General features: G+C 41.3%; 1 protein-coding gene across 6 annotated transcripts; it reads left to right on the forward strand.

Moving 5' to 3' along the window:
- Positions 1-672: 672 nt before the first annotated feature.
- Positions 673-55,021, forward strand: PPP1R14C (protein phosphatase 1 regulatory inhibitor subunit 14C). Of its 6 annotated transcripts, XR_007908287.1 has the most exons (5): positions 673-1,121; positions 28,321-28,418; positions 41,148-41,231; positions 42,633-42,665; positions 53,691-53,860. XR_007908287.1 is itself a non-coding variant. In XM_051811252.1 (4 exons), the coding sequence occupies exons 1-3, from the start codon at positions 843-845 to the stop codon at positions 39,799-39,801; spliced, it is 408 nt and encodes a 135-aa protein (XP_051667212.1). In that variant the 5' UTR covers positions 673-842; the 3' UTR covers positions 39,802-39,819; positions 41,148-41,231. The 6 variants fall into 6 exon arrangements, 5 of the variants coding, with proteins under 5 accessions (XP_051667212.1, XP_051667208.1, XP_051667211.1 ...); XM_051811252.1 differs by lacking the exons at positions 42,633-42,665; positions 53,691-53,860 and adding an exon at positions 39,771-39,819; XM_051811249.1 differs by lacking the exons at positions 28,321-28,418; positions 53,691-53,860 and adding an exon at positions 49,579-49,695 and having other exon boundaries at positions 675-1,121.
- The last annotated feature ends 16,779 nt before the right edge of the window (positions 55,022-71,800 follow it).

Consider the following 71,800-nt stretch of genomic DNA (forward strand, 5'->3'; position numbering starts at 1 on the left):
AATTTTTTACAGAGAGAGTAATCCAAACTTGGAATGAGCTGCCCAAGGAGGTGGTGGATTCACCATCTCTAAACGTTTTTAAGATGAGACTGGATGTGGCACTTAGTGCCATGGTCTAGTAACCACAGCAGTGTTGGATTTGATGATCTCGGAGGTCTTTTCCAACACGGTTGATTCTATGATTCTATGGCTAATCGTTACACTGACTGCTGATAGCTTGCAATATTTGCTGTTTGTGTTCACTGTCCTGGAATCATTCACACACACACTCCTCACGAAGAGAAGAAAACGATCGCATCCAGCATCCTAATGCTGCAGGTATGCAGTATTTATAAACGCAGTGTGTATGACGGAGCAACACTGCATTTCCTTTTTTTTTTTTAAAAAAGCCACAAACCACCCAGCAAGCCGAAGTTCCCGGGGACCGCCCTGCCGCGGGCACGCCGTTCCGCCTCCGCCGGCGGCGAGGAGCGGCCACCCACGCCTCGCTGGGACCGGGGGCGGCCCAAAGGCTGCGCCGCCGGCACCGCGGCTCGCTCGGGCTGCTCCACGTTGCGCTCCGCCGTGCAGGGGCGGCGAGCGAGACGAACCAAGCCGAGCCCAGCCGCGCAAAGCCGAGCCTAATCGAGCCGCCCCGCCCCGCCCCGCCCCTGGTCTGTCCCCGCCCCCGCCGGTGCGGGCCCACCCCCCGGCGGCGGGGCCGCTGCGCCGCCGAGCCATGCGAGGCTTTAAGCGGCAGGTGCGGGGGAGCGGAGCACACGCACAGGCGGCGGCTGCGGCGGCCCGGCGGTAGCGGCGGGCGGGCGCCTTTGGGCTCGGCGGGAGCCGCGGCGGAGCGGAGCATGTCGGTGGTGACCGGGGGCAGCGAGGCAGCGGCGGGAGGCGGCGGCGGGAACCGCGTTTTCTTCCAGAGCCCCCGCGCCGGCGGCGGGAGCGGCGGCTCCTCCGGCAGCACCTCCCGGGAGGACTCGGTGTCGGCGGCGGCGGCGGTGGTGCAGGTCCAGCAGCGGCGCCACCAGCAGGGGAAAGTGACGGTGAAATACGATCGGAAGGAGCTGCGGAAGCGGCTGGTGCTGGAGGAGTGGATCGTGGAGCAGCTGGGGCAGCTCTACGGCTGCGAGGTGCGGGGCCGGGGTCTCGGGGTCCCCGGCGCGGTTGCTGCCGCCGCAGTCCCCTCGCCCGCCACTGCCTTCCTCGCCCCCGGCATCCTCCTCCCGCCCCGACTCGCCTTTCGGCGGTGGGCAGGGGAACGCTGTCACCGCCACCTCCAAATGACATTCCTGGCCCGCCGCCCCCTCCCTGCCGCCGCCCCGCGCCTCCGTGGTGCCCTGCCGCAGGGAACGGGGGGAAGGCGTTCCCCGTCCTGCAGAAGGGGTGTCCCCCGTACCCTCCCGAGCTGAATGGGAGGGGACCGCCCTGTGGGGACGGGCGGTGGCTACCGCACGGCCGGGCATGGAGCGGTCCCTCTTCTCCGAGGGGGGCGGGCGGTGCGCCCGCGGCGTGTTTGGCCGGGAGCCGCTGTCCCTTCAGCCCTCCAGGGCAGGGCGGACCGGGGCTCGGGGCCAGGCAGGCTTCGGTCTCCATTAGACGCGGGGTTGGGCGAGCGCCGGGGCGGCCGGCGGGCCGGAGTGGGCAGCGGTGTGCGGCGGGCACAGGGGGAGGAGGAGGAGGGAATGGGAGCTGCACGGGGGCTGTGCGGAGATGGCTGACTGATAGAAGCGGAGTAGATGCTGGCCAGGAAATTTCAGTGAGCAGTTCGAAGATCATTAGGGCGAGAATCGAAAACACTGGGGGGTTTTATGTACCTAATTTATAGGTATCAAACCTGTTTTTCTGTTACTCCGGGCGAAGAGTGTTGCCAGAATGAATTCTCTTTTGTAGAGGACAGGTGAGCAGAGCGATGTTTCAAGTTTGTTCAAAGGAATAGCAACTGTTGTTGTTCTTATAGAGATAACAAAGTTGTAAGTAAAGGAAGTACCAGTACATCGTTTTGTCAAAGCTTCATTAAAAAATGTAGACCGTCTAGTCCCCAGGAGATCCTACCTCTCTTCCACCTCAGGTATTTACTGTTATAAAGGATCAAAATGTTAAGGCTGACCTGACGTTTGCACATACTTTTCCCGTCAGTAATCTAATTCGCTTTTATTAGAGACTTCTGAAGTGAGATTTGTTAAAGCCAAATGTGAATTTTGCAACTAGCATCTCTGGAGCCAACATCTCACACCAGGGCTCCTGGGCATTCTGGAGCTAGGAAGGCAAGAGCTTGACAGTCCTTGAGGTGTAGATGTCTTGAGTGGATGTGAAAATGTAAATAACCTGCATGGAATATCTAGCACACACATAATACAAATGTTTAAAGAGACTCCTTTAATCTCAAAACCAGTTTATCAGCCAATTTGTTAGAAGCATGCATAAGAAATGTGCATGTGGCAAGTTAGACTTCCTTAACTATTCACATCCATGAGCTATGGGAAGGAAAGATACAAATGGAGACTCTAGTTAAAAATAATAAAAATAAACAGTTCTTACTCTCTGTCTTGGTGTGATTTGCCTCTCCAGTCTCATGACTTGTTTGGCCACGTAGCCTGTAGGCTGCAAGGATTTCTCTGAGGTCAGGAGTGTTTACAGTTGTTTGTGTGAACTGATGATTTTGTGTCTGCGCAAGCTCATAATGTAGTTAGTGTCTAGTCTGCTGGATCCATCCTCTGTTTTAACTCTCGCTGTTCAAAAGCACCAGGCCTTTTTGGGCTGTGTACTTTTGACGTACAGGCGTAATCGTTCTGTTTATAAGAGAGTGCAATACATAGGACGAAACCAAAGCCCAGAGGAATTTTTGCTGCTCTTCACAGTATTCAAATCATAGGCTTGTTGAAGGAAGACCTTTCATTCTTTTCCTTATTGCGGTTTTTGCCTCCAACTAAAATAGAAAAAGATCTGCTTTAAAAGGAGGGCTCTTCATTAAGGTGGGAACCGTTTATGGTTGCATAAAGCTTTTTTGACGATTTGGTTTCTGAGGTAACTCTTAGGGGGAAAAATGGTTTGACACAAAAGATGAAAATGCTTTTAGCTTTGAAGGCTGAGGGCAAAATGTTTGTCATCTTCTGCTCTTCTTTGCTATTATGCATGAACTTTATCCAGTGCCAGCACAGATGATGGTAGTGAAAAGGTCAAGCAATTAATATGCTATCAGAATAAAGTTGAAGATGCATGATGAGTGTAGTGATTAAAGACAACAGCAATTTAATGCAAGATGCTTTCCCTGAATCTGCTTGAATTACTTTTAGGCTTAGAGATATAGCTCTCAGACTGAAATTTAATCACCTATGCAGACAGTTAATAACCCTGTCTGAGGGCAGGTTGTGTGTAGGGGGGAGGGGGTTGGGAGTTGCTCACTTTAACTTCTGTGGAAGATCTACTATAACTTCCCAGTGCAATGGTACTTAAATTCTGAAACAATCTGAAGTCTTTCATAATGTCAGAAATAGCCATCAAATTGTTAATCCTGGAAGAGCTAACCAGTGTCAGTGTTTCATTGCTATTCTGGTTCAGAGCTCTGTTTCTAAGGAGCAATACACTTTATTCCTGGGAAGAGCAGATATAAGTAAAAGGCACTTGCATTGTGGTGCTTGGAAAGTCTGCAAGAATACTTGAGTGTCTCTCTGTGGGACTGCATAAATGTAGTACCTGTTCACTGTTTTCCATTTAAATAGTCTTTCCTATTATGCTGAGATTCATCAATAAGTGGATACTTGCAGAAACACTCCCTTTATTTGAAGCTAAATATGTATTCAGAGTCTTTCAAGTCGGCTATAAGCCTCTCTTGGCTTGATGACAAAGTTTACGAAATGAGGTTGGGAAATAATGAGACAGGTTTGTTTATGTTCTTTTTCTAGTGGATCTTGTCTTTACTGATACACTTCCAGTTTTAAAAACTGGATGCCAAGCAATATAATGGTGTTGGAGGGAGTGGTTTAGAAGGAGCTATTTGAGACTATTTTTAATGCAGACCACAGTTATATGATACCAAGATCAGCTTTAGAAAGGTTACTTCCACATGATGCAGACTTCAAGGATAAAAAACAGCCTGAATGGTAAAGGGTTACCACGGTAGGAAACTTTAATAGGACCAGAGAGACTTAAGCAGGATTTGTTGGGCACCAAAACCTTCAGGCTAATGTACTCAGGTCAAGTGCTTCAGGTGAGTGTCAATCTGGCTGTTTGTTTCTGTGATTGCTTCATTAAAAGAAAAGTTTTACAACCTGTTTGTTCTGGTTTCTATGAATGCTGAAACAGGTTGTGGTCACAGGTTAGTATATTGAAAATACAGTGCCTTAATTGCAGGATTTGGACTGACTTCAGTGTTGACCTTTACTAGGTATCTTGTTTCTAAAAATAGTTTCTCCACAGATGCTTTGTGTTTTGGGCTAAGTCCATTATTGGTTAAGAATTGCAAAATAATGCTGCAGAGAACAACTTACATCGTCACTGTTCATTCCCTAATGGTTTGCAACTTGTAGTTCAGCACGAAAGTGATGACAGTCTAGTTTTCCAGATGTATGATCTACGTTGTGTGCACCTGCCAAACTTGTACAACTTTATATATGGAAAAAAAAAAAGAGACCACTGGATTTGTCCCCAGAAGTCATTCAACTTTGCAGGTGAATTTCTGTTCTCTGGGGTCCTATGTACTCATGGTTGTAGCATTTGCTATAAATGGCACACAGATTTTGCACAGCAATGAAGAAAGATTTTGTTTGTACTATGGGTTTGTTGCTGAATATTTTTTAATGTAGAGATTTGCATGTGCAAGTCAAATGGGGCCTTAGATTCTGCACTCTAGAAGCTGAGTATTAGACTTACTTTCTAATATGAGATATTAGATATTGCTAACCTTTGCTGAGTAATAAACTATTTTATTAGAGTATGTCTACAGAGATCAGTACTTGTCAAAGGATATGATGTTGGTCTGGAAGTAAGAGGGTGTTACATCCAAACATACTCCTCTTCCATTTCAGAAATGGAAATGTCCTGGGATTCTATTTAAAAATTCACTGTGCAAGAAAATATAGTTGGAAGAGCTGTCCATGAAGGCTCTTCAGGCATTTCCTTTAGGAGTACAAATCCATACCAGACTGAGAAAAGGGAACAATTTAAATCAGTACTGCGTGGATCGAGAGCTCTCTTCCTCTGGGTGCTCTGTGACTGCAGTGCTGGAGAACACCCTCTTTGGTCATGCTCCTGAAGCTGCTGGGATATGCTAACAGTGACCGCTTGTCCGTAATATAGCTCCAGAAAGTCTATTGGTTTGTGCGCACTTCAATTTGAGCTGGTGGTTGCTAGACAGGAGAAGACAAGAGGAAGGCCCTTATTTAGACTGGAAAGAGTGATCACGAAAGTAGAAATCTCCTAGCCTTCTATTTCTTTTCCTGCTGCACAAATGTCTTGGCTGCAGTGGTCAAAAGCTAGTGGCAAGGTCTAAAAGTTGGACTGAGAGTTGGGAGGAAGGTGAGCTGTCTGTCTTGTATGAGGCTTTCTGAAAAGGATGGATTTTTGCAAGAGGGGTTCTAGTCAACCCTAAGTTCTAAACAAATTGACTGTATTTTCAAAATATATTTTAAATACTGGATATATTTAAAATATATTTTAAATACAGTTGCAGACTGATGGGAGGTCTACCAGGACCAGTGCTGCATATGCTGAATAAAGTTCCTCTGCATTTGCATCCAAGCATGCATTGCTTGTGATTTGGTGAACTTGTTTGTAACTCTTTCTCCACTACTGTTTGGGACTATATTTATATGGGGCACTGTCCTTTGGCACAGTATGGACCATCTTCTCCAGCCCACTTGCTCATGGGTCACAAGATTGCCATGCAGATCCTGTGTCTGAGACAGTTGACATGGTTATCAGTGATCCATTCTGTTTTGGGGTTGGAAAAATGCTGGATAAAATGGTGCAAGGACTTCAGGGCCAAACATTTCCATCCCCACATTCTGTTCTTTCCAAAACAACCTGGTCAGCATGCTGCTAAGACTGCCATGTTGTGATGTGGGCTTGAGGTGTGATCAGGTACTACTTATGCTTCAGGCTCTAGTAAGATAATATTTGAAATTCATTATTCATTTCTCAGAAAGGCATTTGGTAAGAAAATCCACTGAATAAAATGCTACAGAAACAAACTTTTACCTACTGACTCTGAATAGACTTCTAATTTGTACTAAGATCTCAGAAATGGTAATTGTGTTTGGACTCTTTTCTGAATTGATCAAAAGTGGAAAGAGGCTGAGAACCGGAGAGAGTGTCACCCCTCTAAAAAGGTGCAAGTCAGTAGGACACATAATAAAGGATTTATTTCTTCAGGAGATTGAGTATTACAGTCTAGATGTGTTGGAGTGAAGTACTTGGAGGTCCATCAAATTGCTTATAAATGTATTTGGATTATATATTATTTTATATCTATAATATATATTATAGATAAAATATATAGTTGTCTTTTGGACAACTAATGCAGGTGTCAGATCTCTGTGTTGTATGGCATGAACTTTGGAGCACTCTCTCGATGGCAGGGATGCTGCTCAACATACCTGTGTCAGTTGAAGAGCTGCTGTGATCAGGGACCTACAACGTTGCAGGCAACACAGGTGTAGCAAAGGCTTATTCTGTTGTGTGGCAACCACAGAAAGGTATTTGAATCCTAAGAACAGAAAATCGGAAGCTTAAAGAAATGCATGTTGTCATAAAACAAACCTTGTAAAATGTGTGCTGTTGCTTTCAGAAGAGTGGCTTAAATACTTGTGGGGTACCATCATCTGATTGTGATGAAGTAAGTCTTTTATTTCTAAATGCACTTCTTAAACTCTCATGTTAAGTTCTAAAGACTCTAGTAGGAAAGGTACCACCATTCAGCTACTTTCCTTCCTTTTACATGCAAAATTTGCACAACATCTCAAAGGAATTCAAGAAGAGAGAAGTTCATCAAAGTCAAGTGCATTTCCAAGCACAAATACAGGCTTGGTGGAGAATGAACTGAGAAAACTCTGAGTAGAAGGGCTTGGGGGTGTTGGTTGATGAGAAGCTCAACATGACCTAGGAATGTGTACTTGCAGCCCAGTAAGCCAACAGCATCCTAGGTCACATTAAAAGCAGTGTGGCCAGCAGGTCGAGGGAGGCAGTTCTTCCCCATTTACTCCAGTCTTGTGAGACCCCACCCGGAGTACTGTTTCCAGCTCCGGGTCCCCTAACATAGGAAGGACAGGGACCTGTTGGAGAGAGTCCAGATGAGAGCCACGAAGATAATTAGAGGGCTGGAGCATCTCTCCTGTGAAGACAGACTGAGAAGGGTTGGGATTGTTCAATCTGGAGAAGAAGGCTACAGGAAGACCTTAGAGGGGGCCTACAAGAAAGCTGGACAGGGACTTTTTACAGGGGCATGTAGTGAGAGGACAAGGGGCAATTGCCTTAAACTGACAGAGGGCAGGTATAGATTAGATATTAGGAAGAAATTTAATTACTGTAAGGGTGGTGGGGCACTGGAACAGGTTACCTAGAGAAGTTGTGGACTCCCTATTCCTGGAAGCGTTCAAGACCAGGTTGGATGGGGCTCTGAGCAACCTGGTGTAGTGGAAGGTGTTCCTGCCCATGGCAGGGGGTTGAAACTAGATGATTTTTAAGATCCTTTCCAACTGAAACCATTCTGTGATTCCAAGAAAATGATTTTTTTCTACTACTTGATCTTTGTATAGTCTAGATGTCATTTCTGCATTGGTCATGGTTCATTGTTTTATCTGAACCAGCAGCAATGTTCTTCACTTCCAATTTAAGGCTTCACAACACAAATTATCTTTCATAAACTATTCTATAGCAATTTTTTTGTCCTTTCCCTCTCTGTTCAAGATTCAACTGGTATCTTTGCTGAAGCAGTAGGTGTGGTTGTTTTATAATAAGGTGAATAAATAATTGATTGCTTACATCACTTAAGATTTTATAATTGTACTTCTTATGAACAGTATCTTCCAATCTTTGTGGCTACAAAGACTCTTATGCCTTTGGGCAAATTGCTTTACCTAGTGCCAGTACTTGATTATCCAGGGTAAGAAGGGAGAAGAGGGGGTGGAAGGGAGAACATGGATACAATGGAAAAACTGTGGATAGAAAAAATAAATGGTAAACTATGCTACAAATCATGCAGTGAATGTACAGCTGAAGGGAAAGAGGGGGAACTGGTCATTAATCTACCTCCTTCTCCCATTGAAGTTTGTCACACAAACTCATTATATTGCTTTTGGACTCGAGTCTACCGTGGATGTATCTGTACTTGTAGTACAATTAAACTACAACATGGATGATCTATCCACACATAGCTGAGAGTGGGCTATGCTGTGCTTTGTTGAGGGTGCTGGGCTGACTTAGGGGCCGTTGTTCCCGTGTACTCCTGTGTTAGAGTGGGATCTCTCCTTATTCGCATAGATTTGCAATAGCTGATCTAACCTGTGCTATGGAAGCAAATGCCTAAAACAAAAATAACCCCGTTTAAATGAGGAAAATAAGTATTTCATGGCATGTTTTACTCTTCTTGTAAGGCATAGGGAATGTTTCTAAATAGGTGTTGTATCTAAATAAAAAGATGCGAAATGAAGTCTTACTTCAACTAGAACAAGTACTGTGATAGTTTAGTCTGATGAAAACCCTAAACTAATTCTCTATTGATTCATGCTTTGCAAAGGCTGGCTGAACTCCTGTTTGCGTTCTTATAGTTCTCCCTTTAGAACAGCTTATGTGCAGCCACTTACACTGTACTTGGCCCCAAGCCCAGCCAAAACACCCTATACAATTTTGTAGTGCATATTACTGTACATAATGTGTACATATGGTATCCTGACAGTGCAGGAGATGCTGATAGAAAAAAAATAAGTGCTATCCCATCTCTAACCTGATTCAGTCTGAGTTATGGTCACCTTGTCTCTTGTCACCACAGGTGATAAAGCAGCAGCAGCAATATCAATCAATTCTTTCAGCAGCCCTGTGTCTTGCCTGCAGTATTCAAAAGCTAAATTCTCATTTCTCCCTGTCTTACATCTAACTCCAGAAACTTCTATTTGACAGCATAATTTGAGTAGGTTAGACATGGCTATCCATCTTTGTCACTGCAACTTTTGGCTGCCTGTTATAAAACATTAGCAGTTTTTTTTGCTGTTTCTCCCCGTGGAATGTGGAATTATGGAAGTCAAGATTTCTAGAACTTACTAATGCTGGAGAAGGGGGATAAAATCTTAATTGTAGGCAGTCCATACAGCACTCCATACTCTATGACTGTATTTCAAAGGGTAGAATAAATTTAACCTGTTAAAGATTTTCTTGGAACAAGGAATTGTTTGGGCAGAGGTATACACTGTAACAAATCAAATCTTCTTTGAAGTGATAAGTATTTAATTCTGAGGATCACATTTGAATGGCAGAACTGTTACCTCACCACTACACCACCACTCCCCCCACCCTGGGAGCGTGGTATCTATTCTCGGAACCAGTTCAACATGGCATCTTAAACTATTTTTGGGGAACACACAGATTGCAGGCCCAGAAGGCGTCTTGTATCTTTTCAATCCATGTGATATTTATCAGTAGCATAGATCTAGTGGATCTAAACCTAGAGAAAAATAATAACTATACATGCACTATACGTCTTTAATTATTAGAATGCTTGTAGATAATTAATTCAATGTATTACTGTTCAGCCTGTAAAGCAAAACTAGTACAGAAGATAGCATTAATTTAGTGGCATAATGGTAAATAAATAAATGGCTACTTTGTGCAGTGGCGCTAGTCCACAGGTGACGCTTCAGTGGTGACTGAGAAGAGTTTACCATTCTAAATGTGCTCCCAACAAAGGGATCACACACTTCAGTCCTCTGTGTTGGACTTCATAAATGCAAATGATGGCACAATCAATGCCTAATGAAAATCCTCTTACCAGACTGTCTTAATAGGATTACTTTCTAGAACACAGAAATGGGAAGGATCTCCTAGGTCACATGGTCTTCCTTCTCATTTGCAGATAAGCTCTTTACATTTGATATAATTTTTTAAATGGAGTAACTCAGTTATATGATGCTTGTTTCCACATTATTTCATATATTTAAGTATATATTTTAAACCTTTTAGACACTAGTCACTTTCCCACCCCTTCCATAAAATGTAGAAAGACATAGACAGAAGATCAATACTTGCTTGGAATGAGCTTGCCTGGACTTTCACTCTGAGGTGAAGTTTAAACAGATTGTTAATGCACTTTGCTGCCTGTCCTTACTCTGGGCGTCACTGGGCTCAAGTGATGACCACAGTTGAGGGGCAGAAGTATTAAGACAGTGATTCTGCTATAGTTCAGTTACTACTGCAGTATTTTGAGTAGATGACTACTGGGAGAAATATGCTCACTAATATTTCATGGAATTAATTTAGCAGTACTTGGAAAATATATGTTAGTGGCTTAAGATCCTAACTTATTTTAGCACTTGAATGATAACCTCTTTGAAGCAGATATCTAAATTAATTCCAGCATGGTAGAAACAATTTGTTCTACTTTAGGTGACTGGTATATAACATTTTGACACATTTACTTTAAACACGAAGAATGCCCTAAGCCTGTACAGTTGTTTGCTTTACATTTTGAAGATAGTACCTGAAGCACATAGTGCACTTGTTTTGTCAGAAAAGAAGTCCAAATGTTCTGGAATATATTACTGTGTCTTTTTTTTTTTTTTTTTTTGTTTTGTTTTTTTTTTGTTTTTTTTTTTTGTTTTGTTTTTGTTTTTTTTTTGTTTGTTATGCTAGTAGTAATCATGCCATTTTAGTCTTATGGTCAAATTCTCTTTTAGGCATGTTGAGGTAAAACTGCATAGTCTTCTTATTTAAAAAGCTAACAAAAGCCCCTAAAATTTGGATTATGTTAATATTGAAAACTGAATTCTTTCTGAGTGCAGAAACTGGTGTGGGGAGGAGCACTGGTGGTAACTGGCTCACTGGCAACCAGAAGCATCTCAGCTCTTACTTAAGCTGTTGCTGTAGTACTAGTTTACTAGTCTGCTTAGCTAAAGATTTAATCAACTTACTTATAGGTATCCAGCTGCTATTTGTTTATCAAACCCAAACTCTTACACATAAGGTTTACTTTAGTGTCTTGAAGTAATTCTGATAACCAAAGAATGCATTTATACGAGGAAGCAAGATATCAATCTTTCACTTATAATTTGGAGACTGTCTTGTCTCAGGTTGCCTGCAAAAGAGGCTTCCAGGACTGCTTCTGTAAAAGCCAACACCTAAACAAACTTTCTACCTTCTTTTTCAATGTCTCTGAGCATTTTTTGCTCTCCAATTTTTTTGGATTTCACCTTAAAATATGTAATGGTTATATTTGATATTAGAATTGTTAACTCTTACTCTCTGCTAGTAGTTTGTAGTGCATTGAATGTAGCAAGTGGAAGGAGGTAGGACAATGTGTCAAAATACATTTCTGGGAATCTGACAGTGAGAAGCAGCACTGGAATCAAACAGGGGTCCCATACAGTCTTTAGCTCCCTTCTCCCAGGGTTTGTCATCCTTGGTGGGATAGTCATGGCAGATTATCCCACCTCCTGGATCTAGAGTTTGCAAATTCATTTTAAAGATCCCTCAGGCACTTTTCCATATTTTGCAGTACTGGGACTTGCCGGTGTAGCCAAGTGGTGTCTCTGGCCCCTGGGGAAGAGGAGTGTCTGCTTTAAAGCATGTTAGAACTCCTGATGATATTTCTTGACATCAGTGGACCAGAGCCAAAATGCATTGACTGCCAGTCCCTGGCCTGTCTGCTGCTCAAAACTAGTATCTTGGGGGAGGGAGAGGTCTAGCAGCCATCAGTGTGTAGAGCACACTGCTGTGCCCAGGTAACACTTGAAGGAATGACTTGTTACAAACCATGAAAGCAATCTAGACCTCTTGCAGACTCAACTTCTTCAAGAAGAAGATTATGTTCCTTGTACATTCTGCAGGATGCAAGAGCACTTGTTTTGATACCGCTCAATAAAACATTTCCCTCTAAAGCCCCAGAAAGCAGACTTCTTGTCTCCCATGTTAAATCAGAAAGGACGTAATACTTCTAACTAAAGAAATATTGGCAATTGAAAACTGTCTCCTATTCTGACCAATAACACTTTAATTGGCTGGCAAGACAAAAATGCAATGAGAAGACCCTGAGTGTGTCAGATGTTTGATGTATCCATACTGTATGACTTTTATTGCAGAAGTCGATTTACACACAGCTTCTCAGAGTAGAGAAAATCAATACTGGAGACTAACAGACTGTTTTTACAGGGCTGCTGAAACAGGTGAGGAGAGCCATTTAGAAGCCTCATTATATCATGTGCTCTTTCCTTGTGTTCTTTCAAACAATCTGATGGAGTAATTAATCCTTGAAGTGCCTCAAGAGGCAAACCTACTTAATTGCGCTGCTGTTTAACCTAAATTTCCAGAGTGCAGAGGACCTGGTGTTGATCCTGTTTGATCAAATTTTTTTCAGAGTATATTCTTTAGGGGTTTTTCCATCTCCATTCTTACAAAAAAGTAATCAGTCTGTCAAATTTGACCTGGTATACCATTGTCCTAGTTGCTATTGCATTCTTCCTGTGTGCAGAATTATGTACAAATTGCAGGGAAGTAGTTAGCTGGATTTCTGTTACTTGGAGATGGGGAGCAACCTGCTCTTGTGAATCAGCCAGAAGTAGGGAAGTCCTGTGACTCCTATGTGGGAAGTCATTCCACTGGCATAATCCTCAAAGCAGCAACATTTAGGAAACTCCTGATGGCTTAAGTTCTGTGCCTTTTAAGGGTGACTATATAACAGTGATTTAGTGTACAACATGTATTTGCTAATACCAAACTATTTCTGCTCGCTGTGAAAATGGAGGATGACAAAAAACATGATATGTCCTTCCTATCTGCTTTGGAGTGTTTTGCTTAATAGAAGTGACATCCAGCCATAGACTTAACATGCCCTATTTTTATATCAAGAACACAAGGTATTTATTTTGGAGACAATACTTGATTTTTAACAAATGTCTTGTTGTTGAGATTGGATCCATGTTATGGGTATGGTTAGGAAGTGCTGAATGCTTCTTTCTTTCTCTGCTCAGTATAGTCTATGATCAATGCCTCTTCTTCATTTAGCAATTTCATACTCTAGTGATTCCTTTAGACTTCTGTAGAGATGCACAAATTAGACAACAATTCCTTAACCAGCATGTTCTGGATACATTTGGATCAGCTAAAGTTGTTTTGATAGTTCAGCTATGAAAACAGTAAAATACCAGTATTAGTACTAAAGAAGGCTAAATGAAGTCTGACTGTATATCAGTTTCTTCTCTATGCTTACTAATGACACTGCAGTTGCAGAGTGCAAAGTTCTTTACTTTGTCTGCATAATGAGCAGAGATTTTTTTTATTAGCCCTATGGCTGAATAGAATGCTTGGTGTGCTCTACTATGAGTGGCAGTTGGTTTTGGGGAAACAGGTATTTTGGTATCAGAAAATCTTTTCACTGTAATCATATCATCTCGCCAGTGGATTTTCTTCTGTGTTGTGCTAAAGATGTTAGAGAGCTGCAGCCATTGTAGCAGGGGATTGAATTTTATCATCAAAGTTATGGGCACCATGAGGTGTAGAGTTCTCAAAATTCAGAATCTTGTGACATTTGCTCTTGTATTTCACGTGATGCTTGTTTTTTGTCATTTAGCAGCAATGGCATGAATCCCAGAGAACTTGCTGCTCCACCTTGTATTTTGCACATGCCCCCACCTGCTGGCTACATCTCTGCTTTTACTGCTGGTGGCTCTAGGGTAATTTACCCTCTTAGGAGGCATACCACAAGGACACATGTCCTGCCTTGAGAACTGCTCTGAAATTTAAGTGCTTGAGAGGATGGAGTGGTTGGTAACTCATTTGGAAACCATTTCCTAGCAAGTGCAAAAGCTGCAGTTGTTGACAGGGCTCTGAGGAAATGGGGATTTTCCCACCCTTTCTCTACCTACTTTTCTAGTGACAACAAGTGGAGTTCAAGTCCTGTGCCAGCAAGTTCTGTGTTGTCATAAATATCGTGCCTTTGACTAGTGGAGAATAAATACACCTCTCTCCTCTAGAGCTTGCTTCTGTCCATCTCTGCAATAGGCAGTAGAAGGATATCCATTGCCTCTGAACCAAACGGAAGTGTTGGGTTATCGGGGCCACATAGGAAGAGACTGGAGAAGAAAAGAAGAAAATGAAGAGTTGGGTGGACCTGGAGAGGCAGAACTAAGGTAGAGATGGCATGTAGAAAATGTACAGTAGGCTGCCTGCCTTGTCTCCATGCTTTTCCAGGTTATTTCTTGTACTACTGTGTACTTCAAATCCAGATGTGTGGGTATATGTCTCCTTGCCCAAATTCTGCTAGCTTGCTTATGCCAATTTGATAAATATAGGTAGTTATTCTTCTGACTTGCTTTCTTCCTGTGCCCTCTGTCTCCTTCTGTCTTTCTCCGCTAAAGACTCACAGAAATATTCACAGTAGTGAAAGAGAGAACTTAAGAAATCAGGGGTTGTAAGGACAATGAGATTGACAATAGTTTGTTCTGAGTCTGCTTCCTGTGCTCTAGATGTTGCTCTTCAGACAAGTGAGAGCCGGAATTTTGTATTTTAGAAAAAGTTGTTTGAATAGTGTTTAAAGCGGTGGAGAGTCCACTGGATATGGATTAGAGGGAGAAGTAATACGATCACTGTCAACAACTGCTGGTATTTCTAAAATTTAGTAAGGATGTCTGTACATTTAAATCTGAGACACATGATGTACCGAAATGCTTCTGAAACATTTGTTCAGTGTTTTTTGCAACTTGTAGGTCTAATCTGGGCATATGTCTTCAGGTATGCTTGTGCAGTCGCCCCCTCACTCCAAGCCTAACACCAGGAGGTGAAATGGTCATTGTAAATCACTTTTCCTCAGAATTTTCTGGGATGATAGGCATTCAGTAAAATAAATTGTTTAAGGCCATAAGGACTTTCTCATGGAACAGGAGCTACCAGGTCTAAGTGTCAGAGGTACAAGCTACAGAAAAAATGAAATAATAGGCAGTTTTGAGTTGATGTTCTGCACTCTATACCTCCTAAAGGCATGTTGTGAGGCAAATTTTTAATAGAGGCAATTTTCCACTCACCAAGCCCAGCTAAACACTTATTTAATTTTAGTACTCCACCTATGGTACCAACAGTTAGTGTGAGAAAATTGCAGTCTTTCAACATTACTGTCAAAATGACCTGTTCACCCTGTCAGATTATGGCATCTGCTGTTATTACAGAATACCACTATTTTCTCATCCTTTTGACTTTTTAACTTTACAAAAAAGCAAAACCTGAACTATACTTGCAGTTATTTTCACAGTGCTGAACAGGAGCACTGGAGATGTACTTCTGAAACACTGTGACAGACTGGCTGGCTATGCCTTGAAAAAGCGTGTTTCTTCTCATTTTCACAGCTGCAGTGCTAAGCATAAAAGCAGTGAAGTTAGAGTGTGTCTGACTCTCTCCTTCCACAGTGGCTTGTTTTTCATGTTGCGTGATTGTTTCTTTTAGCAGTCATCCAGGTTTATGTGGGTTTTGGTTTTGCTTTTGCTTTTCAAATGGTTAGTTAGCAAATCAATGTGAAGAAAGTTGCATGAAAGCCTAGCCTGGGAATTTCTTGCCTTAGAAGACAAAATACCTAGACATATATAGACAAGGCAAAAAGAAGGGAAGCCATCTGTGAGTTAGCAAAGACTGACTCGCAGGGTAGCTGTGCACAGAGAAGTTGGCTTTCAGCTCTGCTGCTGTAGATGAGTCTTTGCTTGCTGTAGGCTGAGGAGAAGAATAATAGCAAGCAGAAAGTGTGTGTTATAGGAGGAAAATCAATATATGAGAAGTTGTGCTTGTTCGGCATTACTCTGGCTTAGTGTTTGAGATGTTGCAGGAAACGAGACACAGAGTGAAAGCTGAAAGAAAAGGATGTGATCTCTCCTCTCTCCTAATTTACAAGCACTCCCTTTTCAAATCTTGTAATACTCAGCATGGAGCAGCAGTGATGCTGAAGCTGACTTCTGGTCACAACATGGCTGCAGAGCAGTAGTACTGCTGGTGAGACTGGCTGTCAGTGAGGGAAGGAAAACCTGGGCACCTTTGAGAAAGGAGGATGGTGATAAAATCATAGAATCGTTTAGGTTGGAAAAGACCTTTAAGAACATTAAGTCCGAACATTAACCTAGCACTGCCAAGTCTGCCACTAAACCGTGTCCTGAAGTGCCACATCTACACGTCTAAATACTTCCAGGAATGGTGACTCAACTCCTTCCCTGGGCAGCCTGTTTTAGTGATTGACAACCCTTTCAGTGAAGAAGTTTTTCTTAATACCCAATCTCAACCTCCCCTGGTGCAACATGAGGCCACTTCTTCCAAGCTAAACAACCCAGCTCCCCCTGCTGCTCCTCAGCAGACTTGTGCTTCAGACCCTTCACCAGCTCCATTGCCCTCCTCTGGACTCGTTTCAGTACCTCAATGTCCTCCTTAAAGTGAGGAGTTCAAAACTGACCACAGTACTCGAGGTGTGACCTCACCAGAGCTAAGTACAAGGGGATAATCGCTTCCCTTGTCCCACTGGCCACATTGATGCTGATACAGGCCAGGATGTCATTGGCCAACTGAGCACACTGCTGGCTCATGTTCAGCTGCCTGTCGACCAGCACCCCAGGTTCTTTTCTGCCAAGCAGTTTTCCAGCCTCTCTTCCCCCAGCCTGTAGCACTGCATAAGATTGTTGTGACCTAAGGGCAGTACCCAACACTTAACCTTATTGAACTTCATACAATTGCACTCAGCTCATTGATCTAGCCTGCCAAGATCCCTTTGCAGAGCTTTCCTACCCTCCAGGAGATCAACACTCCTATACAACTTGGTGTTGTCTGCAAACTGACTGAGGGAACACTCAATCCCCTTGTCCAGATCATCACCGAAGATAGTGAAGAGGACCAGCCCCAGTACTGAACGCTGGGAGACACCAGTTGTGACCCTGTGGCTGGCTGCCTGGTGCTGGGTGGGAAGTGTTTCTTGCTGAAATTCAGCTGAGGTTGTCTCTGCCACTGGCTGCAAAAATGGTATTTGGTGAAAGATACTGCTCTTCATTGTCAGGTTTTATGGAGCAGTCTGGCAGTGCTGTGTGGGGCTCAGGTGCAGTGTGCAGCCCTGGGCCTTGCTGCTGGTCACCCAGTGTGTTCGTGCTGCTCCTGTTCCATGTGAGTCGCCTGGGCCAGGGAATGGCAGCCAGGGTCTGTCCCACGCCCAGCCAAGAACAGGCAGCCAGGGGCACCAGGGCAGCCCCAGCTCTGGGAATCTCCCTGTGGCTGAGCCAAGGCCGGGCCCTGGTGTGGGTCTGGCTCAGCAAGGCCTGTGGATGAGCTGTGAGGAGCTGGCCCTGCTGGGACATGGCTGGGGCAGGGTCTCATGGTCCCAGGGGCTCTCATGGCAGGCCATGGGGGTGATGGGGGTGTTCCTGGGGCCTGAGCACTCAGAAGAGTTTGGCTTCTTGCACTGGCTTGCCTGTGAGCAGATATGTTCTTACACTGGATATGTTCTTACATATCCTTGCTTTAGGATATGTTCTTACACTGGCCTTTGGTCCTGAGTGCTTCTTAAGGTTGTTGGGGGCAAATGTGAGAAATTTGTCCTTGCAGGGAGAGCTCCAGGTCTTGATCACAGGCTGTAATGTAAGGCTGTGAGGTATGTTAACATGTGTTGGAGACTGAGCTTTTAAAAATCTTGGTGCAGACCCAGCTGAGTTATCATAACCAGAGTGACCATGTGGAGCCTGATGAGAAGGTGTGTGTCACACCATTAATTTAGTTTTTATGTAAAGACTCATTTTTTTGAAGTCTTTGTTCAGCCATGAAACCCATTTGAATGTCAGTTTCTGAAATAATGTTTCTTATTTTATTTTCCTCATAACAGTCTGATATGCTGAAAGATTTTGCTTGCTACAGACTCTTTGTTGCTAAGGATGAAATAGCTGTAAAAGGCAGAGTAGCCGTACAAGGCGGAGAAGGGAAGGGAGAAGAGGGACAGGCTAAGCCCAGAGCCCATGAATGTTGTTTGGAGGAACTGCAGTCCTCCTAAGGACTGGAAGCTGGCTGGAGGTGTTAAAAGGAGAAAAGATAGTAAGAGCTCGAGCACTGTATCTGATCCAGTATTCCTTCAGAAGCTGGCAATGCAACCCTCTCCTATCACTTTGTCATGGAAGTTCAGTGGCAGGTAACAGGATAAAAGGAAGTACTGGAACTGATGACTTTTCTGGTTGCATCTTCATAACTACCTGACCTGCAAAGCTTTCTGCAAAGATTCATGTAGGTAAGAGAAAAAGGCTTAAACTTGTCAGATAATAATTTCTTTGCAGCAATGTAAGCCAGTCTTGACTGCTGCTGTGTTAATGGTGCCTTAAAGAAAACTATCAGCAGGCTAATGGCAACTTTGAAAACAAAACTTTTCATATCCAAAAAGATGAACATTTCCAATCCTAATGATCCATTTAACTGCCATTATTAAATACATCACAAGAAAAATTATATGCAATTAAAAAGGAAGAAGCCTGTTAATGTAACATTGAGGCTGTGCGATTGAGGACAGTTAACTAACTGGAAGACCAATTTTTAAAACTGAGGTTAGTTTTCATTTGACTCTTACAGAATTTTATTCTTCCTGTTTCCCAGATAAATATTTACATTGCTTTAATTCTGAAACACAGTCAGTCTGAAGTGCTCAAAGGTTAATGAACAAAGCTTCAGCACTAAGGGCTAGCTAAGTATTTCCTCCACGTCAGAGATGGAAACTATCACTTTACAACTTGCTCAACGTCACACATATATTTCATGGTAAGATCCTATTGTAAGGTTATTGGAATCAGTCAACTATTTAGGCTGTGTTTAATTGTAGAATCAATTCACTATTTGTAATTCCTGTTTCCTAAATGTGGAGCGCTTCACTCTTTTCAAAAACAAACTCCCTTGTGAATTGCAAACTTCTGCAGGGTGGCAGTCTTGTAGTGTACAAATTAACTCATGTTCAGTTGACATGTTTATTCTGTGTGCAAGATAACCTTGCATGTAAAACACAGTCAGATGCAGAGCAGGTGCACTAACTTGGGCTCCTGGGCCTGGTGTACTCGTAAGCAGCATGAATCACTATGTACCTAGGCACTTCAGTCCCACATGCCCGTTGCTAGGACTGCTGGTGTCTTATTCCCATAGTTTTTTTTTTTCTGCAGTAAACTGAGCTGCTTTTTATTTCCCAGAGAATTGTGGGAACTTGGCTACTCTTGGGGCATATTTTGAGGGGGAAGAGAAGATATTGTGGGAAAGCATCAAGTAACTGAAATTGCTTTGGGGCTTAAATCAAAGGGCTATAACCATCAAAAGGTGGAAGAGAACCAGCCCACAAGAAAGCAGCAGTGAGGGTTTTGCCTGTAGCTCCAAACGGGCCAGGGTGGCTGGGAGTGGAATGCCAAGTGCATGGTGGACTGACTACTTATGTGAGTAGGAGCTTGTTTGGAGAAATGCAGAAGTAAAGGTCCAAACTGACTTGCTATAAAACAAAATGTTAAAGAAGACCAGAGTGGTTTCCTGTGATTAAAAATTTTGAACGAGACAAGTACCATTGCCTTGGCTTGTAGGGCAGTGTGAAAATGCTCTGATGTAAAACTTTGGCCCAGTGCTCAAAACAAGTGTTATCACCTAAACCAAACTGCCAGGTTGAAAGTATATGTAACATAAGCTACCAAGCTGCGTATACCAAGGGATAGGTAATTTTTAACTACAGCTTGTTTTTCTGTATATTTGGAATCTCTTTAGATTGGGAGCTCAACCAGCTGTTGCTTCTTCTTTGGCTCTATCTGAAGAATTTCACATGAGTATTCCCTATTTGAGTGAATACATGGATTTTCGGTGATAAAAAGTAGTTATTTTTTGTCTATGTGTATTTTCTGTTTGTTCATTAAGAACGACAACATGAAGGAACTTAAAAATTAGCCTGCTTTCCTTAGTGTAATTGCATAAATATTTGTCCAGATCTACATCAGAAACCACAGTAGAAAATAAATTCTGGTTTGTGTTGAAACAAGGTGAAACTCACGTCCTAATTTTTCTAATTAAGTACGTAATTGTTTAATCCTTTAGCACTGGAAAATGGTGTTGCAAATTTGTGTATTTTGGTTTTGAATATTTTTATGTTACAAAGTATCTTATGACTTGGCTTGTCTTTATTCAGTGGTAGTTGCCACAGGCGTTATATGAAGCATCTTCAGCATTTTTAAAGCAGAATAAACGTAGAAGTACTCTTGACACAGCTTATCTCCTGCTTGCAGCTGTAGGTAGTGGGTATTTTAAGCAAAGGAATAGTGACTATATTTGATTTTAATGAGTGGCAATGGGTTCTGCTACCTTCTTTTAACTCTCTATTCCATAGGCTGGTTAGGAAGCTTATGTTAGACTTTCCTGGTCATAAAGTGCTACCCAGATGCCTGTATTCTGCTGTGCTGAAATGACCAGGCAATGGCTGCTGCATCTGTTCCATATGCAGTGGATTTTATCCTGAGAACTCTTGTTATGGCACTGCTTATTACGAATGTAGGATTTATTAGTGTCCTGACTCCTGTGCTTGGCACCATGTGTGCAAAACTGAACCATTTGTTCTTTATCTGAGCTACCTGCCTGTGGGAGGAAAATGGGTACAGTGTACTTTACACGTATCTTCTACAAGCTGTGAAGATGCGCTTGAGGGGGTTGCTCCATCTTCTCTCTTCCTAACCATCTTCCAAACCATCTGGGTTTGGAAGAATTTGAGAAGTATTGAAAGTACCTATTTGGTAACTTTGGGCAATAATGAGAAGATGGGGTCCTCTAAAGCACAAATGTAGGTGCTTTAGAAAAATCTCAACACTTTTCTTTATTTTCAGAAAACAGCTCTCCCTCTCCCAGTCCTTTATGTTGTCTTTCAACCAGCAGATAGAGACCTCTTAAATGGCCCGAGCTTTCTTAAGCCCTCCATCAGCGGAGAGAGTCAGACATTTCATAAGCTGTTGCTGTGACAGTGAAGTTCAGTAAACAGGGGTGTGTAGGGGTGGAAAGTGCTTTTGCTGCAGTTCTGGAGGAATTTCTAATGTTTAAACATGCGCTCATTCTGGAGATATCCCAAAATTGGGGAGGTGAACTTTAAACTCTGCTTGCATTTGCCTTTTGAATGATTAAGAAGGCTAGCACTAAGCGAAGGTTGGTGGGAAGGAGCTGATGATACCACCTTGTGCTGACTGGAAGGACCCTGTGCCAACCAGTGCCTTTTCTGAGCTAGACAGAGAATGCTTTGACTTGGTTTGCTGGAGAAAATCTTGCCTTTGGAGGTTGCATATATGTGGAGCCCAGCTTTACTTGGAGGAAAAAATCTATCCACGAGCTTGGATTCAGGCCAATTACTGCATGAAAAAATTCTCATGCTGCTCCTGTATTTTGGCATGCTCACTCAGCCTGACCAGCTCTTAGAAAAGCACTAGTGTTTCTTTCACATTTCAGGGTGCCAGACTCCTCATCCAAACTTTTAATTTGAAACTGGGTATTCTATTATTAGCTGTAGCCTGAAGTGATTTTCAGAATCCACCTGTCACTTTGATTATGCTTACTCTTTATTTGCTTTGTTTTCTTGTTCATCGATAAGAGAAAATATTAAAGAAATGTGCATTCCTTGCAGCTTGTGGCTAATGTGGTGTGCTAACATGTTTTAGAATGCATAATAAGAGTTTTGAAGAAATCTGGTAATGTAGGTTTGACAAAGAGTGATTACATGCAATCATGACAATGCATGGGGAGTCCTCTGAAGCTCAGGCTTTTGATCTGGGGGGGGGAAAAAGAGGGTTTGGGGCTACCCGAGCACTGATTTGCCACTACTAGTTTTAAAAGGGTCCTCTTCCACTGCAGAAAGTCTTCTGATCTGGTGCTACAATGTACTTAAAAGCCGAGCAGGAGCACATTATTTTTATGGGCATAAACACTTTCTCCAAGCTCAGGACAGCTTGCTGGACTCATTCAAATACAAATCCTGAAAGCAGCTTTTCTGGCCGATAGTAATTTGGACTGTAATTAGATCAGGGTTGGCTGTGTTTTTAAGGCATTAAGTGTATTTGTTTCCATTATTAAGCTAAAATGACCAGCTAAAAATGTTTGGCAGAAAATTTTGTCTCTGTGTGTGTCTTCTGGCATGTTGACTCCTTTAATTCTAGCTTGAAATTGGCCAGAGAGCGTGATTTTAACTGTAGAATTTAGCTACCTATTTTTACAAAACTTACAGACCCCCTGAGTATCTTCACTGAAGGTAAGAACTTCCTTCTTTATGAAATTGTAGAGGATACACACAGATAAGTTGTTATACCTTCTTATATATTCTTGAAAAGGAAAGGGCTTTATTTGGGCACCTGAGAATCAAGACATGAAATTACAGGAAACCCACACTTCCTTAGCTCTAGTGCTCCCTAACTTGTGTAATTGTTTCTGCTTAGTGTAAGAACAGACCTGAGCAATCCAAACACAAATGTGATACATAGCCCAGCCCTCTTTGAGTGTCACTTTAAAGTGGATGTTTTACTAAAGAAAATGACCTGTTAACAAGAAGTCAGACTCCGATGTGAAACATTTTCCAGTTAGTAGTCATCCCCTGAATCTACTTTGTTGATGTGCCGTTTCATTGGCAAAGGGAGTCTTCGCTCTTTTGTGTGCCACAGTGTAAAAAAAACCCAAACCACAAACAAACAAAAGAACAAAATGACCCCCCTCAAAATATACCCTCCAACCCCCGAAACTCCAGTGATCCTGTATGTTACCCTGGGAGCTAGGTGAACAGTTGTTTCATCTACAAGGGGTCTTGTGGAAGTCAGCTGTTTCGGGGTGCATTGGATGTAGTTTGTGCTGAAAACTACTTTGACAACTGAAATCTTTTAAAAGTGGAAAACAACAGAAACATGAGACAGGAGCAGCATGGATCTTCCTCTCTTATCTTTTTTTTTTTTTTTATTTCCCAGGGAGGGAAAGGGAGTGCCTGACTTTGATCTTATTCCCTTCGTTCCACCTGCTTCTGCGTGTATGTTCATGCAGTTTCATGTCTGAAGACTTGATTAGCATCTCAGGTGTTCCTGAAATATCTCCCATTTGAGAAAATCTGTAGGTGGAAATAGAAAACGCTTGTGAGAATCTGGAGGAGCAAAGATTATAGGAGTCTTCCTCATTAACATGTGTGTGTCCAAGCTGATTTCTATAAGGACTTCAAATCTTAAGACTTTGTATATTTGTAAGAAAAGTAGCCAGATAAAAATAACTTGATTTTTTTGTTTAACAGTGTATTATACTTTGAATTCGAAGTTCCTTTGAACTGGCTATAGACTAGCACACAACTGGTACTTTAGAGGCGCACAGGAGCGCTTCTGCATTCCTTCTGGCATCAGTTCTGTAACCATGACAGTGAAGTCAGACTCCATGAGGTCCTGGTTTGCAGAAAGGGTGTGATTACTCACGGCTATCATTTTGTCCCTACAACGGAAATGGGCTGCTGCAGGTATTTGGTTTATATGCAGGAGTTTTGTAGGTGTGAGTCATATGAGAAGGAGCTCCACTGAAAGACTTTATTTTGGGTTCTTTGGGTAATGATGTTAAGTTTCTTATACATACTGCCACCCAAAGACTCTGGATTTCAGACTATGTGCTAAGTACAGTGTCAATGATAACACTACTGTCCTTTATCATTTTAAGTGGCAGTGTTTAACTGCTTGAAATTTTCTTCTCCTGCTTTTCCAATCCTATCTTTTATTTCAAAGGTGGAGTAATGTGAGAAGAATGCAAAATAGTCAGCTATTTGACTAAGATGTGCTAATGAGAAGAAGGTGATCTATGTTTAAGAACAGGAACAGAAAGTATGTTCAGACTATTACTTCCTTTTTTTTGATATCTGGAAGTAGAAAATAATTTTCTACAGAAAAGAATACATCACTATTTTGAGTAAATTAATTAAAAACTCCAAATTAAATGTTTGACTTGAGGAAGGTTAGGGTTGGTTTTTTGGTTTGTTTCTGTTGGTATGCTTATTAGTTTTGTTTTGTTGTTCAGTGTTTCTTTGTAGGGTTTTTGTTGTTGTTGTTTTTGGTTTTTTTTTCTTTGTTTGCTTTTTGTTTTGTTTTGTTTGTTTGTTTTCTTTCTTTTTTTGTTCTTTAGGTTTTTTTCCACACTGAAATTAACATCTGTTGGGTGGTCAAGGTAGCCAGCTGGTAGCGCCCGTCTTTAGAACTTCTGATCTGTTTCATTTGACCCAGTAGTAAAATAATTAGTCTTAAAATACAGTGTAACAGATGGGAAAATTAAATTACATTAATTGTGATTTGTAACACGTGTCTTTTGGTGAAGCGTTGTAAGCTACACAATCAGCCAGGCTTGAAGACAGTCTGCCCTTTGTCTCACATCCTGACACAACCTTTATCATGGTATACTGATTAACTTTATCATGATCTGAAGAAGGGCATTGTCTCCAACTTTATTGGACTAGGATAGTACTGTATGTTGCCTCCAGGATCAAAAATAGCAGCAGTGAACTTCAACTACCTCCTTAACAGAAGGATGTAGGTCTTCCATGTAGTTATATGAGAGACACTATTAGTTAGATTCATCTGTCATGAGACAGACCTCCAGGCTGTAATGGCTTGATGCTCCCTTTACAGTCTCCTCTTGTTTACTATGGATGGATGGTTGCTCAATCATAGAATCATAGAATGGTTTGGGTTGAAAAGTACCTTAAAGATCATCTAAATCCAACCTCCCTGCCATCGGCAAGGACACCCTCTGCTAGACCAGGTTGCTCAAAGCCCTATCCAACCTGGTCTTGAACACTTCCAGGAATGGGGCATATTCCACAGATGGGGCATGATAACGTTTCTGTGGTAGACATAGAAAACTGGGTGAGAGAATTCCCAACTTGTGAGTCCTGGGACTTGGTAAAATAACCAGTCATTTTTGTAGTGTTGCTTTAAAATGTTTCCCAACAAAAATTATTTTGATCAGATGAAGGTCGCGTTCTGGAAGACAGCTGTTCCTGAGTTAGATATGACTGTTTATATATTAAGTGGCTTCATGTGTATGAATTTTAGTTGTCATGTGATCAATGTGTGTATTTGATAGCAGAGTAGATGAAGAAAGGAGAAGGCTAACCTCTAAGTGTTTCCAAGACATAAAATAGTGAAAGGAAAGCAAGACTCGCAGAAATGAGTAGCTGAAGTGTGAATCCAGATGAATTCTTTGAATGGCTCCTTGAGAGTCTGCTAGAGGCTAGAAACCAGCCAGTGTTGTCCAGAAGGAGGAAACACATGTTACAGCCTCACCTGATGGCTTGCTCAAGCTGTTGTGGCTCCTTGCTGTAAATATATTGTATTGGCTAAGTTCAAGATCTAGAAATTTTGAACCCATATTACACAAATCATGAGACAATTTAGAAAAACAAAGTTGGTCTGTCTCTTGACTCCTTAATTGCTCTTGCCAACAGCTTCTGAATGATGCCAACAAACTTAATAAAATGTCTTTTGCAAGACCAAACCACTGTTACTAGAGCCCTACTGAGATAGGCACTTAGTTGCAAACACAAATGAGATCTAGTACTGCCTGAAAAATGTGTTGTTGGGGTGTCTAGTGATGGTGACTGCAGTGCACCCAAGTGAGATGGTGCATATAGAGATAGGGGCATCAGCTCACTGGACATCATCTCAAGATGTCTAGTAAAGTTCCCATTTTGTCCATTAAGTAAAAAACTGCATTTTAACTTCTAACTACAGCATTTTTCTGATGCTCTTTCATGAGTTCTGTTGCCTGAAAGACACATTTAAGCTTTTAACCTCTCCTCATGGGGACTTACAGAGAATTGGGCTCAAACCTTTTTAATCCTAAGCAAATTTTAACTACTTGAGCTAGATGTAGTGCTAGAGCAGAAGGCATGTGTTTGTTTTAGCTATCATATGGCCAGGGAGCAGTACACACAGGTATAACCTGTGTTCCTTACAGCTCTGTGAGCAAAGCGTAATGGCATTTTGTAAAAATGTTAAAACACTTGTCTCTGGAGATGCCTCAGAACAAGGCCCCTACATGATGAGTTGGCAAAGAGGCTACTGTAGCATGAAGAGGCAGGTTTTAGCAGAACAGAACAAGGTGTACCTGTACATGCTACCAGAAACCTTCTCCTCTAATATGGCAAAGCTTGTGCTCTTTGCTGAACCAGACTTCCACTCTGTTTGGTTATTTGTTCAGAGCGTCTCTCTTTGTTGTGAGGATCAGAGAACTATCTGGAGGTGCATGTGAGGTAAAGTGTCTGAGATTGTTTCAGAGTTTGTGTGACAACAGCATTTTTAGTGAAAAGCAGAATGTATTTTGAAATTTGACTTGTTAACTCTTCCTTTTAATAAGACTTAGGCTGGGCTGGTTTCCCTGTTTGGAATTCAAAGGCTGAGGAGTTAATATTTGATTTCAATCCCAGCTCTCCCGATTTACTTGCTACACATTTTTTCATTTTTTATTTTTAAGATGCAAACCTGTTGATTTCACAGATCAGTGGTTTCTTGGTGTAGTACAGATGATACTGCCTATTTTCCAATTTTTGCACCTTTTAATGAAATTGAGCATCTCTTAGCATGGTGCCTGGCGTACTCTGAACTTCAGGATTGGAGCCTTGGGAAAGTCACTAGTTTAACTTTGATTCTTTTGATGCCAGCTTTTCTAAGAGGAGAAACTGAGCTGAGGTTGCTGAGATTTAGCTTATAACTTTTGGAACTAGCAGAGAGCTGTTTTGTGTCTCTTCATAATAGCTGTCCCCGACAGTTTAACAGAGCTTATTGACCATCTGCTTTGTCTAGTTTGCCACATGGCAGAGTGACAACTAAGCCAAAATACTGGCTGCACAGTGTATTGATTAAACTACTTGCTTGTGAACACTATCAAGATACTAAATTGATGGACGTAGTACATTTAACTTGAAGAGTTTTGTCCTTTCTCTTGCTGCAGTTGCTGGGTGTTGCGCTGAAGAACATAAGATTGGTGGTGAGAAAGGAGCTGTTTGACTGTATGTTGGTGTCCCAATTTGTCTCCTTGCCCTCTGTCTTCTGTTAACCCACTCTCAACAGATGAGACTCAGAGTATATTACAGTCTTGTTCCCCTGCTGCTACTTCTGACTGCTGTTCTTTGCCTCTCACAAAGCTGGCAAAAGCAACAGCTGTTTCATAATTTCTCTGTTTGAAGGGAGAAATATAGTAATGGGGCCAGGGGAGAGAATAAAAAACTAGTCATCTGGCTTGCATAAGGCTAGAGAGAAATGTCTTTCTTGTCTCTTTTTTTGAGAGACAGTATCTCTTCTGGAAGCAGATTTCATAGTCTTCAGTGTTTATATTCCTGGAAGTACAATGCATCTTTCTCCAGGGTGAGAGCAGAAGTTGAGAGCTTTAAGCAAATAGCATTGGTTATGTCTGCATATCTCTAGCTGGAGAAACCTGACTGTGGGCTGCTTGTTAGTGCGACTAATTCTGCTCAAAGGCATAGCCCCCTGGGAAAGCAGTTTTTAAATCCAGACTGTGCTGGTGGCAGACATATAACATACTCCCCGAAAGGGATGTGGCAAGACTTCGGCAATATCCAACAACTGTCTGCTTGATCAAGGGACAAGAGATGCTGTAGGTAGCATCTCTGCATTTACAAGCCGAATCCTGTTGAGCTTGTTATAATGAACACATGGCTTGTTAATATGCTCTGCTGGGCTGTGGCAAGCCATGCTTCTTCAAGGCTTTGCTACCTATACTTTCATTGCAGAAATTTGTGTACATTCTTTTTCTTCTGGTAATTTTCTGTAACAACAGGTAACTGTTCATGCATATGTGGATGTAGGTGCATATTTGTGGTTTATTAACATGATCCTGAAGGGTTAGTGTGTATATATGTGTGCACTGTGTATATAGTGTGGTGTTGGATGGTGTAACATGAAATAATATTGCAATTCAGTGTAACATCAGTCTGAATGAAGCTACTGTTTGGCTCTATTTTTAATATACCTGAGCTGCTGGAAATGCTTTGCATAGTATGGAAACAACTTCAAGAGAAAACTGAAAGAGTGCTGTAGTCATTTGGGTTCTGTCTGAAAAGCTGTGTCTAGTTGGCTGCAGACAAGGCCACTGATAACATACCCTTGTTTTGGCCTCTAGAAACTCAGTGCTAACCAGAAGCATCGCTCTGATTTTGTTCTGGACTTCCAGGAGCTGCAGAGGATCTCTGATTTACATCAAAGTGCTTTGGATCCCAGGTAATCTTGGTGTGTATGCTGTCCTACAGAACCAGGAAACTATTTAAGAAATGAGATCTTGAGTATGCATGAGAGTTCTCTCCTTTCTGAGAATCTCTGGTATTCCAGATAATTGAAGGTGGCACCTTCTGGCATTTAAAGGATACTTGAGAAAATTGCAGTCCCCTTAAAATCTTTTTTACTTCCCACCGTTTTTTCCCTACTGCGTTAATTAACATACTTAAGAGTAGTCTTTTACTTGTTTGTCAACTTGAAAATGTGAGGATTATGGCCCCTCTGCCAGGGCTCTAACACTGATAATGAAGAGCTAGGCTTAATACAGCTTTAGAAAAATATTCCTTTCCTGGAGCTGTAGTTCAGTGTAGGAAACAGTTTAAGCAGTTGGTTTTTTTTGGCATGTATATGGGAGTTGTACTGCTAAGAAGGGGGTGGAGGGGGTGGGGAAGTGTTCATGCTTCAGCAGCCTCTTGGAGTTCTTTCCCTTCAGTTCAGCCCAATTGAATTTCTCTGTTCTTGCTATTGTCACTCCGTAAGTTCATCTCATTTAAGGACCTCATCAGTCCTGGGCTTGCTCTATTTGCCTGCATCATCTTTCCACTACAGAGATTTGTGAGGGCTAGCAGCTGTTGCATGAGCATCTGGAATGTTTATGGTTGTGCTGGAAAATATAGCCCGTTTGTGTATCTGAGGAGCAGAGGGACATCTCAGTGCTTTGGCCTCATTCTATTTTGAGCTTGCTAACACTGTCATGATCATACAGCTCACCACAAGTTTTCATTATCCAATGTGAAAAGGTCTGCCACATGTTTGCTGCTGGCAAGATGATAGTTTGTTGTGGAAGATGATAGGCTCTTTGGCATTTAAAAAGTAAAGCTGCAAGTAAATTAGAAGCTTCAGGAATGACTTCAGTTTTTTACTTTTATACAAAGCCAAAACAACAAATATCTTGCCTTACATTATACTTTTCTTCTTCTGAATGCCTTAAATTACTTTTCAGGCTATGGTTATGGAACTACAAAGCTTTTATTTCTTTAAAAAAAAAAGTGTATATATGTCCACATCATCCATAACTTGTTTCTTTTGGAATGCCACTGGAAAGAAAAACACTTTTTTCTTCTTCCTGTGACTGTTTCCAACAATGCATATGATTAGAGATTGCTGACAAGTCCTGACTTCGCAAGTTTGTGTCTCTGTGAAAGATGGAGGAAAATATTTTCACATATATTTGACATTGGCTTAGGAAAGATAAAACTTGAAGTTGAAGCAGAAGAAGGAGAACAAATTTTAGGCTGATCACAGCAAAGTGAGATTTTGTTGAAAAAGTGCACTATTTAGGGGTCAAGGAAGCTGAAATGGGAGTTCCTGATGCTGAAGGCTACCTTGGAAGGCAGTTAAGCTGGTGTCTCTTCTTAAAACAGTTGTTGCAGATCATCTGCAGGCTCTACCAAGTGATACTTGCTCAGTTTTCATTTTCAAGGTGGCAACACAATTAATAAAGTTTGCTGGCTGTTCAAAGTGCAATTCTTTGGCAGTAAGCAAAGGTTAGCTTCTCTTGGGATGGGTAACTATGATCATAGGGACACAGTGAAATAGGTAGAAGAATGCAGGGAGCTGGGACTCAAAAAGATTTGCTGCAAGCTTTTCTTTTGGTTGTGCTTTGGACACAAAGCACAAGAGAAGAATGAATTCTTCTCTTGCATTTGTGCTCTAATGGCAAGGATGTGCTCTTGATGTGTAATTAGTGTCTCCTTACAACCCATTTTTCAGAGTCAGGAAAGTGTGAATGTGTATACTTGAACCTAAATGAATTGGAAGGCATTTTTGACACATTTTTGGGAGCTTTTAAATGGTGGTATCCTAAAATGCTAGCTAAAACCTAAATTCCTTTCAAATATGCCACACTTGGATATAATAAAAGAATTTTGGAAAAAATGAGAGAGCTAAAACTTATTGACAATTAGATATTAACTAAAATGGGATGAAATGACATGACATTGAACCCATGAGCACATATATCAGGTAGTGAAGTGGTGCTTTTGCAAGTGTGAAGGAAGGGTGCATGGCAGAAAACTCAGTTAACAAACCAGCTGGGAAGACAACACTTCAATGCAAGAAAGAGATCTGAATGGTTCCATTAAAAATCCCTGTTTTGAAAGGAATTAGTACACCTATAACAATGGCAGAGGAGATAGTCTTAATTTATATGTTCAGCTTTCACCTTCCAGCACTTACTTGTTTTCTCTGTCTTCCAGTGATACAAACTTTTCAGATGAGACATTTATTGAATTGTGAAGTGTTAACAAAATGGATCTTTTTTTGTATATTTCTTACTGGCTTGGTCTATTTTGTACATAGAGAAAAGTTGGGCAAAAATGCCTTTTTCTAACTTAGCAGCTGTGTCTGCATTAGCATCATAATGACTCTTCCTTGGAGACTGGGCAAGAATTTCCCAACCAGGAGAGGAAAGCACAAACAGGTATTTTGCCTGTTCAAGACAAGTGGGCATTTTTCTGTCATACTGGGCAGTTGCATCAGTGTCATAGTCAAAACCACATGATTTTCAAGGGTTGTCACAATTTTTCTGAAGTTATCAAATACCCACATTGTAAAATAAGAGTAAATAGCAAGTTGTATTTGACTCACACTTCCATTACCCAACTAAACCAATGGAAGTGTTTAAATGAATGATAGGGCCATGAACCAAGCCAGGCCTGCCAAACTGTGTTTTTTCGCCAGCTTGGGATTCCTAGAAGCTGTTTTGTTCCAAGTCAGAGCCTATTTTGGTTTCTCACTGTTGGATGCTTTATGACGGGAGTTCTGAGCAAGTGCTTCCTAAACAGCTGCTCGTACAACAACTACTGTGTATGGACGGACCAGAGTCAGCACTGCAAGTGTGTGACCCCTGACTAGTGTTTCAGTCACCCATTCAAGCAACAGATAAATACCAAACTAAAAATAGCAAGTCCAGGGCCTAGGATAAGTATTTTCAGTCACCTACATAATAGGCTCTTTTGAAAACTTGTTAAAACACAGGATACCAAGAAATTGTTTTGATAAAAAAAACCCCTAAGTAGTGTGTGTATGCATTTGTTTTACTTTTACAAAATTCCATTTAACAGCTAATTAGAGGAAAAGTTACTCCTGTTGATTCTTCACAAATTACTTCCTTAGCTTTCATATAATAATAATAATGAATAAATTAAAAAAAAAAAAACAAACAAAAAAACCCAAACAAACAAACAAAAACAACAAACCAAACTGAGAGGCAAAAATTCTTGAACAGAAGCAGGGAAAAGGAAAGTAAAAGGATCTATTATTTATCTTTATTGGCCAAGGCACCTGCACGAGCCACCAGTGCTGTTTGTCATTGCAGGCTGCATCCAACTCTGTACGAGTTACCTTCCTGCTGATGATGGGAGGATGCAGCCTGTGAAATGTGGCAGCCAGCCCAGGCATCTAAGTAAAAAGGCATGGTCTTCTGAAAGAGCACAGAAAGTCTTCCTTCCAGCCAAGAAAACTTGATGGGTGTGTTGGTGACCAACAATAGGCAGTGTGTCTGCTAGGCAAGCCCAGCCTCAACTGAGTTGGCAGAGTTTGAAGTGCAATAAAACTCTCCTAACACATTGTTCTTTCAATAGCAGCTTTATGGCCCTGCTAGCAAGCAGGATAGAGAACTGTGGAAATAGAGGAACTAAGGTGTCTTCTTCTGTGTGCACACTTCTAGAGTATTTGAGTGAGGTCACCATGGCATTCTCATATAGTCTAAATAAATATGAAGGTAACTCTGACAGTAGTGGTCACATTGGTGCAGAAATATACAGTGTGTTTTAGTGGCTGGTTATCCCATACTGATTAAAGGGAGCCCCTGACTTTCACTTGAAAATCCCATTGCCATAACTCCTGGGTGTAGGTAGGCCAGAATCTACATTGAAACAGCTTGTGGAAATTATTATGCTTCATCTATTACAAGTTATTAACACTATAAAACTCTAGCTTCACGTTGGGGTTTTCAACTACTTGCTTTTTTGTTGTTTGCCAAATGGTACCATTTTTCCTTCAAAGCTTAGTGCCACACAGTTATGCCAACACAAAGGCAGTTTAGATGTGGCATGCAGCCTCTGCCTGTGGTGCAGCAGAACACAGCAGCAGGGGAGCGGCCCAGGTTTTCCGTTGCTCCATTCAGAAAACCCATAGTTGCATAGTCTCTATAGATTCAGTTGTCCTCTGAAATTGGCCCTGCCTCCCTTTCAGCTGAGTAACTTCACTTCAGGAAGTGGTTTGGCAGTACTTGTACCCGTCTCACTGTGCTTTAACTTAACCTTCCCTTTCCTTTTTTTCAACTGAATTTTGACACATGGCTGTCTTACTTTTCCTCCACCCCTTATACAGGGTAAAATGTCATGCTAACCATGTTGTGATGTAGGAGCTAACAGCTGACTTAAATTTAGTGTCTGTAGCTGTAAGTTTAAGTCATGGTGTGTTGCCATTGTCTTTCTGCCCTCTAACCTTCTAATCGAAGGAAAGCCAAAACTGCAGTGGCATCTGCAAAAACAGCAGCTGCCTCTGTGTTGAATGTCAATGCAGGCAGGCTTTTGTTTTGGGGGAGGGTGAAGATATTCAGGGAAGCTGGATGGAGGGACATGTACTACTCTGGATGTGGATGTCCTTTCACTATCCTCTTTCACAAAGGCTTGCCCATAAAGGAAGCTTTCACAGGAATTGCATTGAGGGATGATGATCTCTGCCCAAAACCCTAATCCCTCCTTGCTGATAGAGGAACCCCACATGAAATAACAGTACAACAGAGTTGTGTCTTTTTGTATCACCTAAGTGCCAGGATTGTGCTGTTGCCATTTTTATGTACTACTGTGCTACAATAAAAACTTCAGGGTGCATTTACTGCTTTAGAAGGGCTGACTCTTTGAATGGAACTCGGAATTGAAATAACATCTGTCTACTTCATCTACTCTACTGTCACTTGAGAGCCAAGAGGAGAGGCAGTGCCAGCTTGGAACAAACAACAATGGCTTACAGTGACTGAGCCAGCTTGAGTAATGAGATGGAAGAACTTGGCATGAGTTGGTGCCCCTCCCCTATTTATTAAAAATATCAGTTGTTGCTAATCGCTTTAATGAGGTTCATGACTAGAATTTTAAATGTTTTGTGTGTACAGCCATTACCCTGTTAGTATATTTTTAACTTACACTTGAATTCTGAAGCTGTAGCTGTATGTAACTCCTGGCACATACATTAACATTAAGATGCCCTTATACTTAAGTGATTCCCAGAAGTTTTTAAATTTGTTTTGTGCCATATTTTTTCTTTATAGTTGTTTCTAAGTAAGGATGTTTGAGCTGTTCTTGGCTATTGATAAGTAACACTAACATACAGGATTAGTGTCCCAGTTTGCCTAGGGTAATATCCTTATACAGGGATTGTCCTGCTTGACATCATTCTGTTCTGAGTTCCTTCCTCCTTCCCACCACCCAAAACCAAACCCTTCAAACCTATGACGACTTATACTTTCTAGGCAACTTGCAAGCTGATTGACAAGTTATATTTTCAGGTAATATAACTCACAGAGGGAGCATGTCCCTGTTGTTTGACTGTATCAAATCTCTAAACTTGCCATTATGGAGACTGATTAAATCAGAACTTTGTGTCCCTCTTTTTGCCTTTAAGGGACATACTGCTCAAACTGATCTGCTACCTGTATGACAGGAAAAGACAATGAAGATGGTGGTAGATATGGAGGAGGCCAAGAATTCCTAACAGTACCTTTTCAGGGAAGGTTAGCTAGGTTGCAGGATGGGCATGCTTTTCCAGTTGTCAAAGGAGCATGGTGGTATCTGTTTCAACATGTAGTCCTGTGCTTTTTCTCATAGTATGTCTCTGGCTGGGAGCAACACACCCCAAAGTTGCATACTGGCACGGATCTGGGATGCTGTTAGTCTACGCTTTAGACCTTGGAGCTTGAGAGTACTCCCTGTTGTTCCCTGGGTTCAGACAGGAGTCTCCAACAGATTTCCTCGTTGAGATTTCCTTGTAATGTGATATGCACTTCCTAATATAAGCTTTAGGCTGTTTGCCCACTTATCTACTTACCAAAATAGGGTGAATTGGCAGATGCAGACGGGCTTTAGCTGTTTCTTTCTTCTCTGAGCCAGGTGGATGTGGATAAGCTTTGGTCTGGAAATTTAATTGCTGTGTTAATAGACTATGGCACTTGAATGTACATGCTCTGCCAACAGGGTTTATTCTCTTGGTCTTAAAGCTGCCCTAATCCAACTATATTTTCTGGACCATGCAGCATGACACACTGGCTGAGCAAACTGCAGTCCAGCTGTGCCTGCCTGTGTAGACACTACCACTGAATATAAGTATCTGTCCATCTTTTCTGCAGGTTTGTTCCACCCTGTTCATTGCTAGACTTTAGTGATTCCTCGGTAAGCTCCCCCTCTGCTTCACAGCAAGATGTGTAGTTCTCCATACAGAGCCCCATAATCATTGTTCTTGGCATTACTCTTGATTTAACAACCAGCAAACACACTTTTAAAATGTTAAACTTGTCCAAATTGAAATCATCTGAGCTGAGGAGGTTCTCAGTATGTGCTTGCCTCAGATGGAATATCTTGGAAAGATTTTTAGGTAAGACTTCAGTTATTTCTGATGTTGAGACTAAAATTGGGAGGAAAAATGAGTGGTTTTTTCACATTGCTTGAGGACTTTCAACAGCTGAGTTGAAACTCTAATATGTCTGATCTTGGAAATTTAGGAGGGATCAGATTTGCTGTGTGTCAGAGATACCTGTGGCCAGTTTATGGAAGTGTTCTCAGTTTAATCACACACCTCCCCTCCTCTTTCACTTGTGCTTGTCATATGCCCGAACTTGTTAAAGTTTGGCAATAAGCTCAAAGATTGTCATATGTGAACAAACTTGCTCTGTAGGGAGCTAGAAGTGGCTCGGCTCTTGCAGTTCGTCTTGGCAGGAAGCCCTGGTCACAGTGGCTGGGAGCTGAGTTGCTTGCAGCAGTCCTTTCTTTGGCCCTCAGTTGAAGGGAAAAGGTAGATTGGATGGATGTAGGAGCAATACCCCAAAAAGTAGACACATAGGTGGTAGGATTTTGCAGGAATCAAGCTGTGAGATTAAAAGCTTGAGGGCTGCATTTTTAAGAACAGGAGTAGAGGACAATGTGTACTTGAGGACAGAAGTTAGACTGTTGTTCTCCAGATCTGAGAACTGCATCTGGGTCTCAGAAGACCTTTCCATGGTCTACCAGCAACTTCAGGGGCCCTTGCTGTGTTTGCAAAGTGTTACCTCCCTCTAGTGGTGTGAGTGCAAGGCTATGCACTGCTAGTGCCGGGGGTGAGGGTAGGTCATATCTAGACCATATAGATAAAACACTGTCTCCTCGACTTTTATCCAGCTGTTCGTACCGTGTTATGTAGATGTGAGATACTGGGCAGCTTGCATAAGCCATTCTCTTGACAGGTGAGCACTTGATGACCCTCCTTTTCTGTGTATTTAACTTAATCCATATGATGTCAGGCTTGAAGATGGGCTCAGCACAGGAGAAGGTTTCTGTTAGATGGCCACGCTACCACAGATAAATTATGATTATTCAGAAACAGTAGGATCATTGACTCAAAATGAGTGGACAAACCTGGTAGCTTTGCCTTGAATGTGCCTGCACTTTCATTTAATGAACAAGAGTGATGGAGGAAGGTAAATTTGCTGTTGGTGGAAGAGGCTGCTGCTCTGGTTAGAACAGATTGGGTACAACATGGGTTTTTCTAGCTTTTAGCTGGAGCCAATACTAGATGGCACGTGCTCAGGAGTGTGGGGCCTCACACTGTGTGTTGCCTTTCAGATTTCACATTCAATGACTGGTTGCTAATGAGATAAGTGCCTGATGAGGGAGAAAATAATATGTAACTGCATGCTAAAGATTGTATCATACTGGGAGCAGCATCCTAAATGTGTTCACTGATTGTCAGTTGTACAAACTAATATTCACTGCTGCATGAACCACTTCACCGGGACCAACAGAAATGAGAGATAATTTTTTTCCATGTCTAACATTAGATCATCATGTCTGCTATGGCATTATTGCTGCCAATATTCCAGGATTGGAGAAAACATGCTGTCATTTAGTAATTGGGTTGTACCACTGAGGATTCTTGTTCCTACTGCAAGTTTTACAAACCCTGGCACTTTTGAGTCTCTTCTTGCTGTCTCCAGCATCCTTTCCTAATCTTCTCCTCCTCATACCAATCAGTAGACATGAGTAGTCTTTTTGTCTTGAAAATAGCTTTATTTTACCTGTGTCTTTTGACTCCCCACTTAATTATTCTTTTTTTATTCTCACTTTTATCTACTTTTGCCCTGACCCAAAACAACTGTAGGCTTTGAAACAAGGAACACATGGGTTTTTCCTTTGTTTTTTAGACAAATGACTATTTGGTCATAGTCATTTACCTGGATTAAGTGCAATCCATTCATAATCCCATCAGGTTACACATGCAACCAATGACTTCTAGTCCTGGTAATTTATGGCACTTTTATTTGTCATCCTGAGACGTAAGCCATTGTCTAGTAGTGCCATCCATGTCTGCAGATGACCTTGTTTAGAGCTAACTGTATTAGATGCCCATCACATGTCTGTTCCAATATAAATAAATATTTTCTATATTAAATTGATATTTCTAGAAAAACTGATCCTATTTTCTAGTTCAGTTTTGATCACTTACACTGGCATCTTCCAGGACTTTGTGAGAAATCCCTGATTCATACAATCTGAAACTTCCATACATCTGAACTGTATGGTTGTCTTTCCTTCCTTTGCTTTAATTTTTCTCTTGCTGTCCTTTCATGTTGCTTCCAAACGCACTATACAAATATTGGCTTTAACTTTTCTTCCTGCATTTAACTTCTCCTGTCTTTGCCAAATTTAAAATCTAAAGTAAACACCAAACAAGCCTATTTAATTATTTCGCAGCACTGCAAATGAGATGATGCACATTGAATGGGCAGTGAGGATGTGGGATAATAGGCTAATTTAAGTGTTGGATTTATAGGGGAAAGTTATCCATAGAGCAACTATTGCCTTTTAAATTTTAAAGCCTCAGATAAATGTTTAGTTAGTAAATACCTGGAATTATGTCAGACCAGCTTTTGCTGTACTGGAGGTACTGTCCTCAAGGTCAGCAGACTGGGATATGTAAGTGTTCTTCAAGATGCCCCTGCCAAATCCGGCCTTTGGCTTAAACTGCTGTGGGAGCTGGTTTCAAAGGCTTTTTTCTGGTCTCACTAAAGGATGCTCACCTGTTTCTGTTCCATTCACCACTGAGGCTGTGATCACCTCTGTCAGCTGGAGAGGTTGTAATATCTTAAACTGCTACATCTATTTACTACATAATGCACATCTGTGCCCAAGGTCTTCTGCCAGTAGCTTGCAAAGAGTTCATGCAACCTAAGGAGTCATGGGGCTATCTTTCAATGCAAGGTTGAATTTAAGTATGGAAACTAACTTTCATATTTTTTGACTTTTGAATACTGCAGCAGAAATCAGCTCACATTCTGCCTTCATTGTTAATGCAAACTGGTGAGGGTGCTTAAAAGCAGTGTCCATTCTCTCTGCCCCCCCCCCCCCCCCCCGTGTTTCAATTCATAGATAGCATCTGCAACCCCCCACGTCTTCTATTTTAGCTTCCCTGGGGGCTACTCCCTGTGTCAGCATGCTGCTTGTGGTTTCTGCCCCATCCCTACCCCTCCCATCATCTACTATTTGCATCACCTTGTCTCCTCTCACTGGAGCAGAACATGGCAGTGCTTTGTTTTTTTTTTTCACAGCCTTGTGACACTAACAAGACCCTCAAAATACAACCTTTTGGCTATGCACAGACCTTTTCAGGCTTGCCCCTGCCTAATCTGTAGCTGCTTAATTGTAGTAGGAACAATCACATTTATCTCAGTAGTAGGAGCAATCACATTTATCTCACCAATAAAATGTGTCAAACAGAAGACATGACTGTGTCTTCCTTCCCTCTGTCATTACAGCTGTTGTGGAGCAGTCAGGCTCCTGACCTAAGGACATGTTTTTTATGCCTAACATAAAACTCTTGAGATCATGCAGGCACAGTAGTTCAGATGGAGAAAAGATGCTTTGATTATGTTTGTTCTTTCAGCCAAAAATTAAGACCAAGAGATAGCTTTTTGAGCTTCCCCCTTCACTTGTGTTCTGTATCAGAGTTCAAATCTGCTGTGAAGTGAAGAAGATACACATGATATTTTACAGAAAATGTAACTTAATTGAATGGCAGTATGTCAGACACAATTGAAGTTCCTCACTTTGGAAGTATTTCTAATTTTTTTTTAATGGCTTTCTGTGATGTAGAGGAGCTGCGTTACCTCTTACACCAAAGCTTCAGTGGTACAGTTGCCCTCTGGACTGATGGCACTGTGAACCTTGAAGATGTAGGAAAAGCTGACTTCAAGAAGATAAGAGTGAAGGAGGATACAAGCAGGGATTTTTTCCACTTTATTGGTACCAATCAGAGTAAAACTAACCTTTCAGGAGCACTCAGCTTCAATGATGTGTGACCACAAAAAAGAATTATATGCCTTACAGACAGTTCCCCCTCACTGTCGCTTTCCAACGTTGTTTCAGTTTGCCAGAATGCTGTTCCAACAGAGGAGAGTTCAAAATGTGTACCTGACAAAATATTCAGTGTGCTGAACAGCACTTCTGAATGCAGAGAGGTGCACAACTGACATTTACACAGGTCAATGAATGGGTATTTTGAGAAGTTTACAGTATTAACAGTAACTCCAGGCGCCTTGTCTTAATGGTATTTAAGATGAGCTGCTTAGATAAAATGTTCAGGAGGTTTACTATCTACTTGGGGAATTTCTGGTTCTTGGTGTGATATGCTAATTAGCGTAGAGTTGGGATAGTAAGCTACTAAGTATATCACTTAGTTGTGGATTAATTTTTATCCTTTCAAATTCTAATGGCTTTTGCTGAATATCTTTATAGTCTGTGGAAGACTTCTTTCCTCTTCTCCTTGTTGTTTAAATTGCTAATGAGTCTGTATCATTAGGTTAGAAACTCCCTTTTTGCCAGATTGCATTACAATAACTAGTGTCTTTGATTCAGCTCAACAAATGTCCATGCTTCCTTTCTAAACCTGCTAACTGGGCAAAGAGTGTTCTTTGTGTATTTTTATTCATTGGGTCTAACAGCCTGTGCAACTCTGCTATCGTGTTCCTACACGTGTTCCTGCATGCTTTCCTTCAGAGATGGGGAGTGGGGAACTTAATCATCCAACTTCTGTCCTTCCTTCTCACAGTCAAAAAGATGTTGAACAGTTGGCATTTTAGCTGGAGTTTCTGATACAGGTAGTTGTTTGCTACCTTGGTGTTTAACTTCTGTTAGATTAACTGGAGCTAACTTGTTATTTTCCTTGCTAATATTTGGTCTCGTCTTTTATCCAGTAGAAAAGTAATTTTAAGAGATGGTGGCTTGATTCCTTGCTCCCAGGCTAAGAATAAGTGTTACCTGGGGCAGTTGCCATTCGAGCTGTTAAATTATTTCACAATTGTTGAAACTTTTGCAAATTGCTGGAACCACCATGTTTTTGTCAAAATGTTTCTTTAAAGGATCTTGAAACGTGTTGGTGGGGTCCAAGAAGACAGTTGCTGCTGGGGACAGTGGTCTTGTTGCTTCATCCTGACTCTCAAATCCACCCTTCCATTTGGAGGCTTTCAGGTCTCTGCTTTTATTCAGGAGGTGCCAAGGTGATGCTGTGTTAGTGAGTCGATTGATGGCAGTGTACATGTGGGAGGGGACAGTTTTGCAATGCCTGTGTGTTGGCTTGGGTGGAGGAGGGGCAACAGAGGAGCTGTGTGTCCATGACACTAAGGGCACTACCAGGGTCGGACTTGATGTGGGAGAGAGCCTGAGACGCGAGTTTTGTATGTGCAGCGAGGTGCTGTGTAACAATTTTGATGAGAAAATGCAAAAAATGGCCAAAAGAATATTTTTTGCATAATTGAAAATGCGATAAATAGTGATATCTGTGGATGATGAATTCTCATTGAGATTCCAGAGTTCAGGGGTCCTTCAAAATGTGTGGACTGCTGCTCTGACTCAGGGAACAATGCACCTGAGGTGTTGATGATGCAATGGGAGAAGCGTGTGGGTGGAGGAATTTTAAGAAAACTTATCTAAAATACTCTATGCCTTAAACTTTGTGCTTCACTGCAGACCCTGAAAATCTGAGCTCTTCTGATAGGCCATGTGTGTCATCCTTGTAAGCCAGCTTTAAGCAAGGGAGATCTTCCACGGTGTTAACAAAATAAGCAGTTCAATCAAGAATGCTTTCAAAGCAATTTTGTGCCCTGGTGCAGCTGTTATCTACTTCCTCTTCCCTGACTACTTCTTCATCCTCTTGTCCAGTACTGTGAGAATAGCATGACCTGTGCTGCTGGGCGTGAGTTAGTAACACAACTCTGGGCTGTGAGTGAAGGGTTGCTTAAGAGCCATCACTTCCCGTGTGGCTGAGGCTTGACCTTCTACTGGCCTGGGAGCAAGGAATCCAGCCACCATCCCTTACTGATTTCCTTGTCTGGCTCCAGGAAGATGGGTTTGTGTGCCATCACTGTGCTGCTTTTGAGGTTAGTTAAAGGATAGATCTATGAACTAAGTGGGTATTTTTTCTTTTCAGGAAGAAGAGATGCCAGAAGTAGAAATTGACATTGATGACCTTCTTGATGCGGCCAATGAAGAGGAAAGAGCTCTCAAATTACAGGTAGCATTTTATAGTTTTAAATCAGAATGGGGCTGAAGTAATGCATCTGGATCCACATCTTGTGTTTGATTGAATCCACTGTAAGTGTAGAATTAGAACTGAGAGATTTTTAGATCTGAGCTTAGCATAATCCACTAGACTGTTCAAAGGTAATCAAAATCCTTTTAGATAAAAAATTTCTGGAAGATAGGTGATAATAGGAGTAAATAAAAGTTCAAAGAATCCAGTATTATAGGGGAATATGCTAAGCCATATAAGCCTCATTCTAATTTGTACAAATATAAAAAATAAAGAACAGAAAACATAGAAAAATAAAGAACAGTCACATAGGAAAAATTATATGGCCGAGAGTCAGTTATGATGGCCAAATAGTTTCTTTCAGCAGCAGAAACATACATGCATGTGTATACAGACCAAAAATCTTCTGTTGTCCTTAGACTATTGGCAATTACTTCTCTGTCTATGCTAGCTAGAAATTGTAACTCATCAAGCTACCTTGAAGTAACCTGTCAAGAAGCTTGAGGAAAGGTAAGATGGTCAGGAACAGGAATTAATAGGGAAATTCAAAAGGAGTCCGCTGAAATGACACAGTTCAAAACAGCTCTCTAATTCTTTGAATCCTGTGAGGTAGAAGTTAATGAACAGAAGAATGAGAGGGAGAAGAAAAGAAATATAATTGTCTTAATATCTATCTATCTATCTGTCTATCTATCTATCTAAATCAAGGTGTAAAACCAATATGAAGGGTCTCTGTTTATAATCTTTTCAGATGCATTACTAAAAGGAAAACTGTTCCAGAGTCGTGGTTTGCCCTCAGCTTCTTCTGGGAGGTGACTAGTGTGGTGCTTAGATGCAGCACATTTGATTTGAGTGCCTGTTGGCACCCTTTCTCAGTGCCCACTGGCCAGCCACAGAGATGTGGGGCATGGCCCTGGGCTGTTCACTGAGTATTCATTAATAGCTTTGCTACTTCTGTTTAAACTAGCTGCAGCAGATCCCCTGCTAGGAATGCCCTTCTAGGAATAACTGCCTGTATTTCTGCATTACAAAAACTCTGGTGCCCTCATAGAAAGCTGCCTTTCACATTTCTGTTGCTGGAAGAAATGTTCTTGGATTCTCCTCCTCTTCTCATTTTTTTTTTTTTTTTTGGAGAGAGGGGTTTTGTAAGTTCCTACCTGGAGGAAGAAGCCATTATTTCTCTCCTGTTGCAAATCATTCTGATCCAACTAGAAAGCAAAGATAACTTCTTATAACACTTGCTTTTCAGTAGCATCTTTATTCAGTGATTCCTGGTTCTTGCTCCTTTTCTTTCCCCCCTGTCTTGTCAGGTTTCATACTGTGACTTGTTTATGTTCACTGTTATTCTCTATGGGAACTGACTCTTTCATATTTTGCTTCTAGGAAACTCTTGTAGATTGCTACAAACCAACAGAGGTAAAAGACTTTTCTTAAATACTATTCACGTGTGAAAACTGTAGCTATGTTCAAGATAAAGTAACTTTATTTTTATAGTTATGATAAAATTATTAGAAGAATGTTAATGGTAGCTGATGGACTTGGGGCTTTATATCCTGGAAATGTTTGTGCCCTGTCCCTTAGCTACAGTAGGAACATGATTTTGCCTCGTGGAGGAACTGCTGGTTATTCCAGCTGAAGTATCAATAATGTCTTCTGTAATGTCCGTACTGACTATACTGATACTTAAACCTGTCATGTGATAGAAAAACTAAACAATTCTCATCAGATGGTTAAAATATTTGCATGATAGACTGTGCTCTTCAATCTGAAAACACTTAATTTTATCTCTGACAGTAAAATTTTTTATTCTGAGGACTGTTATGCAGATATGCAGCTTGGCTAATTGTATTTGTGAGTGGACTTGAATAGAATTGTGGGACAACCTGAACTAGCAGGATTTAGTTACTCAGCTTTCAACTTACATATCTATTAATGCGTGTTACGATCTGCTTAAATATTGCAAAAAGAACTTTTACATTCAAATATTCCCTTGAACAAAATTAAAACTCATACAAATTATCTGTTGATACCAAAACTGTTTTTATTAGTTGCTAAGAGATGCAAAGAGAAAGAGGAAAAAATAAGAAAAGGTTAGAAAATGCTAAGATTACTTTTAGAAGCAGAGAAAAGATTACCACCAAAAACTACCTTTGTATCCGAGCTGGTCTGTAGGGGGGGGGAGAGAGAGAAGGAGTTTTTGCCTTTTTTTTTTCTCCGGTCTCTGCCGCCTTAGATGTTATCTCTTTAGCTGCAGGGGGTCTTAGTTCTCTGGAATGCAGCCAGGATGTGGGCCTCTCTGCTGCTCACACCGGGCAGCCCCTGGCCGTGCAGAGGTCTAGGTCTGCACCTCTCTCGGCCCTCAGAAATATGGTCAGGGTGGAAAAACTCACGTGGGTAGCACGGTGGGTCTCAGTCCACTTCAAGACGGCAGAAGTCCAGTCTCTAGTGACGGCAGGCAGCTTACGGTGGCAGAAGAAAAGGTGAGAGCGAGGCGGAGAAAAGATTTTTAGCTGTTATAGCCAACTCTCTTTCTCACTCCTCTTTCCCTGCTCGTCCCAAATTTCTGTTCATCTTTTATAGTATTCAAAGGAGGTTGTGTGTGGTTTCTTGGCACGCAGCTCTATTCAGATGTTCGCAGAGATATGATAACCATGAACAATACCAGGATCTTTTGGCAGGAAAACTCCAGTGGGAAAATCTTGGTGAGAACCTCTGGTGGAAAAGTGACACAGAAGTTTTGGTAGGAAGTTTTGGACAGGCAGAAACAATGGCGAAACATAATTTTTGGCATTTGTATGTTATCTGTCTGTTACAATGTGTCCAGTGCCAATATAGCCTACTTCTCATATAGTAATGTGTACTTACTAGGAAGAGTAAATATTGTAAAAAAACCTTGGACTCATTAAAAAAAAAATAAAATTCAAAAGTCGAGGTCATGGGTCAGTTTCTTGGTTCCATTTATAGAGTCAGTGCTTTCCCAGAAGCGGCTACTGCACAGTATTTAGTAGAGGGGGTGGCTTACAGGACTCCCCTAATCAGACACCTTTCAGCTGTGCATGTCTAGTGGGTTGACCCTGGCCAGATACCAGGTACCCACTAAAGCTGCTCTCTCACTCTCCCTCTGCAACTGGACAGAGAAGAGAGCTAAAAAGAAAACAGCTAAGGATTCATGAGTAGAGATAAGAGCTGGGAGAGATCAGTGACTGATTACCTTCACGGGCAAAACAAGACTCAAAGTGGGGATAGTACTTACATTTATTACTAACAGGATAAGAGCCAAAGAGTGAGAAATAAAACAGTCTTAAAAACACCTTCCCCCCACCCCTCCTTCCTTCCATGTTCTCCCTCCTCCCCCTCAGTGGTGCAGGGGGATGGGGAATGGGGGTTACGGTCAGTTGTTGTTTCTGCTGCTGCTCAGGAAGAGGAGTCCTTCCCCTGCTCCTGTGGGGTCCCTCCCATGGGAGACAGTCCTTGATGGACCTCTCCCATGTGAGTCCATCCCTCGGGCAGCAGCTCTTCCCAAACTGCTGTCCCATGGGTCACTCCTCCATGGGGTGCAGTCCTTCACAAATGAGCTGTACCGACATGGGTCCCCCACAGGGGCCACAAGTCCTACCCGGGAAAAACCTGCTCCAGCGTGGGCTTCCCTCTCCACGGGCCGCAGGTCTCCTGCAGGATCCCGCTCCATCCTGGGCCTCCCATGGGGTCACAGCCTCCTTCATGCATCCACCTGCTCCAGCACGGGCTCCTCCATGGGCTGCAGGTGGGTCTCTGCACCCCAATGGTCCTCCATGGGCTGCAGGGGCACAGCTGCTCCACCATGGTCTGCACCACAGGCTGCAGGGGCTACAGCTCCGGTGCCTGGAGCACCTCCTGCCCCTCCTTCTGCACTGACCTTGGTGTCTACGTTGTTATTCCCATGTTCTCACTCCGCTCTTCCCTGGCTGGAATTTCTTCTGCGCAACAATCTTCTGTTCTTAAATATGTTATCATAGAGGCGTTACTATTACTCCTGATTGGCTCAGCCTTCGCCAGTGGCAGGAAGTCCATCCTGGAGCTGGCTGGCATTGGCTCCACGGAACAGGGGAGGCTTCTAGCAGCTTCTAACAGAAGCCACGGCAGTAGCCCCCCGCTACCAAAACCCAGCCACAGAAACCCACTACAGCATGACTAGAAGCCAGGCCTTAGGTTCTTGAAACAAGGCTGCATATAGGTTGGTTCTTCTGTAATGTCTGCATCTGTTACCACATAAAGTACTGGGGCTGAAGGATAGTCAGACTGTCAGGAAGAACCACTGGGTGGTTGAATAGGCACTTCCCAGTCCATCAGATACTTTCTTCAAGGCTTTTTCATTTTTATTGATTCCTGTGGTAGATTGGGGAAATTCTCCATAATTGTTATTATAGTTACTGGTACAAACTTCTTGACAGTGCAGAGAATTCACCCGGAAAGACTTACATGATAACACATGTGTAGCTTGACCTGTGTTGTACCTTGGTTTCTTTACAGCAGATAACACATCTCCCATTGTGCAGATGCCATAATGCCAAGTCTTCAGATGTCTCACTGTAGTAATGCTACACTATAGATGACTCCTGTCAGCCTCCTCCAACCTTCTCTAAGCAAGTGCAATTGAACCTTGGTGGCTCTTCTTAAGATAGGTGTGAAGGCTGATAGGGCATGTGGAGCCTGACATGGCTCTTCTCGGTCATGACCAGGTGGTAGGAACAGGTTGCCAAGAGTTTAACAGTCATTCATGTGCTAATCTCTTATCTCTGTGTTATCTGAAGGCAGATGAAGAAAGCAGAGACTCATATAATTACTCTTCTTCCTTCTTCATTGAACGTGTAATGTGAAACTTGACATAATGCAAGGACAAATTCAGAGAGCTGGTAAGGGTACATGACAGATGTTAGTGAGTTTTTCACTGGAAACCTTGGTCATAGACCTACAGGAAATACTTGTGCCATGCTGGCAAATAAGGTTGGCATGGCAGTTCACAGGAAAAAACATCCTGGACACATGTGCTTAACTGCCCTCAAGGCACTTGGATGAGGGTGAGATTTTAATACTGAAGTGGTGACTTTCATCTTCAGTCATCTGCTGATGGGATGGAGGCAACTCCCTTACCTGGGAGAATATTCATCTTCCTTGACAATCTTTTGAGACAACCAAGTTGAGAGGAGTACTTAATCCACTCTTCTGTTAGGATAGTTGCCAAAATGAGTGTCACTTCCCAGCAGCAGCTTTTCTTCATCTATGGCATGTAATACTGCATGACTGCTAACTAAGGCCACTTAAAAATAGAGATTTTTAACATGCCATGTGTGGACTAAGAACAGCCTTTAAGTTGGCTTAAAATTGCTATATGAGGATCCACACTTTGTCTAGAAAATCTGCAATCCTTTTATATTTGCAGAGCATTCAAAACTATTAAGGTAATTGGCTTGTGAAAGGATTTTTAGATTTGTGGAGAATGGATATGAGCTGATGGAATTTATCCTGACCAATCAAATACAGGCAATCAAGTGCATTAGGTTTTTTATCATCAAGAGTAATATAGTTTGCAAAAGGCAGTAATTACTAACTGGGGAAAAAGTTATGTAATATGATGTCTCTGGTATTCAAACATAAAGAAAAATAGTAGAGACAGAAAGCTTAATAACTTGAAGCTCTTATCCTATCTGTTAAAAAAAACCTCCAAACCTGCAAATGTATATCTTAAGTCAGTTTTGCTTAGTACCTTCCATTTAGACTAAAAGTTTAGGAAAGACTGAGGCATTTTTGCATGTATTCTGGATTGACTTGTCATCAGAGGAAACAGAGTTCACCAGGTCACTTGAAAGATAGAAAGAACTCTGAGCCTCTTTAATAATTAAGTCAAATATAATAGCTGACTGTAACTTATGAGGAACTGTTATGAAACCTTTCTTCTAATGGAAATATAGCTAGACTGTTGAATGTGCTCTAAAATGTTAAAAGCTTTTCTAAGGTAGCAGTTATGGCTGTTTTAATTTGCATGGAAATATACTTAATGTGGGAACTTTATGTAAAGAATCCTGCACACTAATTTCAGGGGTGTGGTATCTGCTAAGTCAGTGCCATAACCAAATTTTGGATCTGAACTTTTGTGGCTGAAGAGTAGCAGGTAGCAGCAGCATCCTCCTGCATCATCCGTGTGCCAGAGCAGCCAGTTCTTCATTCAGTCCCATGCATCGCCTGTGGAACCTTTGTCAAGTTGCTGTCTCAGTTCTGTCTATATGATGGAGAATTTTAATGTAGATCACAGGGAATTTCAAGTCTCACTTTAGCAGAGTAACAAAGAAATTTAAATATAATCTTCAATCCTGATGATAAGGTTTAGATACTCGACAATAGACTTCTTTTTAGGATAGGAAGACTGTTGTGGTTGTGAAATCAATGAGGTTTTTTTAAGACATATGCTTTGAAGAAGGCTGACTAAATCTGTGTTACTATATCTCTGCTATTGGTAGCAGCAAAACCACTCATTTAGACTGGGCTTTGCAGAAAATCTGAAATATTTGTGGTCAATGTGAATTATAGCTTCCGCTGGTGCGACTGCCAAAGTGATGACAGAAAAAATTACAAGGAAACTCTTAAACTACTATGGGAGGGAAATTCAGTGAATGGGCAATTTTTACGCTGACTCCAAAAGATGCAGCTGAGCAATACAATGGCTGCAGATGATGAATGTTTTAAGAGAACTGGATAAATTAGATTTGCAGTTTATTTACTTCTTTCTTTTCTTATGGAAATATACAAAGCTTCAGATGAATGGGCTGGAGAACTCTCTCATTCAATCAGGATTAAATCTATCCAGATCATTTTGTTAGTACAATTCTTCACTCAGTGCAAAATGAGAGAAATGGGAGATGAAGTTGCATCATTAAAGAAAGTTGCATTGCCGGGAACTTTGAATTAATAATGATTTTCAATAGGATTTGCAAACAAACTATGTTGAATTGTTGTGCATATTTTCTGGAAAACTTAGGCAGAGATTTAAGTAATTGACTACTCAATTACTATTTCAGCAGCTTTTAAAACTTCATTTTGAAAAACGTAGAGATGCATTTGCTTAACTATGTATTTTGCAAAGTTTAATTCCTAGTTGGAGCAAATGACAGGCTTGTGATGCAGCTTTCTAGAGTGGTCTAGGCACTGTGGATTTAAAGCTAAAATCTGTTTTGTTCAGATAACATATGTATTTAGTATGCAGGCATGAGTAGAAAGCTCAGTGTCTCTGAAATAGAACCCCTAAACTTTTGAAGGATTGTATATTTATTTTTGGTACTACTATGTAATGAGTTATTTCAAGTTATTGTTACTACTTGTTTTTTCAATGTAATTGCAAGGCAGCCATATGTAGGATAGCCATTTGAAGCAATAGTCACTATAGATGTGTCCTAAAACCTCAGTGCAGTGTATGGCCTTACATCTGGGTAAGCCTAGGAACTCACAGACATCAGCTGCAGGGCAGCTGAATGGGTGGTAAATTATTAAGTCACAGTAACTGTATTATGTGCCCATTTTACTTGAAATCAAATAGGACAATTTGTAGATAAAAAAGGTTAAGAATCATGCATATTTAAAAGCAATGCAGATGGAGGCATTTCTAGTAAAACATGATTTCTTGTTCACCCATTTGACCACTAAATTCAGTGAACTAAAACTCTTTATGTGGCTGCTGAGATTTGCCCTATATTGTACTACAGGTATTGGAGGGAATTAATCTTTTATGTTTTCATTTCTACAAGTACTTCTAACAACTAATAAATACCCACAGCAATATTCCTCCAAGAATGGAGGAGAAAACAGTGACTTGGCAAGAATAAGCTTGTTTACATGCTGCCAAATTGGAGAATAACTGGACTGCAGGTCTTTACCATGGCTAAGCTTTGTGGTAAGTAGTTAGTGCCTTGTACAGGGCTCAGTGAGAGCCTAAATTGCTGCATATTGTTGTTCTCACTGCATATTGTTGTCCTCTGGACACTGATGGTGCTGTGGCCTCACTGGAGAGGGCGTATTGATGGGATAGTTCAGTGAGGCTACAGACATGCTGCCCTGGTTCTTGCTGATAGAAGGCAGCTTCTGGTCCTGTTCTCCCAAAGCAACTGTGTCTCGTCAGTTTTCTTCTTTCTGTAAGACTGGCTTCAGGTTTGAGCCTGTGTGGAAAGGAGGATGTTTTGCAGTAGGTAGTGTTCCTTCTTCTTCTTCCTCCTTCCCACCCCCACCTGTCCCCTTTTCACATTCAGATGGTGCTTTTTTTTTCTTTTTTTTTTTAAAAGTAATTATTTCATTTCTTCCACAGGTAGCTGTGGGATTGCTCTCCAGGCTGACTTTAGTTTTTACATCCAACCAATCAGGCCATCTCCAAGAAATAGCCTTGGGCAAACAGTTAAGAAAATTTTGATTTTTGACTTGGCTGCAGGGAAGTAAAGCTGTGAAGGAAAGCAAAGCTGTGAAGCAAAGCTGACTTAGGATTCATTTCATGCTCTAGTGAAGCAGGTGGACTAGAAACTCTAAATTTTAGTCTAAGAACTAGTCCTACTACATGTGAACTGTTTGTGGAAGAGAAACCTGGAGAGACAGAGTCTAATTAGTTTCCAGAATTAATTGGAAGACTCGAATAGAAAACCTGGAATTCATTGTTGGGCAAATGACCTCATTAAAACAATGAGTCACACCACCAAAGTAGAGAGGTGATTTCCTCCCCTTTCCTGAATTATCATTTCACCTTTGTCATCTTTTGTTTTGTTTTTTTTTGCCTAAGGCTGAATATAGATGAGTTCAAATGAACTGTAGATTTAGTCTCTGTCTCTCATTTAAATTTGCCTTTAGAGTTAGAAAGATGTCTTCTAGAAACAATAATTTAGTATTATAAATTAACAGGATTCTCAGTACTTGTAACAAGGGTATCTCCTTGCAGAATATCTGTAAAAAGAATTGAAATCAAGTTTGTGTAAACTTTTGCTTGCTTAAAAAAAATTATTTTTTATTTTATTTACCAATGTACAAAGTGCTGCTGTGGGATTTTTCTTCTATTAAAAGTTGGATGTAGCCTGTGTATTCCTGGCTGTAACTCTCCAAGGAATAATAGGTTCTTGAATCTTTAGCTGAATTATTCTTGTATGTTTTTCAGCTCTGTGAATTAAATCAGTATAATAGGTAGGTAATTCAACCTGTGTTACGGGACTACTTTTAACAAAGATTTGTACATGATCAGCTTTCAGATGCTAAATTTCAGCATATCTTGTTAAAGGGGATTTCAATAAAATGCTCTGTGTAAAATGATTTTTGTGTACAAGGTGGAGATAGATTTGTACATTAAGCCTTGACTCAAATGGCCACAAGTAATGAGACTGCAATTTTTGAGTGATGGCTAAAGGGAAAAAAAAGGGTATTACTGTCATAAAGCAAACTTAGTTATAAAGTGAAGGCTTATTGAAATGCTGTGAAGTCTCCTTTCCTGCCTCCATAAGGGAAAATGTACATCTTTTCTAGAATGCTGCCTTTCCTTGATGGAGAGCTGCAAAGCAGGAAAGGCAAAAGTGCACCAGAGCAGAACTGTGTTAATGACAGCCAGCTCCATGCAAGTGTCAGATGCAAAATGATACTTAAATCAGAAATATGCTGAACCAGTGGTGTGGTTCGTGCACCCATGGGATGTGCACAACAGCCCTACTGCATTATGCAAAATGTCTGCCACATACAAAATGCTCTTGTTGGGTTTTACTGTTTCATACTGCAGACCCTTATTTCAAGAAAAAATAGCTCCCGAGGGGTAAAACATTGTAAATGATTATATATACTTCTTCAAATGAATGCTTCCTCTGCCTTAAGAATAGCTGCAGTTACCTCTGATCTGCTGAGGGGGTTGCCCCTACAGTGTGGTTTATTTTGGCAGCCCTAAGAAGTTTCCAGGTGATGTCAAACTTGCCTGAAAACTTCAAGCAAATATCTTGTTTTGCAAAAGAAGGTGCTTGTGATACCTCTTAAAAATATAAGGGGGGGGGGAATTCCTCTCTTGCTTTAATGTCATATTGAAAAGCAACTGACCTGTGGCTATGTTTCATATCTAAGGAAAACTTGCTCTGAACTCCTCTGAGAGAAAATGGGCAGAGAAATGGCAGAAGTGCCCCCCAAACAGTACCATAGATGTCCCTGTTCACTCTGCATATGCCCCTTCCTGTAAGGCTCTTACTTTGAACTTATTTGAAACTGTTGAACAGTTTCCAGTTGCAGTGTCTTGTTGCTGCTTTGATGGCGAATGAAGGTGGTATAGAGTATTTGTGGCTTGAACAGAAAATAAAGCTTTTCAAAGGGAAGAACTGTACTTCTACCCATTCCTTCCCAAAGCTGTCTTAATCTGATGTTTTGGCATGGGAGTATAGGGGCTTTTTTATGGAAAGAGCTGTTGAAAGGCAATAATAATGACCTCTTAAGATCACTTTAGGGCATTTATTTCTATAATGATTTTACTGCAGGGCTTTATTTAAGTTTGATAGTAAAAAATCCTCAAGTGTGTTTATATGTCTCAAGCAGCACCATGCCACATAGTTTGGCCTTATCTATCAGGTCTTTACGATGATGAAACGTTGAGACAACCAATGCAAAGTGCATTGAAAACTGTGAATTTTCAAAGTAAACATGTCTTCCTAATTTTTCTGATTTTTTGAGTGGAAAAGTACTGGATTCTGACAAGTTTAGAGTAGACATTGTTGCAGTGGCTTGTGCCTATGTGAAAAACATAACTTCTAGAGGGTAGAGGGGGAGAATTTGGGGTCTTAACAAATCTGTTTTTCTGGTCATCTCTTTTAGGCTATCTGTCTATCCAGATGGGAAGCATGGTATTGATATACATAGATGTATTCCTGAACTGGCCTTGGCTTAGTTCAGGGGTGGAGGCCCAAATATCAAACGTTCTTAGTGAGTGTTTGTAGACCACAGTAACGTGTATGCTGCTCTGCCTTTGCTGCTGCTAGTTTCAGCCACAGGTAGTGCAGGTGCAATGATAACCATGATGCAGCAGCACATGCAGCTCACTATAAAGTGTAAAAGGTCAGGAAAGGAAATTGCTTTCTTGGGATGATACATGCTAGGATTGTGGTCCCACTAGAAAAACCTGGCATATTTCTCAAGTTAAAATACACATTTACAGAGACCTTCCTTATGCAAAGTGTAGTACCCGGATAATATAATTTTCTGTGTGACCTTTTTTGAGAGGTACTGTGTTGTCATTTAGGTGGTAACTTTGTTCACTGGAATTTTTAGCTTCAAGCATTCAGACAGGAAGTCATGCTTTTTATTGTTTCATAGAATCATAGAATGATCTGGGTTGGAAGGCACCTTAAAGAGCATCTAGTTTGACCCCCTGCCAAGGGCAGGGACAACTTCCACTAGACCAGGTTGCTCAAAGCCCTATCCAACCTGGCTTTTCACTTCAATCTAACTGACAAAATCCATAATTACATTCCCTGTTTGTAGCTAACAGCTTTCATATACAGTACTGTGGGTAAATATTATTTTCCTAGTGTGACAGATGATTTAGCTTTTAATGCATCTACAGTTACCATCAGAAATTGTATACCAAAAGAATTTCAGATAATGATGCAACTCTGTAAGCTTCTGTTCTCACACAAACTGAATTGGTTTGGTTTGGGGTTTTTTTGTGGGGGATGAGAGTGGGTTTGTTTGTTTGCTTGGTTGGGTTTTTTGTGTGCTGGTTTGGGTTTGGTTTCGGTTTTGGGGTTTTTTTGTTCGGTTTAGGGTTTGTTTTTGTTTTGTTTTGTTTTTCCAGAGTAGTGTCATTCACTTAGCTCCGCAACCAGTTTCGCCCATCATAAACCAGTGGTACTACCTCTGGCTCCTTGTTCCTGCCTCGCCTCACTCAGTGTTAGTGTGGGCTGAGTGGTGAGCCTGGTCAGAGGGCTGAGCCAGCTTTGAAAGTAGCAAGGGAAGAGGAAAAATAGCCGAATTTTTAGCCATATCTTCTTTCTGTTACAGCTGAGTATGCAGCCAACCAAAATACTAGTGCCGGCAGGTAAAGTGGCTAAAGAAACACCTCTGTTGGCAGGAGTGCTGATTTCTGTGCAGGCTTAGGCTGTGAAAGTCTGCTTTGACTGTTTGCATTGTATCCAACCATAGATTTTGCTTCATTCAATAGTTGGTAGAAGGCCCTGTGTGGCAAAAGCCTGAAAGATGGTTAAAAACTGAGCCAGCACACTCACAAGGAAAAGCTAATTGTTCACACCTCTGCTGGGTGATGAGGATATGCTTATAAAGTTTCTGATGATCAGGCCAGAGAAATTCTAGCTTAGCAGTAAAAGCTTAAATAAAAATGTATAGTTTGCTTTCTAAAAATTGTCAATCATGGTATTATGGGATCATTAAATTACTCATATTTTCTATTTTTTCCCCTAGGAATTTATCAAAGAGCTGCTAACTCGGATAAGAGGAATGAGGAAACTCAGTCCCCCTCAAAAGAAGAGTATATAAATAACTTGAAGTAGTAGCACTCTGTAAAAGACATGGCAAGGGAAATAGGACTTTGAATACAAGACCTTTATTAAAATAATTGTCTTTCTCCACAACTTCTTTGATTTTATTCAGTTTCAACTCAAGGAATTTCTTTTGTGTGTTTTAAGGGTTCTTTTTTAAGTGTCAATTTTTTTTTATCAAAAATATCAACAATTTGGATGCTACTCAACTTCCAACTGAGGATTACTGAAGCAAGTGAAGAATCCAAGAGTTAGTGATGAGGGGCAGCAAGCCTATATGTTGAATCAGAAGATCTTGTAAATTTACAGAGCTAGGAGACTTCTCCTTGCAACTAGTTGGATAACGTTTCTTAAGTTGGTTGTACATTTGACTCATGGATGTCCAGTTTCTTGTGCTTGTCTGTACATAAATTTTAAAGTGGGTTGTGAATACTGTTTCACATGGATGGAAGGAAAGGTTTGTTATAGTAAATTATTTAAATGGTGGTTATTGCAAATTTGCTACCAGAAGGTACTAATTTAGATTACTAAAATAAGTGCTCCCATTTTTCTAAATACCCTTAAAGCAACCCAGTGAAGAATTTTATCATATCTCCTTATTCAGACTGCAGCATATGAAAATTGGGAATTTTAAGGACTTAATGTGTAGACTTAAAAGTTATTTGATTGACTTTGATGCTTTGCCAGGATCACGTCCTCTTCACCTCATGGTGTCTTGGAGCCGTGCTAACCTATACTGAATAAGGGCCTGGAGTGATATCTAGAGAAATGTCCATCACCATTTAAAAGCTGCTTCAGGCTGGGGGAAAGGCAGTGATACCAAAATGAATTGCAAGTACTGTATTGCATTTAATGATGTGGTCTTAATCAAATGCAGATTCCTCTCTTATAAAGGTAGGCGAAGAATAATACAGTCTTTGTTTATAGCTCTGCCCTGAGAAGTGGAGAGACTTCTTAACTTGGGTTCTCTTACTTGTAAAAGCAAGAACAGACAGAGATCCCTGCTCCCTTCTGAAAAATGTCCTAACTGGAATGTTTAATAAGCTACCATTTACTGGTAGGTGACACTAGTCAGACATTTTATATCAAGGGTGCTCTGAACATATTTTATTTTTCAAAAGAAGTACATGTTTGTGAATTTCATGTATACTGGCAAGCTTTTTTAATGTATTTAATTTTGTAATGTTTACCGATGATTTTATTTACCAGATATTTACTCAAATAAATGGAACAACTTGTGACTTGTTACATGTACACTTTACAAGACTACTGTTGCTGAGTAGGTTTGTAAATGGAATTGCTTGTCAAAAAGAGAAACCTGTGAGGTGGTAAGTACGTGCGAACCCAGCTGTACTGACCCTTATTTGCTTTTAATGTGCCCAGTATCACTCAAACTCCTGTAACCTGGTGCACAGCTTCACTTTTGAAACTCTACTACAGATGAGGCCTTCCTTTCCTGTGCCTCAAGGGATATAAAACAGGGTGGAAAAAAAAGGTTGGAAATTCTTTCAGATAAATGCTGGTAAGTTCATGTATTTTTTTCTGTCCACCAGAGGTGAGTGTAGGGGAGAGCTTACATGCTGTGACTCTCAGTTTTCTACTGAAGGTACAGCAGAAGGGGGGGGGGGTCTTTCAGCTGGAGGCATTCTACCTTTCTTCCATTATGCACCTTTCTGAATTCTCAAGAAATTCCAATGGCCCTCAGAAAAGGCTTGCCTGCAGCATTTTAAATTTAAATCTCATGTTTTGCTGAAGTTACAGTTTAGCTCTGGATTCCTAAAGAGTGACTGAGCAAATTTTTTTGAAATTGTGAAATGAAATCAGTGCTTCAGGGAAATCAGAGAGAGCCTGTGAATTCATCTGTTTTTGTGTTGGGATATCCAGCTGTTGTTGTCAACATTATCAGTGGGATGTCTTTGGTTCTGAAAGAGGCCCATGTGAATGATGTGTCTTGCCACAGGAAGACTGTCTCTCCTTGGTCTGTGCTCCTTGCAGAGGATCTCATGTAGCTAGATCTAAATGACCAAGTTTGTATAAACATCACCCTTTGAAGGAGGGAATGTTACAGGAAAAGCTTCAGCTGCTGAGGTAAGGGACCTTTTGTTAGATTTTTCACTCAACTCTGGAGGCAGGAATCGGTGGTGGTAGTAAAGAAGTCTTACTTACCAGCAAACCTGATGTTTGAGTGGGCAGGTACTTTTGCTGGAAAACCTCTTGGTTTGTAAACCATTGAGAGCCTTTTTTGAACTCATGGGTTTAGTATGTACAAAATTGGGAAAAACCTTTTGATTTGAGACTTGTCGTCAACTCTCAAGTTTAGAGTTTTGAGCTGGAGTCTGAACTGTGTGCTTGTGGGTACTGTTCCCTGACTCATAAATTTTTTCACATGCATTTAATACATGGGTGAAAAAACTGAGAACATGTAATATGCCTTTTCAAGTTCTGAGGTGGTTACAGATGCTTACATTTTGCAGCTGGTATTTAGAAACAACCCAAAGTATGAACGATAAGAGTTCTAGCAATTTCAACATCCACAGATGCATTTTGTGACTTCACTAACAATTCCAAATATAACCTTTTTTTCCTTTACAATAATGGTGTGCAAAATCAGAAACGTGAATTAATCGCAACTGCACCAATTCTTTCCTTTCCTACAGCGAAATACTATCCACAAGTATTTTTTCTTTCTGTTGTTTGACTAAAAGCTGCCCACCCAACTCTATGCATGACACATTTGTGTCTTTTGTCCTACTCATCTTGCACTGAAGTAACAGTGGAAAGTAGCAGTCTACTCCTTCTAAAACCGGTAGGTTTGATGGTACACTTAGAAATGGTGAAGACTGGGACAGCACTTACTATTTTCTTGCCTTATGTAGATGGGACAAGTCACTACTGTGAAGAGCTTCCTCTCCTCCAGCTCCACGGATTTTGCTGTCTTACGAGTGTCAGTGAGCAAAACCAAGCTCTAAATAAATAGCTTTTGTTTTCAGCTGGCCTGATTTTCCCAGGGACTTACAGGGTCTTATTCTTGCTAATTTTTACTTAATGGAGACACTCTTGGCCTTGGTGTAAGTGAGAAAAGAATTGACCCATTCACTAAACATTTAATTGTGCTTTATGTCTTTATACTGTGTGGGTGTTCTTGGCTTTGGGGCAATATTCAAGGGGCATATCAATAGCACACTGTTACTGAAACAACTTGAAGAGCCCAGGCTCTTCTCTGCCTTGGCTTTCATGAGAAGGGCCAAGTCTGGCTGCAATGAGAGGTTCCTCTGGGCTTCTTAAGTGAAAGGAATGAATGAAAGGAACTAACGTCCCTCCTTATAAATATGTAGTGAAGCTGAGGTTTTTGTTTTGGAATTGAAGTGCCTCTCAGTGTACAAAGATCTCCTGCAAGAGCATGTTTTCCTGGGGTCTGCTTCATGGCATAATTAGCCTTTGCATGTTTTACAGCAGGAGCTGACAGTGTGATGTCTCCCATGATTGCTCTTCCAGTTGGCTTAGAAAGAAGAGGAAAGTGCTTGTAATCATATTTAGTGTGCCTTATGAGGCTGCAGTGACTGGTAGTGTATTCCTGTGGCACAGAAAAAGATGAACCATTCATCTGCTGTTGTCGCTTTTGTTCCTTCACCCCAACAGTGGGGTTTACTCCTAAAGTTGTCATGCATGCAGGGAACATGAGGGGATATGTGGAAGGGAATTTTTTCTAATCTCCAAGAACACGACCAAGAAAACTGAGAGCAAAATATCTGCTCTGTTTGTGCACTTCAAACTCTTTGACACAGAGTCTTGGCAAGAGTTTCTGGTACTTTATGCTGTTAGGTATAATAGTGTATGTGAAATTGAAATTACTGAGTGATCTATTTCTATGATGGTTTTTCAGATTTAAGACAGTCTTTATGTAAGCATGGTAAAAAAAAATTACTTGGACCACATCAATGGAGAGCCTGTTTACTTGGACACTAGAAGAAAATACAGGTCTCATTCTGAACAAACAGCTGAACTTAAAACTGGTGAAGTGCTGCAACAAAAGGACAAATTGCTTCTTGGGTGTATAAGATTTGTCATTGCCAGCATCATGCACAGATGGTAAACAGGTACTGAATAACTGTATGCAATGCTTTTTAAAGGGTGTTGAGATTTAGGGAGGAAGTCAGAAAAGAAAGCAAATGTTGGAAAGTCCAGGAAAAAAAATCACTAAGAAAATAACCTGTTATGTGTTTAGCTGTTAAGAATGCAGAGAAGTCTTGCTTTGCTGCATATATTTCTGTATGGGAAGAAAATGAGAGATGAGAGTGTTTTCATGTATTGGAGAAAAGCATAAGGAGGAGGAATACCTGGAAGATAAAGGAAGGAAAATTGAAGTGTGGAAGAAGATAGAGCATCTTGATGGTGATTGGTGAGGAGCCCTTTGAGCTTGCTAATGTGGGAATAGGTGAGATTGACGTCTAATATTATCTCCAAATTGAAATCGTATGCTTTTCTAGAAAAGCTTTCACTAGATGAGTTTATTCAGTTTCAGTCAAGGTAATCAAAGACCTTAAAACTCTAGACTTCTGCTTCATGGGTTTTGTTTGTTTGTTTGGGGTTTTTGGTTTTTGTTTGTTTGTTTGTGGGCATTTGTGGGTTTTGGTGGGTTGGTTGGTTGGTTTGTTGGTTTGTTTGGTTTTAGATTTTTGTAAAGCAGAGGAAACTAATAAGAAACTGATTTCTATGTATTGTGGCCATGTAACTACATGCTTGTGTAGAGGTCAAGTCAGATTACCAGTAATAACTACACATATTATATACAACTCTATTACTTTTTATTTGACTTTCATGTTTCTATTTTTTTTTCTGGAAGTAAGCAAATAGTAAGTGTGAGTGTAATTGAAGTTGCTATTGAAAGCTAGAGAGCTTCAAGTGATGAAGAGAAAATGTGACTAGAAAGTATTTGGTGCTGAAAATTTTATTTTTACTGCTGGAGGAGTCTGCTGTCACTGTAAATACAGAATGTTTCTGAAGTTTTGAAATTATTATTCATAATAATCTAACCTAGTGCTGATTGGGTTATATTTGGTTTGGGTTTTTTTTTTTGGTACAACTAATAACCAAATTCTCTGAGATATTAGCTTCCACTATTTACAGACTTCTCTGTTTTCCAACAAAAATTGACATTAGCTTTTTAAAGAAACTCAACTATTTTTAAAATGTATATAAGGCTGAAAATTCTTTTGGAGGTACAGTTAACAGGTTTTGTTTGGTAGTAAACTCAGATGTCTTACTGCATTTTTTCCTTCTAAGATCAAAATAAAAACTATCCTGTGATATCCCTTAGCAGAGGTTTCAGTCTGAGTAACTGTATAATACTGGGTTGGATTTGAAGCACATAACTAATTGACAAAAAATGTAGGAGCTGACCCACTTCAAGGACAGAGAGTTGTTTGACTACTGCTTCTAGGGGGGTATGGGGGGATCAGAGCACATGAAACTTTCCTGCCTCCTTAAAGGAGGATCCTACATCAGTGTCAGCCAGGCTTTGTGATTAAGTTTGTGTCATGCAACCCACAGTCATACTGGGGCTTGTGGGAATTGTAGCAGTGTGTACTATCACATATATGGAGAACTAGATCTTGCAGGTCTGTGACAGGATTGTGCTTATCCAGGATCCACATTTCCCTTCATGTTGCTTGACCTGAGGCAAAACCAGGTTGGAATAACCTTTATTTATTATACTGATTTACAGTAAAGAAGGACTTCCAATAGGGATAGTATGCTGAAACTCCCATCAAATACCTGTTGTCTCCTAGTTAGAGAAGCCAATTTGTGACAGTGGTGGCTGTGCAGACCCTGCAGACAGATCTCCTTACAGCTCTGTCTGAACCTGGCTTTGGGTCTGAGCCTGCCTTCCTATTTGTTTCTTCTGTCTCTACTACTTCAGGAAGCCTCATAAAGCAAATGAAAAGGCTTCAATGGGTGCTTCAGGCTTGTCCCACAACCAGTACTGAGCCAGAGCCATATCAAGACTACAAAGAGTGTGCCATGGTGGTGCTTGAGACAGAGGCACTAGAACTGACTTGGAAGTGTTTAAGGCCAAGTTGGATGGTGGTTTGAGCAACCTGGTCTACTGGAAGGTGTCCCTTCCATTAGGGTTGGAACTAGATGAGCTTTAATCAACTCTTCCAACTCAAACCATTCTATGATTCTATGACTTAGTGAACTACGACTGTGGCAGGCTGGATAGATGGGCTTCAGGTGTGTTCTAAGAGTTGCCACAATGGAGAGGACTTCTGGATGCTGCATGTTGGTTGCTTCCATTGTACCTAGACAACACTGTGGGCAGAGGAGGACAGTGCATTGCCTGATGCCTGTAGAAGTGTAATGGATCACATGCATTATTTGACTACCACATCAAATAAAAAATGGAGTTGAATTCAACCTGCAAGTGGGCCCTCAGACAGTTTTGTACCTAGTTTCTGCAACTAACCATCCTCAATGAAATGCATGTATTCTGTTGTGTCTCTCCAGACTTAATTTCAAGCCTACCAGGGCAGTAGTTACTAAATGAGTTTTGCCATCCATTGCTTCCAGTACCTCATGGTGTGTTTGCCTACAGTTTGCATTAATTTTCCCTGTTCCTCCAACTTTAACAGCTTGATTATTTCTCTTAGGGACCTTTTACTGCTCAATGGAAATGTGTCATGGTGCTATTTCTGCCACAGTGGCTCTGCTGTTAATACCAAGTCAATCCAAAAAACTAGAAAAGATGCAGTAAAATTTAGTGTCTTCTGATTTATGACCTCGTATTGCTGGAGCTTACTCACTTTTTGCCTTATTTCTTTACTTCCCCAAGTAAGTTTTCATCAGTGTGTGAATGCAACTCAGCCACACATTGTAATGAGAGAACAAAGCTCCTAGAGCTAATCAGTTTTTCTTACATTCTGAGAAAAAAATATAAATGTGGTCTTTATTTTTCCTCCAAATATCTGGAAGATGCTCCAGTAGCGTTTGCAGGGCTGCAGAAATGTTCCTGTTTAGAAACCTGAGGGTGTAGTGCAAGTAAGGGATCAAGGAATAACTAGTGGCAGACACACAAACTCTCCAAATGGAGACATTCTTCATGTCCTTGCGAAAAAAAACAACTGTCCATGTCTCCTAAACTCAGTGCTTGTCAGAGATGAACTTACTTCCATCAGGCTGCACTGGGCTTTGCACTGGGTCTAGGCAGTGGCCTGGTGGAGAGGTGAGTACTGATTCTTCGGGAGTAATGTAGATATAAGCACCTTAGTGTAATTGCTATCAGCTAAGTTGCTCAACGCTGAATCAGTGTTTGGGTTGTTACTAAGCCAGTGTGTCAGGAAGAGCATTGGTAGGATGTGTCATCACCCTTTTCCATTTTGCAGTGACTGTGATATGTGGGGTCTCTGCTGCCACTGCCACTAAGGAATACTGCAGTTTTTCAGGCTTGAAATTAGGAAAGAGCATGTTTTTTTACTTGGGAGGGACAGTAGTTTGTTACCAACCCAAACATACAAATAACTTTGTTCCTCTGATATATGTACCTAAAAAGCAGATCTTTCAAATAGGTATAGCTGTATGTATGCTATTACTAACCAATAATGTCTGTTTTTGTGAGAAGATGAAGCTGTTAAATGTTCTTTTATCTGAGTTCATTTAATTCATGCCTCCTAAACTCAATTGCCCTTTTAACATAGATTTCACAGTTATCAGAAAAGCTTTAACCTATTTAGGGAATTTTTCTAGTGCTGCTTTAGACTTAAAATCAGGCACAAAATGATTACATATTGGAAAAGGGCTATAATATTTAAGATTCCCCACTTTACAGTTATCTCAAAGGTATTTCTGTTTCCATATCAACAATGCACCACAGTAGTGCATGTTTTATAATGGCAAATCCTTAGAATTTTAATAGTTTACCTCAAGTATCTGCTCTTTCTTTTGTCCTCTGATGTGCCTTGACCAAGAGCTACCACTTAACACATTGTATTGATTATTTCTTCGTCTGTGAAGCTGTACATTCAGCTCAGCACTTAATCACTCTGAGGCTGGATTTTTTGTCCTTGGGACAAGGACAATATGTTTAAAACTCTTCAAAAATTAAAAATTTTAATGCTTGATTTGAGTGAAGTGATAATTGTTTAACTTTTCCCTTTCTGATTACCTTTGAAATCTGAAAATCTGATCACTTCCTGAAGTTAGTATGATTTTCTCAGTTCTGATCGTTAGATGCTTCCTAATTCATTTTCTACTTGTATTTCTTATAGTTTTTATTTATGGTTGCAGTTGGTGTTATCTCTAACAACTGTTCCCCCTCCCTCAAAATTCTTCTCTTGTGCTCTCATCCCTTTTGCAACAGAAATTCAAGAATGTAAAAATTGTGCCACCTCTGCAGCACCAGCAAAGATAACTTGGCAGGGATTCAAGAGAGATCAAATAAATCAGATTAACCCACAGTATTGCTGTGGTTTTTTTTCTGGAGAAAGTTAGGCTATCATGCCCAACCCACTTCTGAGTTTCGTATTTTCTCTTTCTCGCACAAGCAAACTCTTCCGTAGGAGAATGTTTTTATTTTTCTAGTCCGGAAGTACCCAAAATAAAGTGCTTAAAACTCTGGGAGTTGGTTCAAATATGTTAGGTGAAACTCATTTACAAGGTTGGCTTTTTGAAAACAGAAATAAGATTGGGACTGTTCAGAGGTTTCATATCCAACCGCTGAGTCTTGTTACTAGAAATTGTGGAGCATTTGTCAAATATGCATCAGGGCAGGGACTCCAGGTCAAACAGCAGGCATGGTACAGGAATATGCTGACTTTCCACTTCTTTCAAAGTTTCCTCACTGTCAGAAACTTGCTCATCTCAAATGCTCAAGAATTATGAGGCAAGTAATGTTGGCACTCTGAGGCTATGGAGTCCTGAATCCTTTATAATGCATAATTTGATTGTTTCTTGAGAGATGCTTTCTCAGAGGTCCCTTGTAAGTTGTTCATACTGTTGATGGGGGACTGAATCTTCCTTTCCCATCTCCAGCAATTTCAGTAACAGAAATCCTGGGAAAGATTCTGGGCTTATGATAAAAACATAAAGGTCAGGGACGGTCAAGGAAATAACATTTGTAGATGCTGGAGGTAACCATGCTCCTATTTTGCTACTCTGCCTTTTTTGGTGCATTTCATGTAGCCCATGGAGCTCTCCCTGTGCTGGTAGGACCTCAGGTCTGCTTGTGGAGAGAAACCTCTGAGGTAGATAAGCTAGGTAAAATTTAAATATGTTGGTGTCACTTGGCATTAGAGCTGATTTAGCTTGCCCTTTATCCATTTAAATGCAGACTTCTCATTTCATTAACTGGAAAGCAACCTTCATTTCAAATGAGTTAGTGATGGGGGCTTTTGTGTATCACTTCATCCGTGCTTTACTGCAGTACATAGGGTGGAAGAAACAGTTTCTGGATGTGTGCTAGAAACAATCAGCTCTTTCTTGGTGTAAATAGTTGAGGACAGAAAGAAATAAGCTCATTTTAAATATGTGCTTAGATTGAAAGTGTGTTGCAGTGGAGCCTAGCTATCACCCCAAGCAATTATATTTCCAATTTTACCCTTTGGGGACAGAAAAAGGTTGTCAAATGCTGGGCTGTCTGCAAATCAAGAGAGCCTTTTGAGTTCTTTTCGTTGTTAAAAGTGTCACTTACTGAGAGCAAACAATTCTAATAAATGAATGGTAGTTGATGCTCAAAACTTGGCAGAAAGTTTCAAAGCTGTGTAAGGGCATTTGGGAAATGGATACACAGCTTTCTGTGCCACATGTTTGAGGGAAGCTCCATAGGGAGAGCAAACTAAAATGACAACATTTTCATGATATCCTGTTTTTTCTGTAAATGACAGATTAGGTGTAGGGTTCAGTTACCCACAGATCTTTCCTTCACAATCTAGGACTGCTGTACTGCTGAGGGGAAACAGACAACCAGTGGTTACTTTCTGTATAAAGCTTTGGACATGGATAATCTTACAAGAATTTTATGATTGCTGTTTGGATATATTTAATTAAACAGTATCTTATTCTCCAGTTCATGGGAACCCTCCCTATCTTAGGGTAGGGCAGGGAATTGGAAGGGTTCCCAGAGAAAGACAAGGGTTGCGTGGAAAGGCAGGGGATTCCACCAGTTTTTCACGTGTCAGGCAGCTTGGAGCCAAGCAGAGGTAAGTGCTTGTAACTCTTTACCACAGCAGTGCATGGAAGACTTAGAAGTTATTCACTTAGGGATAGCAAATGACTGAGCTCTTATATTTGAAGTAAATACCACCAAGCATTCCCCCCCCTCCAATTTGTTGGCATTAATGAAGCTGAATTGAGTTCTTTGCTTCATCTGATATTCTAGTGCCCACTCAACTTGTCAAGCGTGAGGTTTCTGTTCTGATCTAGGTATCTCTTTTGAGATTTGTTGTCTGTCTTCTGCTTTCCAGATCTCGGAGAAGTGTTTTCCACAAGAGGGTATAAGACAGCATTTTGCATTAACCCACTGCCATGAAATAGGCTGTTAATTCCTATTCCTTGCACTACCTTTGCTTGGATCATGACAGTGTATTATTACCCATCTCTGCTTAGGGAAAGAGAACGACTCCAGTGAGCACAACCTGCCTACTTGTTCCTGTTGGGATCAGGTAAAACACAGATTCTCACACGCTCAGGCAGACACCTAAAATGGTGTTAGCAAGTCCCATGGCTGAAAGCCAAGACATGAGTAGTGCTCCCTCATACACATCTCAGATGGACCTGTCACCGCTGCTCAGTCAACAGCAGTGTCGAAAACCAAGGAGCAGTGCTTCCTCTCCTCTTCACAGAGCTCTTAACTCTTGGTATAATAGACAGTCTGTTGCTTTTAAGAAAACAAACATGTGAACTCTCCTGCATCTAATATTAAGTGACATTGTCAAAAGAGGTTGTGGTCAATCTCCTTGAAGAAGGAAAGGAGCTTTTCAGGACAGCAGTTTCCTAAACAAGAACCTGCTATATCTAATGGTATGTGAGTATTTTTCCTTCCTTATGCCCTGATTTCTAGTTTCCTAAAGGAGTAGAGTTGGTCCTTTTAGCAGCTGACATGTCAAAAGCATCCAGGAGGAAACTACAGGAAACTGGCACTGACTTGGAAAAATGAAGCAAATCTGCAGGGAATTTCTTGGCTGATTCAGTGGCTTTCTAACATCTTTCCTTCCCAGCTGGACCTGCCTCCTGGTAGCAACTAGTGTCTAGGCTGAACACATCAGAGTCAGAAGCAGCACACTGACCTCTTTAATTTCTAAGGATTACTGAGGTTTTACTGCTTAAGGAGAATGCCTAAACGAGTGCTGAGGAGCCTTGCTCACGTTTCTCTGTCTTTCCTCCGCCACCTCTCAGTTGCTCACTGACAGGAGTCATAAGTAATGTAATATTTTTAAAATACCTTTGAAAATACTGAAATGTGTAGTACAAGATCACTTGTGAAGAGGGAGCTATAGCAGATGTAACAAGTGGGAATCCTGCTGAGGCACTGTTGTTGTTTGGGTATATTTCAAAGGTTTAAACAGGATTAAGGTATTTATTACTATTAATGGGAAAATAATCTCTATTCCTCCAGAACATTAGTGATACACCATTTTTTTTATGCCAGAGAGAAATTGTCTATGGGCAAATACAAGGTTCCTGTAGTCTAAATAGTCAAGCTTGAAGCTCACCCAACCTAACCGAGGATTTTCTCTTGCTAACAACACACACTGCTTATTCTGCTGCAAGCTTATTAAGGCTGAGGCATTCATAATTAACTACTTATTTGAAAGGCCTTGATTTATTGGTTTTTCCAGCACAGGGCACTTTAAAAGGACCTTTATTTATAGAATAATTATTCTCTTCACAATGCTTCTCACCTGGAGCACTAGGAATTTGAGGCTCCCAACTTACTGTCCATTCTTGAAAACTTTCTGGATATTGACAAATAAATGAATAACATATATCTAGTTAAGAATGACTGTGACTGCTTGGTGCTATAGCAGTAAAAGAGAAAAAATAAATAAAAAGATAAGCTTTATGGTTAAATAAACTGCCATATTCTGACAGGATAATGCTAGCATCTGATTTGTATAGCAGGCCAAAGGCTTTTTTTTGCCATAAAAATATTGGGTTAAATTAAAAAAACCTCCTCTCAAACCATCTTTTGTTACCCCAAGAAGTCTTAAAAATGCAGTAGGTAGCATCATGTAAAATAATCGTTTTACACTGAGCTCCTTTGTGGCTCACGTGTGTGCAACACTTTCTGCTATTCGAAGGGGGTGATGTGTTTCAGCATGATTGCATGCCTCAGTTCAGGACATATGAATTTTTTTGCTGCAGAGCATGGCCTTTCTGGTGTGTGGAATGGAGCAAGGTCATCTGCAGCAGGCTAAGGAAGGGAATAAATCAATGAACCAAGCACAGGCAGCCACTGGTAACTAACTAAGAATAAAGAGTCAGGCTCAGGTATGCAATGTTCACTGTCAGCAAACAGAGCTTGAAATCCTCAAGCCAAATGGTGCATTTCTGATCTCGGGTCAGGCTTGGAGGGAGCTGAGTTGTTATTGGAGCTCGGAATCCTGTGGTCTAAGTGAAGGTCAGCTTCCAACAGTGTTTGCTGACAAGTGCAATAGATAGTTGCTATGTGAGCTGGCTTTAATGGACTTGAATGAAATAAGAAACACTGGACCCTGAGCGTTGTTAAAGGGGTTTGTGTATGAAGCCATTATCTCTTGGTTTTGTAGCCTCACTGTTTTTGACTGGCTGGTAGATGGCAGAAAACCTTGTGGGGTTCATTCTGACTCAGCTGGGAGTTAAGAAGAGACCTGAGTGCCTGGCCGCAAGGTTTCCGGCCCAGTGGGCAGCCTGAAAAGAGCTGGATGATTCAGATGCACTATTACAACACTATAGCTGCTCGGGGAAGGAAGTAGCACATGTGGGGTTTCTTGGATGCTTTTAGTCTGGTTTTAGATTCATGTATTGCTCTTTTAAACTGGCTGCTCTGACTAGGTAGCTCTGCCTTGACACACTTGCTTTCAGATGTTGTTACCCTGCACTCGACCAGGGCTTGATCCAGCTCAGTAGAGAAGTCAAATAAAATATTCCTGGCCTGTTATAAAGTCCCACTTTGCTTCCTGCTCTGCTTGCCCCTGTGGGGCATACCAGTGTCTGTCCCTGCTCTGCTTGCCCCTGTGGGGCATACCACTGTCTGTCCCTATGGTCTCCAGTCTCTGGTGGCTGTCCTTGCTCTCCCTCACCCATACTCTGACCCGTCCTTCTTTGGCAGCTCTTCTTTGCCCCACAGGCGAGGGTAACTTCAACTGCCTCCTGCCTTGACCCCCTCCTGTCCCCATGGCTCTGTTAAGCTGTAGCTCTTCAGTGCTGTTCAACAGTGTGAGGAAGATGTGCATGTGTCTGGTCGAGCTGAGGGCTGGTGCTTACAGCCAAGTGGCTGCACAGCATTCCCCTGCGAGAAATTACAGGGATCTCCCAAGCTATTACTGCTGTGATGTAGCTGGGTGATGGTCTGGGGATTTCACCTGTTTGGCAGGGAGGCAGTCGCAATACAAATGAGCTTGGCTGCAATAAAGAAAAAAATGCAGTTGATAAAGGATATTAGCTCCTCAAACTGTGATTTAAGCTTGCAGTTCCACCAGTAACCTGTGTAACCTTCAGAAAGTCGCTTCTATGCATCAGCTCCCCCCTTGCACTAATGGTCCAGGGCTGACTTTGTCATGGGAGTATTGTCAGGATAAATGCAGTTGAGGCCACAAAACACCATGGTGACATGAGCCACTTGACTGGTTTGATTGATTGAATGCAAAAAATAGGATGTGTAATTTACCCATGTATTTTCACCTCGGTGAAGTAAATTTTTTTAGCTTGCATTGAAATTGTATTGATATTTTAAAGCAGAAAACGAAACCAACCCCAAAGTCCAGTGTAGAGACAAGAAAATTTATTTTTAACAGTGTAGGAAGTGCTGTACTCACAAGGCTAATGCTACCCATGGCATGTGCCTTGCATTTTGCTTAACAGAAGCGGAGGCCTCTTGAGTTACGGAGCTGACAGGGAATAGCAAGCTGGTGTGCTAATAACTCCCATGTTACTATTTTTAAAGTTCTGTCTGTGTGGCTATGTTGTTTGTAGTGTTGTTACCCAGCAGTGCCTCCTGATGCTAGGTTACTTTAGGCAAAGTCAGTGTTTGCTCTTAAGTCTGTATTAATTCTCTGGCTTTTTGTTTGCTTCCCCTCCTCACTGCCTCTTTTACTAACATGTTGGTCTTATGCTCTGTACGTGAAAAAGCCAAATATAAAATAATAAACTTGCAGCCAAAACTTGAATTTGACAAAGCTTTTGATGTCTTGTTCAAATACTCAGAGCTCTATTTGCAGAATCCCAACTCCCTTCACCTGCCTTTGTGACCTTAGTTGTGGGTACACAAAATGACTTCCGTGAATTTTTATCTTGATGGCTCAACACTTTCCTAGTCAGTTTGTATGTGAAAAGACCATTGAACATGTCTGGGCAAGCTGATAGGTCAAATAATTAGAAACACAGAGCTCCTTTTTGCATGCCTGCCCTGGTCCCCAGTGGAAGCTCAAAGGGAAGCTTGGTCTGCTGCTGTGGGGTTTGGTGAAGCCTCTGCTCTGCTGCCAAAGCTGTTTGGGAAGTCTGGTTCCCTTGCAAAGGCTCTGGTGATATGTATCAATAAGCATGAAGATGTCTGAGAAAGAAGAGCTGCTTAATGAGCAAGCAACACAGTTATAAGCAATAAAAGCTGGAATATTTGTGAGAATTCCCCTGACAGGAAGGGAATTTTCTAAGGGAGTGGGAAAGGCCAATGTACAGCTTGTCCTCTGCAGTAATGCTGTTTCTTACTCCTTCAATGCACAGGGGGATGCCCGCACATCCCTTGCTTGTCAGCCTGTGGCACTGTGATAAAGCATCACTTACCTGGAGGCGACAGGACTGCTGACTGCTACTGTGTTCCTAGAGTGACAAGCAGCTTTGCAGGTGCGTGAACCAAATAAGGAAGGGAGAGAGCTGAAGGGGGAAGGAGGCAGTTCATTTTTGGAGTCACAGGGGCAGAAGGAGCGAGAGGGAGAGGAGGGAGATGTGAATGGGGAGGTCCTTACATGTTGAGCTGTTTCACTGCAGCCTCAGAAGCTCCTTACTATAGTATCCCTTCTCCCTGCACACAGAGGTGTAATATAAAGGTTATACCAATGCACTATTCCAGGCTTCATTTTTATTCTGGAAGGGGGTTAAATTATTAATGTGCAGCACAGCAACAGCCGAACCTGCTGTTAGATGGTACCTTGTAAGACCTTTTTAAATATTTAGTACTTACAGAACGAAGCAAACAAAAAAGAGTAGCTAAAGTGTTGAGTATGACCTTAATTTTTAAACAGTTAAAACAAATTAGGCAACACTTCAGAAGACAAGTGTACAAAGGCTATTTGCCTCCTACTGAGAGGTCTGCACAGTGACAGGAGACCATCTGGCTGATTTGGATTTTTATGTGGGACTGACTGCTCAGTTCAATGGATGGTGCTGTTAGAATGATGATCCCATAGATTCAGCTGCTCAGCAGTGTCTGGATTTATCTTTTGGTCAGCTGCCATGGGAACCAGGCACTTTTCTTTATAAAGATGCATCTGCTGTGGGCAAATCTCACTGTGGTATCCTTGTAGACCTGAGCTGGAGCTCTTGCTCTGCCAGCTTCCTTCTATTTTCCCTTCTGTGTGGGTGCATGTTGCCAAAGCGAATGGACCCAAAGCGATGCCAAAGCGATCGTGCTTCCCCCAGGGAAAGAAAACAGAAAACATTCTCTGGTAGCTTTCTTGATTTCTTATTATGAAGTCATGTTTATCTTACCAATATTCGTGGTGTTCTATGTTTTCAGGGTATCTCGTAGGGCAGTGTTAGACTAAGTAGGTTCAGGAAAGTGCTGTTCTCATTAGGGATTGAGCAACTGAACAACTTGTCCAAGATCATGCAGAAAGTATAGGGCAGGGGGCTTTGCCTCCAAGTTTGCTGGATTCATTATTCTCCCTGGCTGCTGCCACAGGAGCTCGGCATGGTGTCCCTCCCACTGTTGCTGGTGGCATCCAGAAACATCGTGGGGCAGCTGCCTACAGCAGCTGGGTGGGAGGGTGGGTATGACTTAGTGACCTCAATCCTCCAAGAACAGCTGATGACTTTTGTAGCAGGTAAAGCAGTGATCTTGGGTCTCTGCTGAGAAGAAGAAAAGAACTGAACAATAAACTCAACACTCAGCTTAGGCCCGGATGCAGGAGCAGCCCTGTTTAGAGCATCTCTTCTCTGTCCACTGAAGATAAGGGGCTGGAATAGCTCTACCAGAGTCAGAAAAGGTTGGTGGCTCTGTGGGTGGAACGAGGACATGTCTGCACGTAGGTCTGGACTGCCAAACACAGGCTGCCCATGACAGCTGCTGGCCATGAGGATGAGGGATGAAGTTTGCGCAGCGGGCAAGGGAGAGAGTGAATGTACCCTAGGGAAACACTTCACTTGAGCCTGGTCTCTCCCCACAGCAGGAGGGAAAATAATGTGTAACACTGATTTGCTTTGGAATAAAATGATACTGACAAGATGTTGCGTCAAGCCAGAAGAGCTGTGTCTGAGAAGAAAGACGAAGATAAGAACCGACTGTGTGAGAGAGGTGCAGGGGAGAGGCATATGTGTGAGGTAGAGGAGGGAAAATAAAGGGAAAGTGAGCTTGAGAGGCAGGGAACACCTTAGGTGAAAGGAGAAAAAGTGGAACAGAGTATGGGCAAGTGATATTAGACATAATAAAAATCCAAATAAAAATCTCGAAAAGAACTAGAGAGGATACAATGAGGTGTGGCTGGGGGAAAAGAAGATTAAAATATTGGAAATAAATTTAAAATGTCTAGGGCTGCAGAAATAGTGGAAGGTAACATAATAACATTAAACAGGCAAGCAGTAGCACTCATTTGCTAGGATAGATCAGTGCTATATTTATTTGGGTAACACAAATACACTTCAGGGTTGCTTAAAAGGATTATATGGCCAGAGCACAGTGAGTGCTGGCTGCAGTATTTGACAGTAGATAATTACAGGTGGGAGCGCTAGAGTTACTAATTATTGAAATTTCCTGAACCTGCTCATTATAAATCCTTGTTTCAGTTACTTATAACTCGAAGAAGCTATGACTGGGCTGTAATTTTCCATACCAGCTGTCTGCCCCAGGCTGAATGTGTCTGAAAAACAGCATTTCAAGACAACTGGGACATTTCAAGACAACTTGGATGAGACTGGGAGCATGAAGGAGATGGAAGTGGGGACAAACAATAGGAGTATAAAAGCATCCCTTGTGTGCCTAAGGACAAAATCAAGAAGAAAAAAGCCCAGCTGGAGCAAAGACTTGAGGCAGGCTTTCAAAGGTAACAAAGGAGGAATCCTGCAGGTATACTAGCTGCTAAAAGAAATTCAGGATAAAAATGGATCTGCTCACAGATGGAGGAGGCCTAGCCTAGCCCTGATTGACACAGAAGAGGGTGAAGTGCTCAAGAACCTGAGAAATAGTTGCAAAGAATGAAGGACCCAAATTCCTCCCCAGTATATCAAGGGGCACTGCCTACTATGGGGTGTTTGCGTAGGATCCAATGTAAAAGGAGTTTGGTGCTACATAGGAAAAAGTACCCAGAGTGGTTTTGGATGTTTTTGGGACTGTGATAGACAAAGCTATAACTGACCTGATGTGGCTTTGCTCATAGCCTTGCTGTGAGTGTGGGGATGGACTGCATTCCAGCTAGCTTCTCCTTGGTGTTCCAATGCTGTAGTGGAAAGCGTTACTGTGACTATGCTGGAAAAAGGTCCAGTGACATTTTATTTGAGAAGCTTTAGCGTCTCTGTATTTTAGCTTTGAAAGGTAAAAGGGATCTGGTTTTGGGTCAAAACATTGTCCACCAAACCAGCCTTTACTTCTAAGCCCATGATGACAACCCAAGGTTTTTCCCTTTGACACTT

The sequence above is a fragment of the Manacus candei genome, unplaced genomic scaffold, assembly GCF_025592945.1.
Source record: "Manacus candei isolate 608988 ecotype Guabito, Panama unplaced genomic scaffold, ASM2559294v1 h1tg000081l, whole genome shotgun sequence".
In the NCBI taxonomy this organism is placed as follows: domain Eukaryota; kingdom Metazoa; phylum Chordata; class Aves; order Passeriformes; family Pipridae; genus Manacus; species Manacus candei.

Coding starts and splice junctions, on each gene's coding strand:
- PPP1R14C (XM_051811248.1), top strand. CDS start 843: ATGTCGGTGGTGACCGGGGGCAGCGAGGCAGCGGCGGGAGGCGGCGGC. Junction 1,122..28,320: donor GGCAGCTCTACGGCTGCGAG/GTGCGGGGCCGG, acceptor TTTGGCCTCTAG/AAACTCAGTGCTAACCAGAA. Junction 28,419..40,080: donor CAAAGTGCTTTGGATCCCAG/GTAATCTTGGTG, acceptor GTTTCTTTAAAG/GATCTTGAAACGTGTTGGTG.